The 72,089-nt window shown below is 40.2% G+C and overlaps 6 protein-coding genes across 6 annotated transcripts in view; 3 read left to right on the top strand and 3 right to left on the bottom strand.

Annotated features, from left to right (window-relative positions):
• LOC100474158 (olfactory receptor 10G9) overlaps positions 1 to 4,907 on the bottom strand; it is a 5,251-nt gene extending 344 nt beyond the window's left edge. Inside the window, 5 exon segments of the mRNA XM_002928210.4 lie at positions 1 to 677; positions 679 to 816; positions 1,125 to 1,224; positions 3,271 to 3,534; positions 4,716 to 4,907. The exon segment at positions 1 to 677 is cut by the window's left edge and continues 344 nt beyond it. Of these exon segments, the coding sequence (XP_002928256.1) occupies positions 1 to 677; positions 679 to 792 (791 nt within the window). The 5' untranslated portion in view covers positions 793 to 816; positions 1,125 to 1,224; positions 3,271 to 3,534; positions 4,716 to 4,907.
• A 10,647-nt stretch (positions 4,908 to 15,554) lies between these two features.
• LOC100474415 (olfactory receptor 10G9) lies at positions 15,555 to 16,475 on the top strand. The gene has a single exon (XM_002928211.1). The coding sequence runs from the start codon at positions 15,555 to 15,557 to the stop codon at positions 16,473 to 16,475; it is 921 nt and encodes a 306-aa protein (XP_002928257.1).
• A 9,521-nt stretch (positions 16,476 to 25,996) lies between these two features.
• On the bottom strand, positions 25,997 to 26,932 carry LOC100474666 (olfactory receptor 10G9-like). The gene has a single exon (XM_034667710.1). The coding sequence runs from the start codon at positions 26,930 to 26,932 to the stop codon at positions 25,997 to 25,999; it is 936 nt and encodes a 311-aa protein (XP_034523601.1).
• Positions 26,933 to 40,500: 13,568 nt separating this feature from the next.
• Positions 40,501 to 41,493, top strand: LOC100474922 (olfactory receptor 10G6). Its single transcript, XM_002928213.2, has one exon. The coding sequence runs from the start codon at positions 40,501 to 40,503 to the stop codon at positions 41,491 to 41,493; it is 993 nt and encodes a 330-aa protein (XP_002928259.2).
• A 13,068-nt stretch (positions 41,494 to 54,561) lies between these two features.
• Positions 54,562 to 55,674, top strand: LOC100475179 (olfactory receptor 10S1). The gene has a single exon (XM_002928214.4). It carries the CDS (start codon positions 54,562 to 54,564, stop codon positions 55,672 to 55,674), a length of 1,113 nt encoding a protein of 370 aa, XP_002928260.1.
• A 7,865-nt stretch (positions 55,675 to 63,539) lies between these two features.
• Positions 63,540 to 64,481, bottom strand: LOC100483800 (olfactory receptor 147-like). The gene has a single exon (XM_002930000.4). The coding sequence runs from the start codon at positions 64,470 to 64,472 to the stop codon at positions 63,540 to 63,542; it is 933 nt and encodes a 310-aa protein (XP_002930046.3). The 5' UTR covers positions 64,473 to 64,481.
• Positions 64,482 to 72,089: the final 7,608 nt, after the last annotated feature.

Raw genomic sequence — 72,089 nt, 5'->3', positions numbered from 1 at the left:
CGGGAGCCTGGCCTCAGGTAAATGAAAACACAGGGAACAAAGAAACAAAGGACCACAATGCAGTGGGAGGCGCAGGTCTGAAAGGCTCTGTGTCTCCCCTCTGAGGTGCGGATCTTCAGGATGGACCAGATGATGGACACATAGGACAGCACTATCAGGAGAAAGCAGCCCGAGGCCACGACCCCGATGTTGACAAAGATCACCATCTCGTTCACGGAGGTGTCCGTGCAGGCCAGCTTGAGGATGGGAGGGGCATCACAGAAGTAATGCTGGATCTGGTTGGGCCCACAGTAGGGCAAACGGAATGTCAGTGTGGTCTGGACAGCAGAGTGCAGAGAGCCACTGAGCCACGTGCTGGTGGCCAGGAGGGCACACGTCCTCCCACTCATCATGCTGGGGTACCTGAGCGGGTGACTGATGGCCAGGTAGCGGTCATAGGACATGACTGTGTAGAGGAAACACTCGGTGCTCCCCAGGAAGTGGAAGGAGTAGAGCTGGGCCACACAGCTGTGAAAGGAGATCGCCCTGCCTCCTGGGGACGCCAAGGTCATCAGCATTTTGGGCACGGTGACCGTGGAGAACCACATGTCAATGAAGGACAGGTTGGTCAGGAAGTAGTACATGGGGGTGTGGAGGTGGGAATCCACCGCGATCACCAGCAGGATGAGGAAGTTCCCCCAGCACGGTGAGTACATAAATCACCAAGAACAGTCCCCAGAGGGGGATGTCCAGCGCAGGTGCACGGGGAAGCCCCATGAGGAAGAACGTTGTGATGAGGCTCACGTTTGTCATTTTCCACGCCTTTTGTGTCCGTCCCTATGGGAGTAGAGAGAGCACCCAGTATGTAATTGAAAACTGAAGACCCATTTTCATGTGGCAAGTACATCATCCATGGCAGATCATTCAAGAGTTATACTCCACTTGCTTCCTCATGCTCCTCCCTCTCCCTCTTTTTCTCTCACTCTCTCTCTCTTGCACACCCACAAACACGTGCACACACAAAAAAGGCACCCACAGATATATGCAGAAGAAAGTCATAGAAATCCATTGTATTAACTTCTGCTTATATATCACAAATGACCACAAACTTAGCAGCACAAACCAATGCAAGTTTCCATTCTTACAGTGTCTGAGTCAGGTGAACTGGGTGTTCTGCTCAAGATTGAAATCAAGATGTCAGCTGAGTCAGGAATCTCATCTGAGGCTTGGGTTTCTCTTCCAAGCCTATGGAGATCATTGGCAGCATTCAGTCCCCGGCAGCGTTAGAACAGGTGTGTGTCTTTCCTGCTGACTGTTAGTAGGACTCCTCACTCTCAGCTTTACAGCCCACCCTCAGGTCCCAACCACCTGGCCATTTGATACCATGGAAGCTTACAGCTTCAAAGCCAGTGGAAGAATCTTTCTCCAGTTTGCTGTGACAAAGTGTGATGTAACAAAATGCATCGAAGGTGATATCCCATCACAGTCTCAGTTCTCAACCACACTCAAGGGCAGGTAACTCAGCAAGGAGCGTACACCTGGGGGCAACTATCTAGGGGGCCTTTGGGAATTCTGTTTTCTCTCCAGAGTTTATGTGAAAACTTAAAGAACCAAGAATTTAATTGCCGATAGGGCTGCACCCTTCAAAAGTCTACAGTACAGCTGAATAGTTCTCTGGGGTCCTCATATGTAACTTAGCAGTAGTAATACCAGCTGAGAAATTGAAAGTATTAAGTAAGACAGTAGATATGAAGTCCTTAATAAAGTGTCTGGCACTTGATAGCTACTCAAGAAATGATAATGAATCATACAAAATTGCCTTGTGATCCAGAACTTGCTTCCTATCTATATCTATCGATATCTATCGATACCTATCTATCTACCAATCTATCTCAGAATGGGGGAATGAGAGGGAGAATAAAATGTATTGCAGAAACTTCTCAATTTCAAAGCTGAATCTTAGAGAAAAGCTTCATCACGGGTATTTGACTGGTGTCACTACAACCCCCCTCTGCTTATAAAAGGAGTTCCCTCAGAGGAGTTTGAGGAATTCAACTCCATGATGATTCCTGCAATCCGCCATCTGATCCAGAAAATACCAAGCCTTGTACACTGCTGGTTCCATACTTCTCTTACACTAGGCTATCCTTTATGAGACCCTAAGAACATAAAATCCATATGTGTTCTCCTAAATCAATCCACTGGCAGTTTTCTAACATATATCCTCCCATCTTAAATATCTAGATATTTAGACTAACTTGGCCTTGTTAGAGATAATATCCATCCTTCCATCTTCCACTCCTCATACTCATGAATTCAGTCAATGCCCTTATAAGAGAAAACATCGCCATCAAGGGTGTGGCTCTTATTTAAGACCTACTACCTGAGACAGGAAGAACAGAACCAACACCAGAGGAAAGGATATTGCCAGCTTGATGTCAAGAAAAGCTGGAAGTCTGTACAATGAAAAGCAAGGTGGAATTGATGTTTTTTTATCTGATCCAAATTAGTTTTGAGTTCAGGATCGTTATTAATTATTCTTTGAGGGAAGACTATGAAACCTGTTTTACAATATGAGAGAAGCCAGGATCTCCCGTGTCTAGACAATGTGGCTTACGCTATATCTAAGCTGTAATTTTCATGCGTGAAGGGGAGTGGGAGGTTCAGGCTTCCAGACATGGAATGAATAAGCCATTGGAATAAAGTCACATAGAAAATACAGTCAATGGTATTGTATAATGACAAATGGTAGCTGCACTTGTGGTGAGCAGAGCTTAAAGTACAGAGAAGTTGAGTCACTATGTTATACACCTGAAAATAGTGTAACAACGAATCAACTATACACACAAATTATTTTGAAACCGTACTTTTCAAATAGGAGAATAAATAACAGAGCAGAATTATCATAATCACCTATATGGATATCAGAATTAAAATAATGATACAAATGTATTTGAAATTTCTATTCTACCAGTGGGATCCCATACCCAGGATAATTTCACATTCAGATTAGATGAAATACAAAACTTTTCATCAGGTGAATTGCAAAGTAGCCTGAGATTTAACACTATTGATATGACTGTCAATTATGGTCTAGTGTGTGTGTGTTTGTGTGTGTGTGTGTGTGTGTGTGTGTAGTGAGGAGAAACAGACAAACAGAGACAGAGACAGAGAGACTTAGTAACCCAATGTAGAAGGATGTCTAGCAATGCCCAAGCATCTTATCTCTCAGTGGAGGTTCGAGAGGGAAAACAGGAAGACTAAGAGAAATCTACCATTTTAAGAACTCACCTTACAGTATGAGATTCATTTCTGCATAAAACTCATCTGGTTTTTTTTCTTCCAATTTTTTACTATCATTGTCGAGGCAGTAGCTTGCAAGTTATTACTCAAAGAACAGACATACCTGTGATTCTTTGGTGCAAGTGACTCATTTCTATTCAAGGACCCAACTAGTTGAAGTGCAGGGAATGGAAACTAACATGGCTGGATGGGTAGGAACTTAACTTGATTTGGTGTCTCAGGGGAAGGATTCCTTTTGGGTCTTCAGGTTCCCTTGATGAGCAGAAAAACAACAAGACGAGACTAATGAAAGGTTTTTAATAATCATGCTTATATTTCCCACTGTTTTGCTTTTTGAACCCTCCTGAGAAGAGTTCATGTCTTTCTGAAACTAGTATTTATACGTAAGAGGAAGGAGGACCCAGTTACCCTTTTCCCTCAACAGTAATGCAGATAAACACACGACTGTTGACTCTCAGCTTAAAATTGTCCAGAACCCATAAACAGTCACCACCTGTCTCCACTCTGCTTCTCAATGCAACTGTCTCTTCCACCATCTTTTTAAGGTGTGTTTAAAACATCTAAACTTCTAAAAATTGTTGCTTAGAGTTTTAGAGTGACTTTGCTGAAGGAAGTGCCTAAGGATACATAAATATTTCCCAGTTGTATATGTAATAGATTACATTGTTGTCATAACTTTTATGCTCTTATAAGCATGTGTAAACACTTAATATAGTTAAGTCGTTCTTAATTTATAAATAAGTTTTTCATGAACTTTATTGATTTCTTTGTTTTGAGGTCATAGTCTTTTCTTATTACTTTGTCAGGACTTTTACAAATTATTTTTTAAATATTTTTTTATTATATTATGTTAGTCACCATACAGTACATCCCTGGTTTTTGATGTAAAGTTCGATGATTCATTAGTTGCGTATAACACCCAGTGCACCATGCAATACGTGCCCTCCTTAATACCCATCACCAGCCTATCCCAGTCCCCCACCCCCTCCCCTCTGTAGCCCACAGTTTGTTTCTCATAGTCCATAGTCTCTCATGTTTCATTCCCCCTTCTGATTACCCCCCCCTTTCTTTATCCCTTTCTTCCCCTACCCATCTTCCTAGTTCTTATGTTCCATAGATGAGAGAAACCATATGATAATTGTCTTTCTCTGCTTGACTTATTTCACTTAGCATCATCTCCTCCAGTGCCGTCCACGTTGCAGCAAATGTTGAGAAATCGTTCTTTTTGATAGCTGAATAATATTCCACTGTATATATGGACTTTTACAAATTAAGATAACTAATTCAAGGTACTCAAACCAACATCTATTGCTGGCTGGATGAAGGAAAAAGCTTCTTCCCACATAATGTTGGTATCAATCTATATACTTACAGTGCCTTCTCTAGGAAAGCAATACGACAGTAGTTGAAGTTAAGAATGCATATACACTTACTTCCAGTAATTCCGCTCCAGGAATCTGTTCGTGATTCTAAAAGCGCCAGTCATTAAGTGTCTTTATTCAAACGTATGTGTTGGGGAGCCTTGCTGGCTCAGTTGGAAGAGCCTGGGACTCTTGATCTGGGGCCATGAGTTGAAGCCACACATTGGGTGTAGAGATTACTTAAAAAAATGTAAACAAACCAGAAAAAAGTATGTTGATACATGGTTCTAGTGACAAAACAACTGAAAACCAAGTGAATACCCTTACAGAGAAGTGGTTGAGTAAGTCATGGTGCTGTTACATCATGAAATATTAAGCGGTAACTGAGAGATTATAACCACACCCGATAACTCTGAGTGGCTTTCCTGGGATATTATCAATAATGCACAGAAGTGTTAGTGCTGTGCCATCTTTATAAAGAAAACAATAATAATTTGTATATTGTCGGAGTATAGATAAAGGAGCAGGAGGATAAAAATGAGATTATTAATCTGCAGTTGAGAGGTGATGTTGAAAAAAAAAGACAAAAAAAATTTAAGGATGAGAACAATCATATAGCATATATAATATAATCTAATTACTTTATATTTTTCTTTTTTTAATAATAATATTTTTTATTATATTATGTTAGTCACCATACAGTACATCCCTGGTTTTTGATGTAAAGTTCCGTGATTCATTAGTTGCGTATAACACCCAGTGATATAATCTAATTACTTTAAATTATACACGTTGTTATATGCCTAAAGAAACCAGAAAATTAAAGATTTGGATATTGATCTATTGACTTGCAGTTTTTCCACAATATATATTTTAAGTGAAAAAAGTAAGTTAAAGAATATATTTCAGTTGAAACACATTCTTCCCCCCCACTCCCCACACACACTCAGGTAAAAAACCCCTAGGAAAGCCAATGACTCAAACTTGCAAAAGGAACAGGAAACAGGAATGGGCAGAATAATTGCAAAATTGTGCCTCATAAATATGTGATGGTGGTCCACTGACGTCTCCATGGAGGGCTACAGTCCACAATGGCTTACCATCACCCCAGCCATGAACCCCTGAACACACTGCAGGACGCGGTCACCCTGCCGTTCAAATCTCTGTGCTCTTAGTCCTGTCATGGCCATCCTCTGAATCGTCCTCTCTTGCACGTACCTTTTATTGCCCCTGCTTTTGACCCAAAGTCTAGGCTGATATATCTTATTGGCTAAGTCTAGATTCCATTTTCATGTTCAGTATTTGCTGCATGGAATGGGAAAGCATCTAGTAGTGTTGTTTCTATAGCAAAATGCAACCCCACTTACAGGAAGAGGGTTTAAATGATACACAGCCAAAATATACACACAAATAAATATGCCAATAAAGATCCATGACTGTCCACTGCAATGACTGCACACCACCTGTATACATCCTTCCCTGACTATTTACGCGCACACACACACACAATGTCAGCACTTACTACAGAGAGACTGTATTCCTCAGGTCACTCCCTTCACAGGGAGCTATTCTAATACATCACCATTTATGCCATCCAGATGCAAATCTGAGTGATGTCCGTTCCATCTCTGATCTGAGGCAATTCTAACTCAATACCGTGTACCCTATACACAAACTAGTAAAATTACCATGAACAAGATTTACATATGAAAATGCAGTGAATAGAGGGGAGGAAAGTAAAAAATGGAAACACACACATACCAGAACAATGTGGAAATACATGTAGAAGGTGCAAGGCTTATTTTGCAACTGGTTATGAGGGAAGAGCTAACATTAAGGACTTCTGTCTTCTTCAACACATTCTCTCATCAGGACAATCAGCATGTCAGTGTTGCCAATGGGGTGAATCACACCATTGTTTCTGCAAGACTCATGTTTTGATCTTGCCAGTATATGCTTCAGTCTTTTATGATTCATTCATATGTCTGGATGGAGTTACATGCAGGGGCTTCCCATGGAATTCCCTAGATTCACTGTCTGGGAAAGGTTGAGGGCAAAGTAGAAAAATTACTGTCTTATGTGTTAGTGCAAATAAATTTTCGGTAGGGGGATAAAAGCCAGTAATTCTAAAGTTTTGTGTTGCATGGCAGGTCAGATACTTCTTATCACACAGTATGCCAAGAAAATGAAACCTTGGAGAGCCCCCCATGTGGATATAGGAACACCAGGGGAAGTCGTGTCCTTTGTCCTGTGTCAATCTGTCACATAGATTCTTGGAATTACTTCTTTGGTACCACAGGAGTAAAACGAAACAAAAGAAACTTGAGGACAGTACAAGCTGACATTGCTGAACTTTATCAAATTGGACCAGATTTTGTGGACTAGCCTAACTCATCACAAGGCAACTAGATGACCGGAAATGTCACTGACGTGGGATTTGGTTTCCTTAGCCTTGACTCCCACAATGCGGTACACACGTGAATTTGCAGGGCATCTGAGTTATGTTCTATTTCCCACACCAGCCCCTATTATCATGAGGTTACTAGTATAGTTAACCAGCGTAATATCCTGTGTGTGAGTGCGCAAGTCACTACAGTGAAATTGTTACACAACGTGATCCAAAACTGCCCCTGTCACGTGGGAAAAAATTAACATTGAATAAATAAACTCATGGTGTAGACAAAAATTCTCTTTAAAAGACACAAAAATTTCATTGCTTTTTATGACTAGGGAAGCTCTAGTCTGTTTTCCAGAGTGGCTGCGCCAGTTAGCAGGGAGTGTTTTGCTAGTGAAGGCCACGTGGAAGCCCTGGGCCTCCCCTCTACCAACGAAAGAGTCCTACAGTTGTTTGTGTCTTTGGGAAGGCTACTATCAAAGATTTGAAATTTCGAGGTCATCCCCGCTTAACTCTGCACTATGACAGGTGCAGAATGACAGACAGTTGAAGCATAATGGAGTAGTGACAGCTTCAGATCTCGGTGTGGTCTTGCTAGAATATACCAGCATGGCAGCACCTCCAACAGATAGGGACATCTAATTTCTAACAGTTTCCTAATACAAACCGGTATACACAAAATATCTCCATATACAAAATACATGCATACATATATACACACACATATATAAACAATAATAAAACACAATACGTGTAACCATGATCCAATTTAGGAATAATATGTCACAAGAACCACGGTAGCATCTTTCTCCTTTTCTTCCATGCCATCCTCTGCTCTCCCTACGAGAGGTAATAAATGTCCTGAATTTCTGTTACCTTTTCCCTTCATTTTCTTTTGTCGGTTTACCAAATATGTGTTCATTCCTGTTTTGAACTTCATATGAAGGGAATCATACAGCAGTATTCTTACCTTAAAGGTATGTTTTTGAGAGTCACTGATTTTCATGGCTGTGGTTAATTCACCCTTTTTTTTTTTTTTACCTCTGTGGTATCCGTTTTATGAATAAAACACATTTTTCTTCTCTCTCTCTTTTCACATTGTTCTCTTTCCAAACAACCCTTGAGTTGTGAACATTTTTTTGCTACATGTAAGCAGAGCGGTTAAGGATATGTTTATACATGGCAGGAAACACATATGTACAAAATCTATGTAGGTCCCTGGAGAGGGTCTGCTGGACCACAGAGCATGCAGGTCTGTACCTTGTGCTGGAGATCTCGTGTCCACACTAATATTCACATTAACTAGGAGAGTTAGAGAACGCTTGTGGTCCACATTCTTGCTAGTATGTGATATATTCACAGATGACACATTTTTCAATCAAATCTTGAAAGTGTGAAATTATATGTTATTGTAGTTTTAATATGCATTTCCATGATTACTAAGGAAGTTGAACATACTTTCTTTGCTTTTTCAACCTTTCCTCTTTTTCCGTGTCTCTGAAAAGTCTATATGTGACTTTCGGTTATTATGTTTATTTGTTTTCTTTTATTTCTTTATTTATATATTTTTCTATAATACAACTACTGATACTTTTTGTTTCCCACTTAGTTTGTGTGTAGTAAATACACTCAGTGTATGACTTAGCTGTTCTCTTTCTCTAAAATGTCTTTTGATAATTCAACCACATCAAAATTAAGAATTTCTACTTAATCCTTTTTGTGTCTTTTAAAGAGAAATCCTCCCCTAAGCTTTGTATGGAGAAGAAGACAGAAATCCTTAATGTTAGCTCTTCCCTCATAACCAGTGGCAAAATAAGTCTTGTACCTTCTCCATGTATTTCTACATTGCTTTGGTTTGTATGTGTTTACAGGGGTTCGTTCCTCTCCTCTATTCAGTCCATTATTATATCTAAGATGTGTTCATAGTAATTTTACTGTTTTGTCCATAGGGCACATGATGTTGACTAGACTTGCCTCAGAACCAATGATAGATTTGAACCTGGATGGCATAAATGGTGATATATCAGAATGGCTCTCTGTGTGAAGGGAGAGATCTGAGGAATACAGTCGCTCTGTAATAGGTGCTGACATTGTGTGTGTGTGTGTAAGTAGGCAGGGAAGGATGTATACTGATGGTGTGCAGTCATTGCAGTGGACAGCCATGGATTGGCATACTTATTTGTTCATATATTTCGGCTGTGTGTCATTTAAACCCTCTTTCTGTCAGTGGGGCTGCATTTCGCTATAGAAACAGCAATACCACATGCTTTCCCATTCCTTCTAGCAAACACAGAACATGGATATGGGATCTAGACTTGACCAGTAAGATATATCAACCTAGACTTTGGGTCAGAAGCAGGGGCAATTTAAGACACATGCAAGAGAGGACGATCCAAGGGATGGCCATGACAGGACTAAGAGCACAGAGATTTGAACGGTAGGGTGACCGCATCCTGCAGTGTGTTCAGGGGTTCATGGCTGGGATGATGATAAGCCTCTGTGGACTGTAGCCCTCCATGGAGACGTCAGTGGACCACCATCACATATTTATGAGGCATGATTTTGCAATAATTCTGCCCATTCCTGTTTCCTGTTCCTTTTGCAAGTTTGAGTCATTGGCTTTTCTAGGGGTTTGTTACATGAGTATGTGTGGGGAGTGGGGGTGGGGGGAAGAATGTGTTTCAACTGAAATATATAGTTTTTTTAGCTTCCTTTTTTACTTGAAATATATACGATTCCTTTATTTCTGGTTTTTTATGCATACAATAACGAATAAAATTTTTAAGTAATAAGATCACATCTTATATGCTATATTATTCTCATCTTTTGAAGATATTTTGTCTGTTTTTCACACCACCATTCTCAACTCCAGATTAATAACCTCATTTATATCCTTCTACTCCTTTCTCTATGTCCCTGAAATACACAGTTTGTGATGATTTGCTTTACACAAATGAGACAATGCTAACCACACTTCTGTACATCATGTTCCCCCTCCCCCTTGAAAATATCCCATGAAAGCCCCTCAGAGTTAACTGGCATGGTTGTAATTCAATCTTTTAGTAGCTGCTTAAGATTTCATGATGTAACAACACCATGATTTATTCTCTCTAGGGTTTTTCACTTGGTTCAGTTGTTTTTCCACTAGAAACCATGTATCAACACACATGTTTGAATGAAGACACTATATCCTGGTGCTTTTATAATCAAGAATAGATTCCTGGAGCGGAATTACTGGAATTAAGAATGTACATAATCTTAAACTCAATAACTACTCTCGTATTGCTTTCCTAAAGAAGCCACTGTAACCGTACAGATTTGTACCAACACTATGTGGGAAGAAGCTTTCTCCTTCATCCAAGCCAGCAACAGATGTTGACATTACTAACTTGAATTAGTTATCTTAATTTGTAAAAGTCCTGACAAACCAATAAGAAAAGACTATGACCTAAAAAAAAAAAAGAAAGAAATCAATAAAGTTCATGAAAAGCTTATTTACAAATTAAGAACAACTTTAATACATCAAGTGTTTACACATACTTATAAGAGCATAAAAGTTATGACAGCAATGCAATCTATTAAGTATACAACTGGAAAATAGTTCTGTAACCTCAGGTATTTCCTTCAGCAAAGCCACTCTAAAACTCTGAACAACAAAAAATTTTAGAAATTTAGATGTTTTATTTTATTTATTTTTTTCTTTTTTTATTATTATGTTATGTTAGTCACCGTACAGTACATCATCAGTCCTTGATGTGTTCCATGAATCATTGTTTGCGCATAATATCCAGTGCTCCATGCAATATATGCCCTCCTTAATACCCATCACCGGGCTAGTCCCCCCCTTCCCCTCTAAAACTCTCAGTTTGTTTCCTGGAGTCCATAGTCTCTCGTGGTTCATCTCCCCCTCTGTTTTCCCTCCCTTCATTTTTCCCCTCCTTCTCCTTATGTCCTCCTGATATTCTTTATGTTCCACAAATAAGTGAAACCAAATGATAATTGTCTTTCTCTGCTTGACTTATTTCACTTAGCATAATCTCCTCCAATCCCATTCATGTTGATGCAAATGTTGGGTAATCATCATGTTTTAAACACAGCTTTAAAAGATGGTGGAGGAGAGAGTGGCATTGAGATAGACAGTGGGGACAGGTGGTGACCATATATGGGTTCTGGACAATTTTAAGCTGAGACTCAGCAGTCGTGTGTTTATCTGCATCACTGTTGAGGGACAAGGGTAACTGGGTCCTCCTTCCTTCCTCTTAAATTTAATACTAGTTTCAAAAAGACATGAACTCCTCTCAGGAGTGTTCAAAAAGCAAGCCCAGTGGAAAATATATGCATGATTATTAAAAACCTTTCATTAGTTTCTTTTTGTTTTTCTGCTTTTCAAGGAACCTGAAGACCCAAGAGGAATCTCATCCCCTGAGACACTAAATCAAGTTACGTTCCTACCCATCTAGCCATGTTTCTTTCAATTCCCTGCACTTCAACTAGTTGGGTCCTTGGATAGAAATGAGCCACTCTCACCAATGAATCACAGATATGTCTGTTCTTTAATAATTTTCAAACCACTGCCTTGACATAGAGAGTGAAAAATTGGAAGAAAAAAACACAGATATGTTTTATACTGAAATGAGTCATATACTGTAAGGTGAGTTCTTAAAACGGTAGGTTCCTCTTCATCTTCCTGTTTTTCCTCTTGAACCTCCACTGAGAGAAAAGATGCTTGGGCATTGTTAGACACCCTTCTACATTGGGTTACCAAGTCTCATGTTGTCACTATGTCTGTCTGTGTCTCTCTGTCTTTCTCGGGTTCCCATCTCTGTCTGTCTCCTGTCTATTTCTCTCTGACTCTGTCTACACAAACACACACTTCATTTTTTTAATGTTTTTTATTATATTATGTTAGTCACCATACAGTACATCCCCCGTTTCTGATGTAAAGTTCGATGATTCATTAGCTGCGTATAACACCCAGTGCACCATGCAATACGTGCCCTCCTTACTACCTCACCAGTCTATCCCCTTCCCCCACCCCCTCCCCTCTGAAGTCTTCAGTTTGTTTCTCATAGTCCATATTCTCTCATGTTTCATTCCCCCTTCTGATTACCCCCCTTTTCTTTATCCCTTTCTTCCCCTACCGATCATCCTAGTTCTTATGTTCCATAGATGAGAGAAATCATATGATAATTGTCTTTCTCTGCTTGACTTATTTCACTTAGCATTATCTCCTCCAGTGCCGTCCATGTTGCAGCAAATGTTGAGAATTCGTTCTTTCTGATAGCTGAGTAATATTCCATTGTATATATGGACCACAGCTTCTTAATCCAGTCATCTGTTGAAGGGCATCTCGGCTCCTTCCATGATTTGGCTATTGTGGACAATGCAGCTATGAACATTGGGGTGCATATGGCCCTTCTCTTTACTACGTCTGTATCTTTGGGGTAAACACCCAGTAGTGCAATGGCTGGGTCATAGGGTAGTTCAATTTTTAACTTTTTAAGGGACCTCCACACTGTTTTCCAGAGTGGCTGTACCAACTTGCATTCCCACCAACAATGTAGGAGGGATCCCCTTTCTCCACATCCTCTGCAGCAATTGTTGTTTCTTGCCTTGTCTATTTTTGCCATTCTAACTGGCGTAAGGTGGTATCTCAGTGTGGTTTTGATTTGAATTTCTCTGATGGCTAATGATTTTGAACATATTTTCATGTGTTTGTTAGCCATTTGTATGTCTTCATTGGAAAAGTGTCTGTTCATATCTTCTGCCCATTTTTTCATTTCTTTGTTTCTCGTGTATTGAGTTTGAGAAGTTCTTTGTAGATCTTGGATACCAGTCTTTTATCTGTAGTGTCATTTGCAAATATATTCTCCCATTCCGTGGACTGCCTCTTAGTTTTTTTTACTGTTTCCTTGGCTGTGCAGAAGCTTTTTATCTTGATGAAGTCCCATAAGTTCATTTTATCTTGTTTCTCTTGCCTTTGGAGATGTGTCATGAAAAAGTTTGCTTTGGCCGATGTCGTAGAGGTTGCTGCCTATGTTCTCCTCTAGGATTTTGATGGATTCCTATCTCACATCGAGATCTTTCATCCATTTGGAGTTTATTTTTGTGTATGGTGCAAACACACACTTTAATTAAAGGCCTACAAATTGGGACCAAATTGCTGCGGCAAGCGCAAACAAGTCAAACACTGACACCTCTCATCGATAGTCCTGCCTTAAATCTCAATCTACTTGCAATTCACCTGATGAAAAGGTTCGTATTTCATCTAATCTGAATGTGAAGTTATTCTGGGTATGGGATCCTGCTGGTAAAGTAGAAACTTCAGATACATTTGTACCAGTTCTTGAATTCTGATATCCATATAGGTGATTATAATAATTTTGTCTGCTATTTACTCTCTTATTTGAAAAGTAGAGCTTAAAATTTTTTTGTGTGTTTGTATATTTGACACACAATGTCACACTATTTTTAGGTGTACAACATAGTGATCCAACTTCTCTGTACTTTATGCTCTGCTCACCACAAGTGCAGCCACCACCTGTCACCAAATAACGCTGTGACAATATATCGACTGTATTTCTTATGCGGGGCCTTCATTCCCATGGCTTATTCATTCCATGCCTGGAAGCCTGAACCTCCCACTCCCCTTCACCCGTGAAAATTACAGCTTAGATGTAGCTTAAACCACATTTTCTAGACACAGGATGCATTTTGTCTAAGTTTTGATGAGATCAGAGATCCTGGCTTCTCTCATATTGTGGAGCTGGTTTCATAGTCTTCCCTCAAAGAATAATTAATAACGATCATGAACGCAACACTAAGTTGGATAAATAAAAAACATTAATTCCGCCTTGCTTTTCATTGTACAGAATCCCAACTTTTCTTCATATCAAGCTGGCAACATCCTTTCCTTTGGTGTTGGTTCTGTTCTTCCTGTCTCAGGTAGTAGGTCTTAAGTAAGAGCCATACACTTGATGGAGATGTTTTCTCTTACAAGGGCCTTGACTGAATTCATGAGTATGAGAAGTGGAAGATGGAGGGACAGATATTATCTCTAACAAAGCCAAATTAGAAAATATCTAGCTCTTGAGGATAGATGGATATATGTTAGAAAACTGCCAGTGGATGGTGTTTGGGAGAACAGGTATGAATTTTATGTTCTTAGAGCCTCATAAAGGATAGCCTAGTGTAAGAGAAGTATGGAACCAGCAGTGTACAAGGCTTGGTATTTTCTGAATCAAATGGAAGAATACAGGAATCATGTTATAGAGTTGAGTTTCTCAACCTCTACTGAGGGAATTCCCTTTATAAGCAGGTGGTGGTTGTAGTGAGACACCAGTCCCAATACCAGTGATGAAACCTTCCTCAAAGATCTAGCTTTGAAATCGAGAACTCTCTACAACACAAAGAGAATTTATTCTCCTTCTCATTTCCCCCTCTCTATTGATAAATAGACAGACAGATAGATAGGTCCATAAGGTAACAATTTTGTATGATTCATTGTAATTTCTTGTGAAGTTCTCAACTATCAGACACTTTATTATGGACTTCACCATTATTGTCTTATTTAATGCTTATTTCTTAGCTGGTATTACTACTACCAAGTTACATACGAGGACCCCAGGGAATTATTCATCTGTACTGTTGATTTTTGAAGTGTACATTACTATCAACAATTAAATTCTTGGTTCTTTAAATTTCTCCATGAACTCGGAAGAGAAAATAGAATTCCAAACGGCCCCCCGATTGCTGCCCCTTGTGTACACTCCTTGCTGAGCCGCCTAGCCTTGAGTGGGTGAGACCTGAGACTGTGATGGGATATCACCTTTGATGCATTCTGTCACATCACACTTTGTCACAGCAAACTGGACACAGATTCTCTTACTGGCTTTAAAAAGTAAGCCGCCATGTTATCAGATGGCCAGGTGGCTGGGACCTGAGGGTGGGCTCTAAAGCTGGGAGGGATGATCCCTGGTAACAGCCACCAAGAAAGACAGACACCTCAGTCCTAAAGCCGCAAGGAAATGAATTCTGCCAACAATCTCAATTGGCTTGGAAGAGAAACTCAAGCCTCACATGAGAGTCCAGACTCAGCTGACATCTTGATTTCAGTCTTGAGCAAAACACCCAGCTCACCTGACTCAGACACCGTAAAAATGGAATTTGCATTGTTTGATGCTGCTAAGTTTGTGGTCATTTGTGATATATAAGCAGAAGTTGATACAATGGATTTCTATGACTTTCTTCTACATATATCTGTGGGTGCCTCTATTTGTGCAAGCATGTGTTTCTGTGTGGGCAAGAGAGAGAGAGAGAGAGGAAGAGAGAAAATGATGATGAAATTACTCTATCATCTTTACCAAATAAGTTTTGTAACAAGCAAAGTTGAGTTTAAGTCTAGAATTATCTACCATGGATAATGCAGTTGCCACATGAAAATGGGTGTCCAGTTTTCAATTACATACTGGGTGCTCTCTCTACTCCCATAGGGAGAGGCAGCAAAAGCGTGGAAAATGACAAACGTGAGCCTCGTCACAACGTTCTTCCTCATGGGGCTTCCCCGTGCACCTGCGCTGGACATCCCCCTCTGGGGACTGTTCTTGGTGATTTATGTACTCACCGTGCTGGGGAACTTCCTCATCCTGCTGGTGATCGCGGTGGATTCCCACCTCCACACCCCCATGTACTACTTCCTGACCAACCTGTCCTTCATTGACATGTGGTTCTCCACGGTCACCGTGCCCAAAATGCTGATGACCTTGGCGTCCCCAGGAGGCAGGGCGATCTCCTTTCACAGCTGTGTGGCCCAGCTCTACTCCTTCCACTTCCTGGGGAGCACCGAGTGTTTCCTCTACACAGTCATGTCCTATGACCGCTACCTGGCCATCAGTCACCCGCTCAGGTACCCCAGCATGATGAGTGGGAGGACGTGTGCCCTCCTGGCCACCAGCACGTGGCTCAGTGGCTCTCTGCACTCTGCTGTCCAGACCACACTGACATTCCGTTTGCCCTACTGTGGGCCCAACCAGATCCAGCATTACTTCTGTGATGCCCCTCCCATCCTCAAGCTGGCCTGCACGGACACCTCCGTGAACGAGATGGTGATCTTTGTCAACATCGGGGTCGTGGCCTCGGGCTGCTTTCTCCTGATAGTGCTGTCCTATGTGTCCATCATCTGGTCCATCCTGAAGATCCGCACCTCAGAGGGGAGACACAGAGCCTTTCAGACCTGCGCCTCCCACTGCATTGTGGTCCTTTGTTTCTTTGTTCCCTGTGTTTTCATTTACCTGAGGCCAGGCTCCCGGGATGCTGTGGATGGGGTTGTGGCAGTTTTCTACACGGTGCTGACACCCCTTCTAAACCCGGTGGTGTACACCCTGAGGAACAAGGAAGTGAAGAGAGCTCTGTGGAAGCTTATAGAAACGGTGACATAGTCCCCAAGCAAATAAACGTTGGAAAGTAGATATGCTCATTTTCCAAAAATACAGTAATATAATTTAGGCATCAACATGCAACATATTACATGTGTAGTCTCAGTGTTCGATACTGTCCACAACGACCCACTCAGGAATATTTGTTTCACAAATTTCCTGAAGAATTTTTAAAAATCAGAATTAAATTTTATTGATGATGAGCTTGCTTAAATTTTGGTCTATCAAATTTTTCTCTGTGAAATTTTTTTTTTCTTTTGTTCCATTTTATTGACCTACAGTTGACATATGCCATTGTTTTGCCATCTTAAAAATTATGTATTCTCCTTGGAACTCAGACACAAGGGTTGTTTTATTCATATACCTAAGTTTATAATTTTTTTTTTCATTTTTGCTTAAGACTTATGTACACAACTTGGGAATTACACTCCTGGGCATAGTGTCCAAGGACAGCAGCAAATATCAGAGTCACTTACTCATGGTTACAGCAGTGTGACTGCCTTCTCAGTCTGTTAGTGGCTCTGTGTGTATGTGCCGTGTGTGTGTCCGAGTGTGACCACCCCCCTTCCGGGCACATCGTGACCACGTTAAATGCTCCCACATTGAAAGTTTTTTTTTTTTAAGATTTTATTTATCTATTTGAGAGACAAGGAGAGAGAGACAGAGAACAACTTGGGGAAGGAAGAGAAGAGGGAATGGGAGAAGCAGGCTCCCTGCTGAGCAGGGACCCAGATGTGGGGCTTGATCCCAGGACCCTGGGATCATGACCTGAGCCAAAGGCAGACACTCAACTGACTGAGCCAGCCGGGCACCCCTGAAAGAGTTCTAAGCTCTGAGCAGCTCCTTAACTCTCCAGCTGGCTCTGCCAGGACAGGGTATGGAGCTGACATGCTCCTCTCAGGAACTGCCAATGATCGCCCCCTTGCCAGGGTCCTGCAGGTTCCCGGGCTGGGTGAGGTGGATCGGGAGGAAGGTAAGGACAGAAACCACTAGTCTCCATCACATACTCTGACTTTGAATTCCTGGGCTACCTGACCAGGTATTCACAGTTAGCACCGAACCATTCATCACTGCATTCTTTTACCACAGCTGGTGGCGGCTGGTCATCTGCCCAGGGAGCTCCTGTTCCCACTGTCTTAGGGTCTTGGAAATTCAGCTGCACCAAACTACAACTTGCTCTGCGACAGGAACACCCNTACAACCTGCTCTGCGACAGGAACACCTTACATTGCAGGCTGGGGCCAATGATGTTTCCTATGCAGAGGAGAAAAATGAAAATATCTCTAAGTAACCTGTTCATGGGATTTCAACATTTCTTTTAAAATCAGAAAAAAAAGCCTAGAGAGGACAAGACACCCTGAAAATACCTGTTTAATAGCAACATACATGGCCCATGCTGATGGGCATTCACATATAATGGATGAAATGCTTTACTTGCATCCAAACAAAAATAAATATTGGCTCAAATAACTTTGGAAATTTTATGGTCTTTACCTCAATTTTTCATCTCAAAAATCACCCTCTCTCAAACTACTGTTATGAGGATTAAATGAATGTATAGAAGTGGTTTGAGTGATACTGATTCACAATAAATTCTTTTTTTAAGATTTTACTTATTCATTCAAGAGAGTGTGTGTGAGAGAGAGAGCACGAGTGGAGTGGGGAGGGCCAGAGGGGAAAGGAGAAGGAGGCTCCCTGCTCAGCCAGAAGCCCAACATGTGGCTCCATCCTAGGACCCTGAGATCATGACCCTAGCGAAAAGCAGATGTTTGACTGAGCCACCAAGGCACCCCAGTAAATTCTCAATTAAAGATCTAAAGTTCAAACCTGGGGCCACCAGTCAGATAGCCTGGTTCTCAGAATCATTCTCTTCCCAAATTATGTCAATGATTCCCAGCCATTAAAATAGTATTTTTGAAGATGCTTGAATGTTGCCATTATTATTATTATCATTATTATTATATAAATTACTCTAGCTAATTATGGACAATGTAATCATTCTGATTCATTAACTATTTTGATAAATTTGCTACCCTCTATTTATTAGTTTCCAAGGAATTTAACTATAAGAAAATACCTGAAATGTTAAAATTATAATGAATTAAGTTATTCTAGAATAATTCAGCTATGAAATAAAAACATTATTGAGCTTGGGATATGCTAAACACTTCATAAGTTAATCATTACAAGAACCTTATAATTATTAAAATAACCCTATAATAAGTTCTTTATTATAAAAAATGAGAAAACAAAGACAGGTTAGAAACTTGATAAAGTCCCACGCTAGTAAGAATATGGTCAAGGTTTAATTTCAGGCTATTTGGCATCAAAGCTCATGGTGTAAATTCTACTGTATGTTACGATCACTAGTTTCAGGAACTTTCCATTTTGGGGGAAGCAGAGCAATACCAATGAGCATCAGCAATTATTGGCATAACGCAACACTGATTTTTGAATAGTTATGTGTATTTTATAACTAAACGTGGGATTTTGATAGAAACTACATTTTCGCCCATAGACTACGAAAAGCGCATGTTCTACTCTACCTCCACCTAACTGAGATTGCAAATGTGTCATCCCGCAGTCTCATCCCATCTGGTTCCTTATGTGTTCCCCATGAAGCAGCGGGTTCCTCTGGGAAAAATACTGTCAGAGCCCCATAGTCTCCACCTACATCAATCCTGTCTGATTTCTTCAGAATATTCTTCCTACTAAGATGCTTTCTATTTCCAAATATTTACTTTTCAGGGACCCAACTTCCGATCCACACTGATTCCTAAACAGATGGCACCTCGTTCTCTCCGTATGTTCCTACCTTCTTTTCAAGTCCCTGATAACTTGAGTTCTTTGTTCTTTCCATCTGGAGATAAACCTATCACAACAAGTTCCCATGTCTACACCAAAACCTTTTTTCCTTCTTCTTCTTCAATATTTGTCTCTCTGTGGTATGACTGGCCCAACAAGAGTAACCCTGAAACTTGTAAGTTCTTCCCACAGTCTTTGTTCACACATTTCTTCTTCATGCAATTGGAAAAGCGGTAAGAGAAGAAATAGAGCAAAAGAACGGAGGTAGGATGACATGAAGAAATTCCAGAAAATAAAGAAGAATGTTGGATAATTTTGATACTTCAATAATGAATCATTTACATTATCAAATAATAATTGGGACAACCTCATTTTGTAAATACTTCATTGTGTTGTTAGTATGCTCCAAGAGTTATTAGTACTGTTTTCAAAAAGGGAAAGTAAAAAAGAATAAAATACTGGAGAATTGAGGTTTGCATTGCATATGGGAACTGATGAAATCTCAGCATATGTCTCATCGCATTGCACCACATTTTGATGTTTTCTCCTGGGTTTCTCCTCAAAATAGCAGCTCTGGAGGATCGAACTTGTCCCCTGTGGCTCGTTATTCATGGTGTCATTCCACTGTTAGCCTGAATTCTGAAAATATTGTTTGATGATAGCATAATGTGTCTGATTGATTCCTTGAAGCTCTATTTTCTGAGTTCACTAGTGGTTGAAAATTGTCTATATGATAGAAGTACTAGCTGAATTATAAGAAGTAATTACCTAATATAGAAAAAATCAGGCTCAAATCACGAATGACTTATGACCTCAGCGCTGATACTTATTCATTCACTCGTGCTTTCTCAAATAATTAATCAACGCAATAATTCCTTCAACAATTTAAATCAGGGGACTCCTATACGGTGTCCAGGCTCCAGAACTCCAGAGTCCAATGGGGAACACATAAGTAGACAAATGAATCTTACAGTGTCCTAATGTATATATGAAATGCTACAGTAAACAATATAACATCTAACACAGATTTAGGTAGTGGAGCGAATTACCACCTAAAAATAAAGAAAAGAGCATGCACGGATAACAAAGGCTCACTTCAACTACATAACTCATAATAATTAGATATATAGAGTATGAATAATACAAAAGTGATTTCAGTCTACGTGTTTTGGCGTCTGCTCCAAATTCACAGAGCTTCTGTTTTCCAGGCCAAATCATAATGCATGTTGAATCTTTTAGTTCTAACAAGAAGAAAATTTGGACACAAAAGTCTAAACTAAGGTATTTCGCATTTCTTTTTATTGTCTGAAAATCTCTGTACCCAGACCATGCATACATGTTGACCAGGACCTGCCCCCACCCAACCACAAGAAGGTCAGAAGAAGGTATAATCCTACCATGTCCCAGAGGTAGAGATGAGGAAGCATTAGGTGGACTGCACTAACTAAGCCTGACTCAGGTCTAACTCAAATGTTTGCAGTGTGATCTGATTTTTCTCACTGTGGGTAAAATTAAGACAAAAACGTATCTCCTCCTCTTTGGTAGAATGGGGGGACATTTTCAAAATGGGTATTGGGTCATATCCTTCTTCAAAGTCATCACTATCAAACTATTTTCAGGGACCTTATTCTCATGTTTGGATACCCATACTAGCAAAGTGACCAGGGGACGTATATATTAGATCAAAAGAGACATTGGCGAAACCCTACAGATTCGGTATCACTTCATTCCTCCAGTTCACCCCCAGTCAGCAGGGGCCATGGAAAGCCACTGTAGAATTTTGAAAATATTGAAATTTGTGCAGCAAGTGTCAGGGGGTCAAATGCCCTAATGCTAGCACTTCAGATCATTAGATAGAAGCAGAAGGCAAGGACTCTCATGGAGTGAGCTGTGAGTGGGTGAGACATGGGAGACTTTCTAGTTAGTCTTCCTCCAAAGGCCACCTGCTGGCTGCATATTGACACGTGTGACCATGTGATATGAGAGTATTTGAAATCAGTAAGGAAGTGTGACAAACCATTCACAGGTGGACCACACTCTAAAATCAACACAGAAGAGTGAGTTCACAATGGGCAGTCTGCTGTGTGTTAATTACCCGTCACTGTCCCAGGTTAATTTGCCCTGTGACCTCAGCTCTCTGATGGGTCCAAGAAAAGCCTTGATATTCAATGTGTCCCAATTTGTCTTTTTTTTAAGAAGGCAAGGGACAGCTTCCAAGCTCTTTTCATGTTGGAGATGAAACCAGAAGTCACGATCATGACTTTTTAAGCTCGAGAACTGAACATTATTTTTTATGATACACTAGTTATTCAGATTTACTTACAGGTTTGATTTTTTTAACTTTCTATTCCTTCCTATATTTCAAATGCTCATTTCAGGATAAGTTTTATTATTGTGTTGTATATTTTTAAGTTACTTGATACGGTTGTAGTAGTGGTAGAAACTTCCTATTTTTTAAGGTCTCTAAATGTCATTATTGCACACTCATACTTGGTAGTTACTCAGCATTCAATTATATTTATTTTTTTAATGAAACATGGTGGATACAGAATGTTACATGAGTTTCAAGTGTACAACATGGCTATCAGATAAATCTACACGTTATTCTCTGCCCAACACAAGCATAGCTTCCATCTGTCACCACACAAGGCTGCTACAAGATCACTGACTGCATTTCCTATGCGATTCCTTTCCTCCCTGTGACTCACTCCTTCCATACCTGGAAGCCTGGACCTCCTGCACCCCTTCACCCACTTCGCCCCTCCCCCAGCCCCGCCCCTCTGGCAGCCACCAGTTTGTTCTCTGCATTTAGTGGCGTACAATTCTTGATTGACAGTTATCTCCTCACATTCTTTACACTTTATTTCCATATTGGTTGATTTGTATCATTGCTGAGGCTCTATAAGCTGTTAAAATATTATTTCACTGAAGAATAACTTACTTATAGCAATTTTCACAAGTCATATATTTTGAAGGTATTTGGTAATTCATAAGAATTATGGGTTTTAATATCTTCCTGTTAAATTGATTCTTTTATATTCATAAAATGCCCTTTATACTCAGCCACAAAACAAATGAAATCTTGCATTCGTGACAACTGGATAGACCTAGAGCGTATTGTGCTAAGTGACAGAAGTCACAGAATGACAAATAGCATATGATTTCACTTACACGTGGACAAACAAAACAAACAAACAATAAAACAGAAACAGGCTCTACAAATAGCAAATCGCTCAAATAGAGAACTACTAGTGTTGCCAGAGGGGAGGGAGTGGGAAGATGAGCAAAGTAGGTGAAAGAAATAAGGAGCTAAAAGCCTTTAGTTATCAAATAGTATGTCACTGGATTCAAAGTACAGCAAATACATAATTTTGTGTAGTGACCGATGGTGATTACACTTAACTTAGTGAGCATTTTCTAATGCAGATCATTGTCAAATCACTATAACTAATATAATATTGTACGTCAACTAGACTTCAATAAATTTTATAAAAAATATATCCTTCACGCTTCTTACTTCCTACCTTAAAGTTCACTTTATTTGAAATTCATATAGACTTGGGTTTTTTCCTGGTGTTTTTGTGGTGTATATTTTCCACTGTTACTTTTCATTTTTAAATTTCCATTGTTTGTATTTAATGAAGTTTCTTATAAACTAGATAATTAAGAATTTTCAAGTTCATCTCTAACATTTTTATTTTATTTAAGGTGGTTACTGTATCTGTAATTGCTGGTATAGGTTTAAGCTGAGCATTTTGCTATTGTTTCAATTTATACCTTAAATTCTTTTTTCTTTATTCCTATAATTTTTCTGTCTTCCTTGTATTAATCAAAGTATTTAGTGTATTAAACAAGTTTTCATTATCTTATTTACTTTTTTGTTTTTACCTGTTTTCATTATTCTTTACCTTTTTATGATACTCAATATAATTTTTAATATTATAATTTACTTATGTTAACACTTTTACCACATCCTAAATAATCTAAGACCCATACAATCATTTAACACCATGTAACATCTTATATATTTTTATATTTTGTCATATATTTTATTTCTAACTATGTTGTAAACCTCTTAGGACATTATTATTGGTGCTTTATTATTGAATTGATTTTTACTATTACATGTGCTTAAAATAGTCAATAGTGTTTTTTATTTACCTATATTTTCCCTTTCCAGTGCTAATTATTCCTTCTTGTACTTTGATCTGGGATCATTTTATTCAATTTTGGAATTTTCTTTAGTAATTTTTATGGTGCAGGGATATATTTTACACAGTTCATACTTTTCAGAGGGAGGTTAAGTCTGACAGCTACTTTGTCATGGCTGTGTAGAAATAACGGGTTCTCTTTTTGTTTTTAATTTGAAATTTGACTTTTCTCTTTGCCTGCTTTGAAAAAGCAACTTTACAAAGATATAATTTGCATATGCTGAAATGTATCCATTTTAGGCGCCCAGTTTGATGCTTTAACAAACGCTGGTTACTCCCACAATGGAGATAAAAACCTTTCCCTTCATCACAATGGAATCCCTATGTCCCTTCTTCTGTTCTTCACCAGCCGGAGACCCAGACTCATCTGCTTTCTCTCACTGTAGATGACATCTGCTTTTTTGGAGTTTCCAACAATGGAATCATACAGTACATACACTTGTGTGACGGGCTTCTTCACTCATCCTTCTTTTTCTCCCTCATCTGTGTACTACTTAGCACACACCTACACACGTGCACAACACATGTACACATAAAACTGGGCAAATGTGAGTAAGATCTGCGGATTAGGTCAATGCCAATATCCTGGTTGGATATTATGCTATAGTTTTACAAATTGTTGCCATTGGGGGAAACTGAGCATACTTACATAATGGATCTCTCCATTTTACTGTATACAACTTTACATGATTCTACAATTATTTCAATAACCATTTCAACTAAAAAAATGACACTGATGTTTATGTTATATATCATCATTAAACACTTAAATTACTTTCAACGTGGTTTTGTTTAACATGTATTATTATAGAATTTTGAATCTTTCAGCATATTTCCACCTTAAAGCTATTAATAGTTCTCTCCTTAGGCACTCATACTTATCACAACGTCCACTGGATGATGCTACACCTGTCTGTCCTCCATATGAGATGATGACCTTCATGAATACAGAGACTTTGTCAGTTCTTTGGGTGTATCTATTGCTTATCACGTAACAGAACACTCAGTAAATGGCCTGTAACAGTTTGTGCTACTGTGAGTTAAGTAAAATAGTATGATGTTACAAGAAACTAGAAAGAATCCGAGGGAACCCAATGGCTAAGTAAGTTTGATCAAACTCATCCTCAGTCTTCTCCTTTGCAAATTGAGTAAGGTTCTAGACTAGGCCATATCAGTCTGGTTTATTGACATGAACACTAGTAATTGACCTCTTAACTAGATCACTGTTTCACGGTTTACATTGGTCATACCTTTATAGATAGTACAATTTTCTTCCCAGCATGGCCTCATAACTTGCTTAGAGCAAGATATACAACCTAGCATAGATGGGTTGCTTTGCTAAAGGGTCTCTGGAAGGCAGGCGCTGCAAGTCTGAGGAGTCTGACAAGTGATCTCCAGTTCTAACAGATGCCTACCAGTTTCTCTTCTTCTCTTCTTCGTATGCTAGGCAGTGTTGACATTTATTGCAGTAAGAAGATACAGGTGACATTTAAATTAAACATTTATTTTCAGAAAAACTACTTTATGCTATCAATATAGGTGTATATTTGACTGCTTTTGAGGTTCATGGCTCAAGTCTTACCTCCCAGATGGTGTCTAAAGTTCATTTTACACTTTAAGTCACACAAATGTGAACTACAGACAATATAATTACAGAGGTCTGGTTACTAGAGTCTGGTTCTAAAATTGGAAGATACTTTCAATATTTATTGGTAGTATATTTTTGTCTCTAAGATTATTTTCTTAATTTCACATATTTGCTATTTGTCTCTTGTTTATTCACAAAAATAATTTTAATATTGCTGAAATTAGAAGCTTTGCATTTAAGATAAAAGTCAGGAGCTCTGTAAATATAGAACAACAATCTGGATAGTGGTATCTGTTACTAATTCAGTGCAAATAGTGCATAAAGTATATAGATAGACAAATATTTACTTTAAAAATCTTGGAAGTCAAAGTGAAAAAATTAAAGAGTTATAGAGTTTTTGTTAACTCATAAATGTGAATAAAGCCATTCTTGATAATCAAGTACTTTTGGTATGATATTGTATAACATAAAATTTCATCAGATGGGTACTATATTTTATAATGAATTGCAAATATTACATGTGATTTTTATCAGCATAATGGTTTGAAAATTGAAACTGATTTTTAGATTGTTTGATTGAAACTGGCAAAATAAAATATAGGTGAATTGTACTGAAGAGCAATTCTACAAAACATTTATCAGAGGATAGGAGTAACAACTTTTCAGATGATTTACTTGATAGAATACAAAAGAGAAGAAGAAGCCATCATCCTTCCTCTTAGACTATCACCTAAATGTCTACTTACTAGGATTCTGGCAAGCAATGCAGAGGGAAAAATTATAAAATGCATTAAATTTTAATGAAAAAATCAAGATTGGATACTTGAAATGTTCCTTACAAGTATAATGTTCATGTTGGTGGTTTAATTTAATTCTAAAAAAAAAAATTTAAAAAGCTAGTCATATCTGGCCTTTCTTCATTATTTACGTTGAGTGAATACTGACTGACTTCTCACCTTGAGCAGAGCTCTCTTCACTTCCTTGTTCCTCAGGGTGTACACCACCGGGTTTAGAAGGGGTGTCAGCACCGTGTAGAAAACTGCCACAACCCCATCCACAGCATCCCGGGAGCCTGGCCTCAGGTAAATGAAAACACAGGGAACAAAGAAACAAAGGACCACAATGCAGTGGGAGGCGCAGGTCTGAAAGGCTCTGTGTCTCCCCTCTGAGGTGCGGATCTTCAGGATGGACCAGATGATGGACACATAGGACAGCACTATCAGGAGAAAGCAGCCCGAGGCCACGACCCCGATGTTGACAAAGATCACCATCTCGTTCACGGAGGTGTCCGTGCAGGCCAGCTTGAGGATGGGAGGGGCATCACAGAAGTAATGCTGGATCTGGTTGGGCCCACAGTAGGGCAAACGGAATGTCAGTGTGGTCTGGACAGCAGAGTGCAGAGAGCCACTGAGCCACGTGCTGGTGGCCAGGAGGGCACACGTCCTCCCACTCATCATGCTGGGGTACCTGAGCGGGTGACTGATGGCCAGGTAGCGGTCATAGGACATGACTGTGTAGAGGAAACACTCGGTGCTCCCCAGGAAGTGGAAGGAGTAGAGCTGGGCCACACAGCTGTGAAAGGAGATCGCCCTGCCTCCTGGGGACGCCAAGGTCATCAGCATTTTGGGCACGGTGACCGTGGAGAACCACATGTCAATGAAGGACAGGTTGGTCAGGAAGTAGTACATGGGGGTGTGGAGGTGGGAATCCACCGCGATCACCAGCAGGATGAGGAAGTTCCCCAGCACGGTGAGTACATAAATCACCAAGAACAGTCCCCAGAGGGGGATGTCCAGCGCAGGTGCACGGGGAAGCCCCATGAGGAAGAACGTTGTGACGAGGCTCACGTTTGTCATTTTCCACGCTTTTGCTGCCTCTCCCTATGGGAGTAGAGAGAGCACCCAGTATGTAATTGAAAACTGGACACCCATTTTCATGTGGCAACTGCATTATCCATGGTAGATAATTCTAGACTTAAACTCAACTTTGCTTGTTACAAAACTTATTTGGTAAAGATGATAGAGTAATTTCATCATCATTTTCTCTCTTCCTCTCTCTCTCTCTCTCTTGCCCACACAGAAACACATGCTTGCACAAATAGAGGCACCCACAGATATATGTAGAAGAAAGTCATAGAAATCCATTGTATCAACTTCTGCTTATATATCACAAATGACCACAAACTTAGCAGCATCAAACAATGCAAATTCCATTTTTACGGTGTCTGAGTCAGGTGAGCTGGGTGTTTTGCTCAAGACTGAAATCAAGATGTCAGCTGAGTCTGGACTCTCATGTGAGGCTTGAGTTTCTCTTCCAAGCCAATTGAGATTGTTGGCAGAATTCATTTCCTTGCGGCTTTAGGACTGAGGTGTCTGTCTTTCTTGGTGGCTGTTACCAGGGATCATCCCTCCCAGCTTTAGAGCCCACCCTCAGGTCCCAGCCACCTGGCCATCTGATAACATGGCGGCTTACTTTTTAAAGCCAGTAAGAGAATCTGTGTCCAGTTTGCTGTGACAAAGTGTGATGTGACAGAATGCATCAAAGGTGATATCCCATCACAGTCTCAGGTCTCACCCACTCAAGGCTAGGCGGCTCAGCAAGGAGTGTACACAAGGGGCAGCAATCGGGGGGCCGTTTGGAATTCTATTTTCTCTTCCGAGTTCANTGCCCTCCTTACTACCCATCACCAGCCTATCCCGTTCCCCCACCCCTCTCCCCTCTGCAGCCCTCAGTTTATTTCCCAGAGTCCATAGTCTCTCATGGCACTCCCAGCTTTAGAGCCCACCCTCAAGTCCTAACCACCTGGCCATCTGATAACACAGCAGCTTACTTCTCTAAAGCCAGTAGGAGAACCTCTCCCCATTTGCTGTGATAAACATGTCACAGAATGCATCACGAGTGATAATCCACCAGAGCCACAAATCTCACCCACACTCAAGGGGAGGTGATTTGGCAGGGAGTGTGCACAAGGGGGCAGCAATCGGGGGGCAGTGCTTTGGAATTCTATTTTCTCTCCAGCGTTCACGTAGTAACTTAATAAACCAAGAATTTAATTGTTGATAGCAATGCACACTTCAAATGTCTACAGAACACCTGAAAAATTTGGGGGATTGTCATATATACTTGACACCGGTAATACTAGTTGAAATATTGTAAGTATTAAATAAGGTAATAGATGTGATCTTTAATAAAGTGTTGGCTCTTGGGAGCTGCTCAAGAAATCATAATGAATCATACAAAATTGTTGCCTTGTGAGACAGAAATGCCTGTCTGTCTGTCTATCTATCTCCCAATCTCTCTATGGGGGGGGGAATGAGAGAAGAATAAATTCTCTTTGTGCTGTGAGACTTCTCAATTTCAAAGCTAGATCTTTGAGGATGGTTTCATCACTGGCATTGGGACTGATGTCTCATTACAACCACCACCTGCTTATAGAGGGAATTCCATCAGAGGAGGTGAGAATCTCACCTCAATGATGTGACCAGCAATCTTCCATATCATTCAGAATACCAAACAGCATACATTGCTGGCTCCATACTTCTCTTACACTAGTTTATCCTTCATGAGGCCCTAAGAACATAAAATTCATATGTGTTCTCCCACATCAATCTACTGGAAGCTTTCTAACATATAACCTTCCGTCTTAAATATCTAGATATTTTTTATTTGACCTTGTTAGAGATAATATCCATCCCTACATCTTCTACTCCTCATACTCATGAATTCAGGCAATGCCCTTGTAAGAGAAAACATCTCCATCGAGAGTATGGCTCTTATTTAAGACCTACTACCTGAGACAGGAAGAACAGAACCAACACCAAAGGAAAGGATGTTGCCAGCTTGATATGAAGAAAAGTTGGGATTCTGTACAATGAAAAGCAAGGCAGAATTAATGTTTTTTATTTATCCAACTTAGTGTTGCGTTCATGATCGTTATTAATTATTCTTTGAGGGAAGACTATGAAACCAGCTCCACAATATGAGAGAAGCCAGGATCTCTGATCTCATCAAAACTTAGACAAAATGCATCCTGTGTCTAGACAATGTGGCTTAAGCTACATCTAAGCTGTAATTTTCACGGGTGAAGGGGAGTGGGAGGTTCAGGCTTCCAGACATGGAATGAATAAGCCATGGGAATGAAGGCCCCGCATAAGAAATACAGTCGATGTATTATCACAGCGTTATTTGGTGACAGGTGGTGGCTGCACTTGTGGTGAGCAGAGCATAAAGTACAGAGAAGTTGGATCACTATGTTGTACACCTAAAAATAGTGACATTGTGTGTCAAATATACAAACACAAAAAAAAATTTAAGCTCTATTTTTCAAATAAGAGAGTAAATAGCAGACAAAATTATTATAATCACCTATATGGATATCAAAATTCAAGAACTGGTACAAATGCATCTGAAGTTTCTACTTTACCATCAGGATCCCATACCCAGAATAACTTCACATTCAGATTAGATGAAATACGAACCTTTTCATCAGGTGAATTGCAAGTAGTTTGAGATTTAAGGCAGGACTATCGATTAGAGGTGTCAATGTTTCATCTGTGTGTCCCTGCTACAGCAATTTGGTCCTTATTTGTAGGTTTTTAATTAATACTCGTGGTGGGGGAGAGAGAAACAGGCAGACAGACAGACAGAGATGGGAGACAGAGACAGAGACAGTGACAACATGAGACTTGATAATCCAATGTAGAAGGGTGTCTAGCAATGCCCAAGCATCTTATCTCTCAATGGAAGTTCAGGAGGAAAAACAGGAAGACTAAGAGAAATCTACCATTTTGAGAACTCACCTTATAGTATATGATTAATTTCTGTATAAAACTCATCTATTTTTTTCTTCCAATTTTTTACTATCATTGTCGAGGCAGTAGCCCGCAAGTTATTACTCAAAGAACAGACATACTTGTGATTCTTTGGTGCAAGTGGCTCATTTCTATCCAAGGACCCAACTAGTTGAAGTGCAGGGAATGGAAATTAACATGGCTGGATGGGTAGGAACTTAACTTGATTTGGTGTCTCAGGGGAAGGATTCCTCTTGGATCTTCAGGTTCCCTTGATGAGCAGAAAAACAACAAGAGACTAATGAAAGGTTTTTAATAATCATGCTTATATTTCCCACTGTTTTGCTTTTTGAACCCTCCTGAGAAGCGTTCATGTCTTCCTGAAACTAGTTATCCTTTTCCCTCAACAGTAATGCAGATAAACACATAACCCTTACTCTCAACTTAAAGTTTTCCAGAACCCGTAAATGGTCACCACCTGTTTCCATTCTCTATCTCAATGCCACTCTCTCATCCACCATCTTTTTAAAGTATGTTTAAAACATAAAAGTTTCTACCCTTTGTTGATTGTTTAGAGCTTTTGAGTGGCTTTTCTGAAGGAAGTACCTAAGGATACATAACTATTTCCCAACTGTGTAAGTAATAGATTGCATTGCTATCATAACTTTTATGCTCTTATAAGCTTGTGTAAACACTTGATGTATTAAAGTCGTTCTCAATTTGTAAAAATGTTTTTCATGAACTTTATTGATTTCTTTGTTTTGAGGTCATAGTCTTTTCTTATTGGTTTGTCAGGACTTTTACAGATTAAGATAACTAATTCAAGTTACTAACGTCAACATCTATTGCTGGCTGGACGGAGGAGAAACTTCTTCCCACATAGTGTTGTTACAAATCTGTATGGTTACAGCGCCTTCTTTAGGAAAGCAATACGACAGTAGTTATTTTTTTTTAAGATTTTATTTATTTATTTGACAGAGAGAGAGACAGCCAGCAAGAGAGGGAACACAAGCAAGGGGAGTGGGAGAGGAAGAAGCAGGCTCCCAGTGGAGCAGGGAGCCCGATGCGGGGCTCAATCCCAGGACTCTGGGATCACGCCTTGAGCTGAAGGCAGACACTTAATGACAGAGCCACCCAGGTGCCCCCAATAGTAGTAATTGAGTTTAAGATCATGTACACTCTTAATTCCAGTAATTCCACTCCAGGAGTCTATTCATGATTATAAAAGCACCAGGATATAGAGTCTTCATTCAAACATGTGTGTTGATACATGGTTTCTAGTGGAAAAACAACAGAACCAAGTGAAAAACTCTAGAAAGAATAAATCATGGTGTTGTTGCATCATGAAAACTTAAGCAGCTACTAAAAGATTGAATTACAACCACGCCAGTTAACTCTGAGGGGCTTTCATGGGATATTTTCAAGGAGGAGAGGGAACATCATGTCCAGACGTGTGGTTAGCATTGTCTCATTTGTGTAAAGCAAATCATCGCAAACTGTGTATTACAGGGACATAGAGAAAGGAGTAGAAGGATATAAATGAGGTTATTAATCTGGAGTTGAGAAGTAGTGGTGTGAAAAAAAGGACAAAATATCTTCAAAAGATGAGAATAATAATATAGCATATAAGATGTAGTCTAATTACTTATAATTTTATTCGTTATTGTATGCATAAAAAACCAGAAGTAAGGGAATTATATATAGTTTAAGTAAAAAAGGAAGCTAAACAAAACTATATATTTCAGTAGAAACACATTTATTTCCCCACACACTCACGCACATACAGACACACACACACACACACACACACTCATGTAACAAACCCCCAGAAAAGCCAATCACTCAAATTTGGAAAAGGAAACAGGAACAGGCAGAATTATTGCAAAATTATGCCTAATGAATATGTGATGGTGGTTCACTGACGTCTCCATGGAGGGTGCCAGTCCACAGCGGCTTACCATCACCCCAGACATGAACCCCTGAACACGCTGCAGGATGCGGTCACCCTGCCGTTCAAATCTCTGTGCTGTTAGTCCTGTCATGGCCGTCCTCTGAATCATCCTCTCTTGCATCGTGCCTTTAGTTGCCCTTGCTTCTGATCCAAAGTCTAAGTCTAGATTCCGTGTCCACGTCCCATAGTCGCTGGAGGGAATGGGAAAGCATCTGGTATTGCTGTCTCTATAGCAAAATGCAGCCCCACTGACAGGAAGAGGGTTTAAATGACACACAGCCAAAATATATGCACAAATAAGCTCTCCTACACTCCTAGTTAAGGTGGAGCCACGAGATCTCCAGCACAGGCACAGAGCTGTACGCATGTGGCCCAGCAGACCCTCTCCAGGGACCTACATAGATCTTGTACATTTGCGTTTCCTGCCATGTATAAACATATCCCTAGCTGCTCTGCTTACATGTAGCAAAAAAATGTTCCCAATTCAAATGTTGTTTGGAAAGAGAAAATTGTGAAAGGAGAGAGAGGTGAAAAACATGCTTTATTCATAAAAGAGAACCACAGATGTTAAAAAGACAGAGAGATGAATAAACCACACCCATGAAAATCAGTGAGTCTCAAAAACATAATTCTTAGTTAAAAATACCTCCGTGTATTACATCAAAAAAATAAAATAAAATAAAATGAAATAAAAATGGGCATCAAATGACCAACTCCTTTGAATGACATAAAGCAAAATGAGATAATGACAGTAAAAACAATATATATTTGGTTATATATATATAGGCATGTATATATGCATATGCATATATACATTTATACACACATACAGTTAGCATATCGTTGCCAATAAATATTGCTTATGTTAAAAAAAGAATACTTCTGTATGATTCCATATATATGAAGTTCAAAATTCGAATGAACACATATTTGGTAAATTAACAAAAGAAAATCAAGAGAAGGAGTAAGAGAAATTTCAGGATAGTTATTACCTCTCTTGGGGAGAGCAGAGGATGTCATGGAAGAAAAGGACAAAGATGCTACAGTGGTTCTGGTACCATTTTATTCTTAAATTGGATCATGGTTATGCATATTTTGTTTTATTAGTATTTACATATGTGTGTTATGTATGCATTATATACACATCTAATTTGTAACACTTTCAGAATACATAGGTGTACATTAAAACTTTTGGATGTTGAAAGTTTTAATGTACGCTTACGTATTTGGAAACTGCTAGAAATTAGATGTCACCAACAGTTGGAGGTGCTGCTGTGCTGATGGCTGTGCTGGTATATTCTAGCAAGACCACATCGAGATCTGGAGCTGACATTCATCACTACTTCATGATGCTTGCAACTCTCTGTCGTTCTGCACCTGTCATACTGCAGAGTTAAGTGGGGATGACCTCGAAATTTCCATCCTGAATCTTTAAATCTTTGATAATTGTCTTAATCTCCGTGAGCCTCCCCAAAGACACAAAAGATTTCATGACTTTTTGTTGGAAGTAGGGAGCCCCAGGGCTTCCACGTGACCCTCTCTATCAAAACAGTCCCTACTTGCTCTACGGGCAGGAAGCCAATCTGGAGATTCTCTCAGTTGCTGAGAAGACCAATTGCAACTCCCCACTGGTGAACTAGGAAATATTGCAGGGGAATTTGACATCTGCTAAAGCGGACTTGGTTTGGAGCACGATTTATCACATGGCAAAGCTGAAGTTCGATAAAGGCAATTGATCTGATTCTTTTTCTGTGTAGTTACTGCATGGAATACAGGTCCATTTGTGGAAAGACGGGAAGAATATACACAGTTAAGGCTATGTTGTTACTATAGGGAATACCTGGTCTTTCCTTCTCCAAAGTGGCACCGACTCAGTGAACTGGCTCAATCAGGAATTGGGGAACGACATTGACCTCCTTGGTGGCTCAGTTTGGGCCTCTGTTTATGATCCCTGGTGGGATTTTGTTATATTAATCAATAAGGAAAGACTTTTTGGGCTGGCAAGACTTTTTGCTCTTTGATTCATTTGGACTACTATATTTCTCTGACCACTCACACTGAGAGTCCCCCCCACCCTTGTCTGGGAGTTAAGACCCCTTACTTATGATCCTTAAAACACTGTAAAAATTAAAAGTTCATTTTGATTGCAATAATTCCAACCAGTATCCTTAGCTCTGTATCCGGTATCAATGTCATTCTTAGAGTCTTGTTAAAAGGAGTATGTTCTTGGCCCTTTCAGAGCATACGGTTTGTACGTGAGTCGGCTAGTTGCATGTGTATGATTAACCCACGCCCACATCGCCAGCTGGTCAAGTCATTGGATTCCTTTCCTTGCATTCTTATTTGGCATAAGCCGCTGTGGAGTCCAAGCATCCATCAATCAATCAGTCAGGAAACAGTGTAAGGCTACTGTCTTCTGACCGAGCTAGCACGATACCTGCAGAACTTCTGGAAGGCTCTTAGTGGTAATTTATCCAAACATATAAGGGCAGTCTTTCGTCCTTGGTCAAACTCTTTTGGAATTCATTTTCACCTGACTAAAACTAATGTGGGGAGGGTGGCGGTGGACTGGGGAGGGAGAAAGGACACGTGAGGTGTGCGACTGAGGAAAACTTCCTTCCTCTTAGAAGGAGAGGCCTTTTGGATTTCCAAGCAAGGCAAGAACAGCCTCACCATGTGGAGCAGGAGGGGCTGATTTTTCTGGGTACGGAGACTCAGTGTGAGGTTGGGGAGTCAGGCACTTCCTCATCCAAATCCCCCCACCAGTTCCCATGCCATTTCTCAGAGCTCTGTTCTTTCTAACCATTCTAAATCTTACATGAGAGCTCGAGCCAACTAGGCAGTTCATTGGATATTACAGTTAATAATCCACAAAGTATGTGGGGTTTGATCTTTGCTTTTGCTATTTCAGCCCAGTCTCCACAACAAAATAAGGCATTATTTTATCATCATAATAGAAGACCACTGGGCTTCAGTATGTTATTTATCTGAACATTAGCGGATTGGAGGTTCTCAGACCCTCTCTGTAAATTGTTACTTACATAAGAATTTGTCACTCCGTCCCAGAGAACTTCCATGGACCCATCCATAAAGAAAATCAAATAGGAAGCAAAGGGAGCTCTAGAGTAGAGAGAGAGCCACTTGGGCTCCCTAATACAGAGAAAAGATCTCTCCTGACATTCCAAGGCCAAGGATCCACATCAGAATTTGGAACCAAAGTCCCAGTCTGTAATCAAGTATTACTTTGGCTGGTATTATTCGAGGTAAATATTTATTCCCATCAGGATCGCACAGAACTTAAAAGCCCCCTGTCACTGGGGAATGAGGTGTTTGGCAACCTAAGTTCCTTCCACCTTCTTGTCCATATGTAGAATTCTCTCTCAGCAGAACCCTACATCTCACTTAAAATCTGTATCACGAGAAAGTATAGAAAAATTAGGAAATCATGTCCTTCTAATGGGAAATGTACTGATAAACTAATGCTGACTTTATATAATTTCTTTAGTGGAGAATGGCTCAGTCAGTAAATAGACCAAGTACAAAGTTGGGTCTCACAACATGTTACATAAAAATTGCGCACCAACAATGGTTCCAACTAAATCATTAAAACATATTTAAAGACAAAAACTTTTTCAACAAATATTTATTGGTCCATAGTTCGCCCAGCACTATTCCAGAACTACCCATTCCTCTATTCTCACAGATGGGGAATTCCTTACCACATATCTACATAGACTTGTAGGAGATTATATCCACTGCCTGCATAGTATAATCTTTCTCCTTTGAACTTCATCTCTTTAGAACTGTTTTTGGTTTTGTTTCTTGTCTTTTTAGTGTAAAATGGGGATGTGCTCTGGATTATTTCTCTAAGGGGCCTTCCAGCTCTAATTTAAGTGTGTTTGACTTTTAAGGGATTGCCAAAATTGCATACTCTATCTAGCTTAGTCTCTTGTTTGCATATTGGATGATCAAGACATTTCTGCCTGAAACAGTGTTGCTTGTCATAGGAATTTACTTTTGAATCTGAGTGAAATTCAAAGGACACTTTTAGGTAATTAACATATGGCATTCATGTAGCATCTTTGGCTTTGAAGTTCTTGCAAATTCCCTCCCCACACTTTTATGGCATAAACAGATAAAGCAACTTTATCTCTAATTTACAGGTGAGAAAAGGAAGACTGGTCCTTCCGGACTCCTGAGCAAGTCTATGCTCTTAGCAGGATCCTATGCTTCAGGGACACTGCTAGCAACTAAGCAAACATCCTGGAATAGCCCTAGCTCACATTTTGCTGTTAACAAAGCCCACTGCATCTTATTTTCAGGCAAGTTAATTGCCCCTGAAGGGTGAAGCAAAAGTGATGTCAACCCCGGACCCCACCCCATGGAGACTCCAGGAAGGAAGAAGTTGCTTGCCAGAAAGTGAGACTCCAGAGCTCACACCCCAGGGACAGTGCTGCCAACACTTTGAACAAGGCTACAAAGAGGAGGGATGCATCCAGAGAAGTGTACAGAGACTACGGTGACAAAATCAAGCTGGGGCGTCTCAGAGAGCCCGGGGAACCTGTCCAGCTCAAAAAGGGCCTTCCACAAGAAGCAGCAGAGAGCAAGAGACTGAAGCAAGCAGCAGGCCATGGCCTCATGGCAGAGTCACAGCCAGGTAGAGGCCGTCAGCAGAGAAGACTCCAGAAGGCAGGCACAGCTGTAGTGATGGAAACTCTTCTGAGATACATACTTATTAGAGTATGTGAGAGGTATTGGGAACAGAGAGGACAGTCAAGATCTCCTAAAGCCTGTGCTTTACAAATACACGGTGGGGAGGGGAGGATTTTATGTTCTGCTAACCAAAGTCCTGTTTACCTTTCAGAGTTTTCTGACCCAGATGAGTTTCAGGGTCTAGCTTAAGCCTAGTTCAGGTCTTCCAGGGTTTGAAATGGCCAGAGATTGCTAGTATATGGGTACTAATCTCCTTTTCCCCAGAACAGCATGTGGAGATGCTTCTTTTCCCATCACATAGATGAGAGCATCATATGTCGGTAATATCATGTGATCCTGACTAAATTTTATACACCATGTAACTGGAGCAGTTTTAGTTTCTAATGGAGAAAGAAGGGTATTTTTTTGGCTTTCCCAAGGGAGAAATTATAAGTTCTGTGTAAAGAGAACAAGAAATTGTAAAAATGAATGAAGACAGAGAGAGCAGCGCATTGGGGAGACAAGAGGAAAAGTACAGAACTAAAAAGAATTGGGGCTCGCAGGAAAATTGACCTTCTACGTGTAAGAACTAAATTTAAAATGTGAATTGACATGGATGCAAGAGACGTTGTGATTTCTTTTGGGGGGTGGGAATCTGCACCACGTCCTCTTCTCTCTCTCTCTCTCTCTCTCTCTGTTTTTTTTTTTTAACAAAGGAGAAACTGAGACTAAGAATATTAAGAGATTTGTTCAAAATAATGTAACTAGTAGGTAATGACAGTCGGTATTGGAATTCTTATGATTTCAGGAGCTACATTAAGACCTAAGTGATATTATCCTGGATTCAGTGTCTAGATCACAGTGACATCCAGACAGGAATGCATTTATTCAATAGAATTTAAGAACCTTGCAATGCAAAGGGTGCCTGGATGGCAAAGTCAGTTAAGCATCCAACTCTTGCTTTTGGCTCAGGCTGTGATCTCAGGGTCGTGGGATCAAGCCCAGTGTGGGGCTCTGTGCTCAGCATGGAGTCTTGGTTGGGTTTCTCTCTCCCTCTCCCTCTGCCTCTCCCTTCCACTCTCTCTCTTTCACTCTCTAAAATAAATAAATACACCTTAAAAAAAAAAAAAAGAATCTCCAGAGCAAGATATGCCACAAACATGGGATGAGAAGAAAATGAGACAAAGTCCCTTTGGAGCTCACAGTCTAATGGAAGAAATCGGGTGCTCAGAAGGGTAAATTGCAACATGCTTTGTGAGCCCATAGAAACATGAAGGACTGTGGAGGCTACAATTGGGGGAAAGGGAGAAAAGGCTTTCCTTAGTAGATCACACATGAATGAGATATTGAAAGATGAGAAGAAAATTTTCGGGCATTGGCAGAACAAGGCCCTTCTAGATTAAAGGAACAGGTGTCTAAGGAGGCAGGAAAGAATGTCTGTGGGATGGAGCCCAGAGAGGGGAGGCTGGGGAAATAAGTTGACACCATATTACAAAGCTACTTTTTCTCTAGGCCATGCCAATAATTTTACACTTTGCCCCTGGCTGCAGTGGTGTTAAGGTTGGTAAACAAGGAAATGTCTAGGAAATCTCTAAGAATTTTGTCTGAAATTCTTTCAGAATAGATTCTATAGCTCTATGGTGAGAGATTACTTAGTTTCTGTGTGGTTTAAACCCTTGCTACCTGTCTCAGTTTGCCCTGGACTCACCTAGGTTTAACAAGGAAAGTCTCAGGACCAGGAAATTTCTCAGTCCCCAAAAGCCTGTTTGCACTGATAAGAGTAATTTCTGTGGCACTGTAGAAAATTGGGAGGGATAAGATTATGGATACACCATGACTGATGGTGTAGAGGGAATTAGCCAGATGGCAGCCATAGAGACAATGGTGAGTCTTTGGCCCATTCAGAGTCTAGCTGGAAACCAAAGTTCATTCTGCCCTCTCTGAAGCCTTCTGAACGATTCTGGAAGGTGACATGCCATTTTGGATGCTTGCCTCCACTTGGTAAACATTATTAAAGCAAAACTGAGTGGAAGGAAGGTGATACTAGAAGGATCCCCTCACATGAGCCCTCAGCATCCGGAAGAACTCTGGTCATGTCCCTGATTTCTACCTTTCACTGTGGCTGATGCCAGTCACTAGTAGTCCTGGGACAAAAGGCTCTTTGTCATGCTGCTTCAAATTTGGGGACTCAGATCTGCTATGGGACAAGTCACAGGAAGCTACAGGTTCACTTCAGATCTCAGGCACAAATGCAATGACTGAATTTGCCTAATAATGAGGACCACTCCACATAGTTGATGGAAAGTAATAACTAATGTTGATTGAGTGCTGCTATGGATTATGTAATTTTATTTAATCCTTACAACAATCCCATGAAATGGGCACAATGATTGTCCTCACTTATAGAATTAAGCAAGGAAAGGGGAAATGGCTTTTCCAAGTTTACCAACAAGTATAAGTGGAAGAGCTAGGATTTTTTTGGTAAATTTTAACATGTGTTATGTGCTATTTTATACACTTGACATGTATTACCTCATTTAGTTCTCACAGTAGTTCTTTTTTTATGATTTTATTTATTTATTTGTCAGAGAGAGAGAGGGAGCACAAGCAGGGGGAGCAGCAGGAAAAGGGAGAAGCAGGCTCCCCACTGAGCAAGGAGCCTGATGTGGGGCTCCATCCCAGGACCCTGGGATCATGACCTGAGCCAAAGGGAGTCGTTTAACCCACTGAGCCACCCAGGCATCCCTCAGAGCTAGGATTTTTCATTCTGGTCTGACCTCTGAGGCTATGCTCTTTTTTTTTTTTTTTAAGATTTTATTTATTTATTTGACAGAGAGNGCAGCAGGAAAAGGGAGAAGCAGGCTCCCCACTGAGCAAGGAGCCTGATGTGGGGCTCCATCCCAGGACCCTGGGATCATGACCTGAGCCAAAGGGAGTCGTTTAACCCACTGAGCCACCCAGGCATCCCTCAGAGCTAGGATTTTTCATTCTGGTCTGACCTCTGAGGCTATGCTCTTTTTTTTTTTTTTTAAGATTTTATTTATTTATTTGACAGAGAGAGAGACAGCTAGCGAGAGAGGGAACACAAGCAGGGGGGGTGGGAGAGGAAGAAGCAGGCTCATAGCAGAGGAGTCTGATGTGGGGCTCGAACCCATAATGCCGGGATCACGCCCTGAGCCGAAGGTAGACGCTTAACCGCTGTGCCACCCAGGCGCCCCTGACCTCTGAGGCTATGCTCTTAAGATACAATACATGCTTCCTTAGTGGATGGATGGTTGGATGGATGGATGGATGGATGGATGAACTGACAGATAGACAGCACTTATCCAGAAGCAGAGAGAAAGTGACAACAGGTGCCTTGTGGATGAGATTTTGTATTGTTTCACTATCTTGAAAGATTTTAAAATGGCATGTATATTTTTTGGCATGTATATTTTTGAGATGCAGTTAATGAAAATGATTATTTCTACCTACAACTTCATTCGACGTGTAGCCCAAACAACGCATGTTTAAAAATCTATGCTGATTTTTATTGGGCACACCTACATTAGGAAATATAATTTCAATTCTCATGTTGTTAAAAAATAAACAAGGTGTTACTTACCTCTCTGGTATAAAGATCAGAGATCAAAGTGAAGGAAAACGATGGAATAGCCATTTCTTCGTGGATTGATTTGGGTTTTTTATGACTGTAATTCTTCCTGACATGAAAAGCTCTGCGTATGGTCTTTCCTTCAGTCTCCTGAATTACATACACATCATCTGTCACATAGGGTTTTAACCTTGGATGAAATAATTGCTCCCTGGAATCAAGCAGAATCCCAAAATCAAAGTTGGACAGATGGATGGGGGTGAGGGGTTGGTTGGGGCTGGGGGTGACAGAATGATTAAGAAGAACAAGAGCTAGAGTGTGATCTCTCTCTTTCTGAGACCCTTTTGTGTCCATGCTTGGGAATGACACAGAATATATGCTCCATGCCTAAAGAATTGAATGGGCCTTGAGCTTTCCCTTCTGCTACTTCTTCTAGCAGATGTGAACAGCAAGGAAATGCAGAGTGGAAACCAGACTTCCGTGTCTCACTTCATTTTGGTGGGCCTGCACCACCCACCACAGCTGGGGGTGCCACTCTTCCTGGCTTTCCTTGTCATCTATGCCCTCACCGTCTCTGGCAATGGGCTCATCATCCTCACTGTCTTGGTGGACACCCGGCTCCACCGCCCCATGTACTGGTTCCTGTGTCACCTCTCTTTCTTGGACATGACCATATCCTCTGCCATTGTCCCCAAGATGCTGGCTGGCTTTCTCTTGGATAGCAGGATTATCTCCTTTGGGGGTTGTGCAATCCAACTTTTTTCTTTCCATTTCCTGGGCTGTACCGAATGCTTCCTTTACACGCTCATGGCTTATGATCGTTTCCTGGCCATTTGTAAGCCTTTACATTATGCCGCCATTATGACCCGCAACGTCTGTAACTTCCTGGCTTTCGGCACCTGGCTGGGAGGCACCCTCCACTCACTTTTCCAAACAAGCTTCATATTCCGGCTGCCTTTCTGTGGTCCAAACCGGGTAGACTACTTCTTTTGTGACATTCCTGCCATGCTGCGTCTAGCCTGTGCTGACACCACCATCAATGAGCTGGTCACCTTTGTGGACATTGGGTTCCTGGCACTCACCTGCTTTATGCTCATCCTCACTTCCTACGGGTATATAGTGGCCGCCATCCTGCGAATCCAGTCCGTCAACGGGCGCCGCAATGCCTTCTCCACCTGTGCCGCCCACCTGACCGTTGTCATTGTTTACTATGTGCCCTGCACCTTCATTTACCTTCGTCCTGGCTCTCAGGAACCCCTGGATGGAGTGGTCGCTGTCTTCTACACTGTCATCACTCCCTTGCTCAACCCCATCATCTACACGCTCCGCAACAAAGAGATGAAGGTGGCATTGTGGAGGCTGGGAGGTCGCAAGGATGTGCAGCCTCACTGACTCATTCATCACAAACATGCAGAAGACACTAAGGCTTAGGGCAACAGATGGGATACTGATAACTGGAGAGATTTAAGACAGAAAGCAAAGAAGGATCCATGCAGAGAATAGAAGACTCCTAGGTGCACAGACGGAAACTCTGGAATGTTTCCTGCTTTCAACATGATTTTTTCATATTTCTTCCTCAAATCCAATGGGAATCAAGCAAAGCAACTCAGCAAGGATAGAAACTTACAGAAAAGATCCAAGATGAGTAAAAATCCACATAAAAAATTTGTTTCTCTATAGCATCAATCTACATGGGTTTTTTTTTTAAGATTTTATTTATTTATTTGACAGAGAGAGAGACAGCCAGCGAGAGGGGGAACACAAGCAGGGGGAGTGGGAGAAGAAGAAGCAGGCTCCCGGCGTAGGAACCTGATGTGGGGCTCGATCCCAGGACCCCAGGATCACACCCTGAGCTGAAGGCAGTCACTTAATGACTGAGCCACCCAGGCGCCCCATACAAGTTTATTATTGCTGCTAATCCTTGAGCTGTTTCCCATATTGCTTTTTACATGTTACAAATAACCTTCATGCAAAACAGGAACTTTGACTTAGACATCAATTATATAAAGTAGGTATTATTCCCATGTAGCTGTGGGAAACTGAAGTCAAGGGAGAGAGTGGCCCTTCCATACTTCCTGTTCTCAGCCTTTTATTTTGGTAAAAATGGTTGATGAACTTGAACGTGAGGATGCAATTCCACCACACTGTGAGGGTGTTCTTGTGCAAGGCNTCGTAAAAATGGTTGATGAACTTGAACGTGAGGATGCAATTCCACCACACTGTGAGGGTGTTCTTGTGCAAGGCATCACTACCTCACTAGTTCTAGCCTTCTCAGGTTGCACAGGGCTCTGACTGGTAAACTGAGGGAGGTATGTCAAGGGGAAGCTCTCTTGCTCCACAATCGTAGACTAGATCCCCTGGTGTTTCCATGGATATCAGTGAAACAGATCCTATGAGGTGGTGGGAGAATGTATGTGCTACCACATTCGGGCCTTTTCCCACAACTGTTGAGTATGAATGAGAAGCAGATGGGTTGGGGCATAGACCTGGTTGCAAGATGATGACCTGAAGCCTATCCTGTTGGTTTTCCTTGTGAGAATGTTCCCGGTAGCTCATGAAGGCCCTTCACTTCCAGGTTTTGGGATACGGGGTGCTAGAGATGCTTTTGTTATTTCAAGTGTACATGGGTAAGTGCAACCTAAGAAGATTCACTGTGTTCCCCCAAATCAATTCCAATTGTTAAAAACTACGATCATGCATAAGAACTAGTGTCTATGGATCAGAAACTTTCTGAGACGAAATGCATAGGTCAGTGGCTTTCTTGCTGTTATAATAGCAGAGATGCAACCTTACACATCTAAACATGCATGAGGAGGCAAGCCAGTGCAACTCAACAGTGATGTATGCAGTATAACCCCAAAACTGTGACATCGTTGTCTATTCTAAATGAATCTGTAGTCTTATGAGAAGGAAGTGCCTTTGTATCTGAGCATAGAGATGAAAGATCTGACTAGAAAATGGTTAAGAAACAATCGGTACAATTCAGTGTCCGATAAGTCTTGTAATAGTCCAGGAGAAGGAGACTGAGAAAGAGCATTAGGTCTAGAATCTGTAAAGCTGGCATCATGGGAAGTATAGGATAACCTATGGCTTGAAGGTCTTGTAAAATCTAGTTAGAGGAAAGGAGTAGATAGAAGTTTTTGTGTGAGGGGAAAGACAAAAATACTCTAAGGATATTCCTAGGAGAATGCTCTAGAAAAGTCTAATGAACCATTTTAGGAGAAGCAGCCCTGGGGCTAAGAAAAGGCAGTTTACAAACTGTTTGGCACATATACAAAGGACAGTGTCATGGGCACCTCAACATCCCACAGGCCAAGAGGAGGCAGCAGTCAGTCAGTAAGCCTCCAGGGCCAGAGCAGACCACGGGGAAGTCAGAGGAAAGCAAACGTTGAGGACCCCCTTTCCCATTAAGGCCAATGACCCATTATGCACAAAAAATGAAGGTTCACATCAAAAACTTAATTTGTTGGTCAACCTTGAACAGAAAAATATAAAATACATTCTAGCAATTTTTTAAAAAGACACCTAAAAACATAACACAACAAGCAACAAATTTTAGTCTCCGTCAGCAATTAAAAGAGCAGCAGAGCTGAGGAGTGAACCTAGGTCTGAGTCCAGAGTTTGAACTCTCGACTAGAAGGAACCACAGGGAGTAATGTTTCCTCTGTAACTTCACCTCTAGGGAGGGTGTTTAGTTTTCAAGTGTGTTTTGAGGTTATCTAGCCTTGAGAGTGAGAAAAATAAAGCAGAGAGGAAAAGCACTAGCCTGAATGTTTCTCCAGTGTTAAAAATAGTTACTAAGAGCATAATACTGTTTAGAGTTTGAATATTCAGTATTCTTTGGCTTCCTTCTAATTTTGGCTTCTTGTTTTAAAATTCAAATAACTCTCTGGCTTCATATTTTAAAACTGAAGTAATTGATCCAAGCAGGATTTTACATTAGAGAAAGAAGCAAATTGGAAAATTGTGTTAGCTTTCATTTCCCAAATGACTAGCTAATTGTCACATTACCCTTATTAAATACTTGTCACACACACAAGCTTAATATGCTAACTTCTAAATATACTAAATTCTTACATGTACTTGATCTTATTTCACAGTATCCTTTATATATACATACTGTATGTATGCATATCTCTTATATATATATGTGTGTATATATAATGCACACAAATAAAATACAAATTCCATTAATATGTCCATTAGCACAACCTTTTTGAACAGCTACATTTAAAAAATACTTTTAAATACCCAATCGGACTACTTTCCCATATTCTCTATTCATGTTTAGATTACTTCCAGCTATTTTTTATAGTTATTAAAGTGGATTTATAAATAATTTTGTTATATATATTTTGTGTATTATAGTGTTTTATATATTGTAGTATTTAGAAATATATTGCTTTATATGTCTTGCTGTCATGATCTAATAGTCATTGTAAGTTATGTTTGTATATATCTGTTCAGATCACTTACATAGTAATTTTTTAATTTTAATATTCAGCAAGAAATCTGATTATTCTTATTTCTGAATTCCTAGAGGACATTTCAATATATCCCCCTTTCACTTAGTCTCTCTAGGACTCATTGTCTTCATCTGTAAAATAAAGTTGAACAACATGATCTCTAAGCTACCTTTTATTTTGATATTCAAAATCTCTATAATTGTTCTATTCCCACTGTTTCCATGAAATGTTCTTAAAAATTGGTGTATACAGGAAATGTTCTTAACAGAGAGACAGGAAAAGAAGAATCATAGAAACATAGCAAACTGGCAGCCACCAGCCAGATTTTTTTCACCCATCATTTATATGCCAGAAGTGATAAAATATAGAATGAACAATTTTATCAAAAATTTGCCTCTGTTGGCATTTATTGCATAGTTTGACTCTTTCATTGCATTCAAAGGGCAAAGATAGAACTAACTGATGGAAGTGAGGTATCTTGATTTAAATTGCATGTAAAGAATATTCTAACATATCTGAACTGTCCAGTAGTGGAACAGGCATTTCTGTGAAGTAATAATATTCTCATACCGAAAGGGTCATGGAGAAATCGGTGGGTTGGGTAACCAGTTCAGAAAAAGTGAGGATATTGTGCTATGTCACATGTCCCAGGGTTAACGGAACACTCGTCATGTATCATTATTTTAAAGATGTGGAGTTGACATCTGAGCATGAGATGAGAAACTGAGCTGTCTTGCCAATAAGTGGTGATGATAAGATGTGAGCCCAAATCCATCTAACTCCAAGGTTCATGTTCTTTCTACTGCGCTTTCAAAGATGCTTATGGAAAGCACAAAAACCCATAGCACAGGCCTTCTTCCCAGGGGGCTCTGACACCTGCACAGAGAAGAGGGAATTAGTACCCTAAGCCAGTTTGGGAATGGGACCCCTGACACAATACACTGTCAGCGCCACTGGCGTTCACAGACAAGCCAGGACACTCTTAGCCAGAGAAGAAAACGAGGAGAAGAAAAGCTCGATCNTCTGAGCATGAGATGAGAAACTGAGCTGTCTTGCCAATAAGTGGTGATGATAAGATGTGAGCCCAAATCCATCTAACTCCAAGGTTCATGTTCTTTCTACTGTGCTTTCAAAGATGCTTATGGAAAGCACAAAAACCCATAGCACAGGCCTTCTTCCCAGGGGGCTCTGACACCTGCACAGAGAAGAGGGAATTAGTACCCTAAGCCAGTTTGGGAATGGGANGAGCCTGATGTGGGGCTCGATCCCATAACGCCGGGATCACGCCCTGAGCCGAAGGCAGACGCTTAACTGCTGTGCCACCCAGGCACCCCAAGCCAGGACACTCTTAGCCAGAGAAGAAAACGAGGAGAAGAAAAGCTCGATCTTAATCTCAAATAGTGGTTTAGATTCTTGCTTCTCAAAGGGCAACCCATGGAACAGCAGCATGGACATCTCGGGGGTGGAGTCAGAAAGGCAGAATCCCGGGCCCTGCTCCACACCTGGGGGATTAGAATCTTTCCGAAGATTCTCAGGGGATTCAGGTGCACATTAAGCTCTAAGAAGCTTTGGAGATATTATCAGGTAAAAATGAAGGTTGATTTCTTCAAGATGGACAAGCAGAGTGAGGAGAAAAAGAGGAAACTGATAAATTTAGTAGAAGGTGAAGAAATCTGCTTGAATAGGGAAGTGTACTGAACAGAGGAAGGGTGGAGGAAAGAAGAATAAATGGACAATAATCCATCAGACTTTAGATAGTCTTGAACTGTGAAATGAAAATGTTATGGAGCCCAGTAAGGAAGTATGTGAGGGTGGGGTGGCTCCCATTTCTAGGGGGAGCAGTGAGACACACGTGGCTGGGATTTGATCAGGCGGTGATGCGCAGGGCGGAGTGACTCATTCAAAGAGAGAGTTGACAATTGAGGAAACCTCATAGGAGACCATTTTTCTAATCATCCAGCTGGGATGAAATAAGAGAATAATGGTAAAGGTTGAAAATGCGGATGGAGATACATTTCAGAACTAAAGCCTAATTAGATTGAAACAAAAAAGATAGAACAATTCAAACAGAACTTCGGTGTTGAGCTGACCCACTAAGAGACTGGAAAGGAGTTGCCATTCTGCTTATTCAGTGAACACACAATCCCAAATTGGGGGGGAAATCTGTAGAGCTCGGATTACAAAGCTCACTCTGGATGTGTGCAAAATGGGACTATTATGTTCCTGTCAATNACCAAATTGGGGGAAAATCTGTAGAGCTCGGATTACAAAGCTCACTCTGGATGTGTGCAAAATGGGACTATTATGTTCCTGTCAATGTAATAAAATGCAAACTCCGGGCAATAGTTTATATGAGTTTGATAAACTTTTCCATGCCTCCTAGAAATAAAGCCTTGCCCGTCACCATCTGCGGCTCTAAAAAGCTTTTAAAAAGCAGGATAGTAGAAGTTTGGAAGAAATCAGGTTTCGCAAGTTCTTCGGTAGCAGTCGGATTTCCCAGCCTCTCTTGGAGGTGATGCATGTACTCGGATAGGACATCAGCACTTTCACCCCCTGGCTAGACCTTGAGCGCTGAATGCAAGGAGTTATTTCTCTACTGAGGGATTCATACTGAAAGGAAGCAGGCAATAATAAAATTCTTGTAAGGACCTGCAGAGTAATCTTATAAGTCTTTATATGTTCCATGAGGCCAACTGCACTTGGAGGTGACCTCGTAGAAAAAAGGAAATGCTAAAATACAAAAACTGGACTCAGGTAAGTAAAAAGAGGGGCAACTAACCAACTACTCTCAGTGAAAAGATGGCCCTGGGGACAAATGGTCCAACTCCAAGCAGGTAAATCACTTCCTCCCGAGCAGCACGCCCAGTATCACTGTGCCTGAGAATCTCTCTTCCTCATGCCTATGGGCTCTAAAGCTCACCTTTCCCATGGAATCTCTTCTTGTATCACTGCTGTAGGGAGAGCATCTGTTCGCCTTTGCTCAACTATTTTGATCACGTATCTAAAATATAAAAGACATGTATTTCTAGGCTCTCAGGTGATACACATATAGCCCAATGCAGCATAAAGCACTGATAAGAGGAATTGGCTATTTACACGGAAGGAAAATGCTATGTTCAGGTATCAGAGTTGCCTTGAAAAGTTTTGATTGGGCTTCAGATGGTGGACTCTCCATTGTTTAAGGGGAGAATGAAGAAAGCATCATATGGAAAAATTGAGAGAAGAGTGACAGATATTTGTGTGACCAATTAATAGAAATGAAAATATATCAAATGTGAGTGTTGAAGTTATTAACTATAGTGATTGTAGAGAAAGTAGAAGGGTGCATGGCAGAGCTATTCCAAAGAGGGCATGAAGTCACAGAATACTGGATGTAGAATTATAAATAGTGGCCAATCGGCGAGTAAATTATTCTGCAGTTACTCGAGCACATCTAGAATCCTCGTAAAACCTTACAGCTTAAGTGTTTTTTTAATCCATTTACATATGAGGAAAGTAAGTCTCAGAAACTTCAAGGGGCTTCATAACAAGCTACTAGTCTTGCATGGAGCCTGGATTTGAACACAAGTCTACCTCTTTCTAGAACACCTACTCATTTCACTGCATCCTAGTGCCTTGGAGATCGTCAGCTACAATCCTTTCGTTACATGGGATATCACCTCATTCAGAAGATTTCAAGTTGTGTTCTGCTTTTTTTTTTTAAGATTTTATTTATTTATTTGTCAGAGACAGAGAGAGCACGCATGCGCACACAAGCAGGGGGAGCTGCAGACAGAGGGAGAAGCAGACTCCCCACTGAGCAGGGAGCCCAATGTGGGGCTGAAGCCCAGGACCCTGGGATCAGGACCTGATCCAAAGGCAGATGCTTCACCTACTGAGCCACCCAGGTGTCCTATGTTCTGCTTTTTTAAAAACAGATTTATTGGGATGCCCGGGTGACTCGGTTAAGCATTTTCTGCCTTTGGCTCAGGTCATGATCCCAGAGTCCTGGGATCAAGTCCCGCATGGGGCTCCTTGCTCAGTGGGGATCCTGCTTTTACTGCCTGCCGCTTCCCCTGCTTGTGCGTGCTTTCTACTCTCTCTGACAAGTAAATAAATAAAACCTTTAAAAAAAATTTTTTTAAACAGATTTATTGAAGGAAAATTACTCATTTTAAGCATACAGTTCATTTTTTTTTAAGTTTACACAAGTTGTGCACATTCACTTTAGGCCTATTTGCAGTGTGTCCCTGCTCCCACCNATTTTTAAAAACAGATTTATTGAAGGAAAATTACTCATTTTAAGCATACAGTTCATTTTTTTTTAAGTTTACACAAGTTGTGCACATTCACTTTAGGCCTATTTGCAGTGTGTCCCTGCTCCCACCCACAGACTCAGGCATTCCCTAAACTCTACTTTCTGCCTCTGTCCATTTCACATACTTGTCATCATGCAATATATGATCTTTTCTCCTTTCACTTACATGTTTTTGAGGTTCATTCACATTCACAGTCATGCTCTTTTTCAGGTTCATTGTTTTAATAATAGTTACTATCCACATATACAGCATATCAGTATTTCATGCTTTTTATAGCTGAGTACTATTGCGTACTGTGCACATATCATGTTTTGTTCATCCTTTTACTGGTTGATGGCTTCTGAATTGGCTCTATATTTCAGCGATTACAAATAGTACTGCCAAGAATATTTGTGTATGTTTTCATGAAAACATGCCTTCAGTTCTCTCATGTATATAACCAGGAGTGGAATTGTGTCATATGGTAACTCTGAATAACTTTTCAAAGAAACTCCAAACTGTTTTCCACAGTGGCTGCACCATTTTACATTTCCCACCAACAAGGCATGAGGGTTCCAATTTCTCTACCATTCTTGCCAATGTTTGCCCTTGCTTGTTTGCTTGCTTTTTTTTTTTTTTTTTTTGATACAAAAGGAGCCCAGACCATCTTGTTGTGCCAGGAAGTAAGAAAGTATATGAAAAAGATAGAGCATTTCAATAAGACACAGGTGACAAACAGAAGGCGCTCCAAATAACCAAAGCTAGTACAATTTGAATAACAAAATAAATAATTATCATATTGGATTCTATTTAATCTCAGAATCAAATGTATATCCATGAGTCCCTACCTATGTAAATAATTGAATAAATACATAAGTGGGGAAGAAGAACCATTCCTTACAGAAGTTCCTATTCATCATGTGGAAGATCAAGGGAAATGTTTCTCCATCACCATTAGATAAACAATAAAATAATATTTTCAGGCAAAATACATGAATATATTCTAAAATCAGTGAGTGAAAATTTGACAGGATGTGGAATTTAAGCATATGCTCAAAGTATTTTTACCCCCCAAGACATGTCACATAACCAATAATAGGACATATACTCTGAAATGATGTCCTAGAAAGGATACAAAATCCCTTCTGTGGTATCCACAAATACATAGGCTCAATCTACTCAGGGGAAAGTATATACATACCCAACCTGAGAGACGTTGTCTTAAATAATGGACCAGTACTCATCCAAACAGTAAAATCGTTAACTACAATGAATGAATGAGAGCTGTCACAGACTGGAGGAGACTAAGAGCCCGCGCCTGATTCTGGAATAGAAAAAGGATATTGAGGGACAACTGGTGACGTTTCCATATAATCTGTAGTTGAGTTTATAGTCCGATACTATCAATTCTCTGATTTTTCTAATTTTACTGTAGCTTATAAATTGTTAACATTAGGGGAAGTTGGCTCTAACTATAAGAGAACTCCATTTTGTTTTTTTAAATTTTATTTGAATATAGTTGATACAATGTGTTACATTAGTTTCAGGTGTGCAATATAGTGATTCAACAAGTTCATCCATGATGCTGTGGTTGCAAGTGTAGCTACCATCTGTCAGCATACAACACCATTACGGTACCCCTGACTATATTCCCTATGCTGTGCCTTTTTCCCATTACTTATTCATTTTTTTAACTTTTCTGGAAATTTAACATTTCAAAATAAATAGATTTAAAAATGAGAAGGAATGTAAATACTTTATTATGCTCATCCTTGAACAGTCTCTTTCCATTTATTTAAATCATGTGTTGTGTCACTTAGCAGATTTTCCTTTTTTTTTTTTAAGATATTTTTTATTTATTTGACAGAGAGGGAGACAGCCAGCGAGAGAGGGAACACAAGCAGGGGGAGTGGGAGAAGAAGCAGGCTCCTAGCAGAGGAGCCTGATGTGGGACTCGATCCCAGAACGCTGGGATCACACCCTGAGCTGAAGGCAGACGCTTAACGACTGCACCACCCAGGTGCCCCAGATTTTCCTTTTTTATATTTCTTTAACAGCTTATTAAAGTATACAATGCAACCATTAAATTAGCGAATTTCAGTATACAATTCAATGATGGTTAGTAAATTTGCAAAGTTGAACAACTATTACCACAATCCAATTTTTGAACATTTCTATCACTTCAGAAAGATCTGTCTAACCATTTGTGCTCGTTCCCTGTCTCAGCCCCGTCCCAGGCATCCATTAATCCACCTTCTTTCTTTAAAGACTTGTCTTTACAGAACGTGTCATCAGGGGCACCTGGGTGGCTCAGTCGTTAAGCATCTGCCTTCGGCTCAGGGCGTAATCCCAGGGTCCTGGGATCCAGCCCCACATCGGGCTCCCTGCTCCACTGGGAGCCTGCTTCTTCTTCTCCCACTCCCCCTGCTTGTGTTCCCTCTCTTACTGGTTGTCTCTTTCTCTGTTAAATAAATAAATAAAGTCTTAAAAAAAAAAAAAGAACGTGTCATCAAAATGGAAGCATACGATTTGAGACCTTTTGTGTCTGGCTTCTCTCTTAGCACACTGTTTTTTTGTTTGGTTTGGTTTGGTTTTTTATTTTTTTATTTATTTTTTTAAAAGATTTTATTTATTTATTCCACAGAGATAGAGACAGCCAGCGAGAGAGGGAGCACAAGCAAGGGGAGTGGGAGAGGAAGAAGCAGGCTCATAGCAGAAGAGCCTGATGTGGGGCTCGATCCCATAACGCCAGGATCACGCCCTGAGCCGAAGGCAGACGCTTAACCGCTGCGCCACCCAGGAGCCCCGGTTTGGTTTTTTAGAGAGGGGGAGGGGGGAAGAGGAGCAGAGGGATAAGGAGAGCCTGATGTGGGTTGATCTCATGACCCTGAGATCACGACCTGAGCTGAAATCAAGAATCAGACACTTAACCAACTGAGCCACCCAGGTGCCCCGAGCACACTGTTTTTGAGTTCTGTCCATTTCATGAACTGCATTAGTATTTTGTTCTTTTTTATTGCTGAATGATATTTCATTGTGTGGATATACTCTTTTTTTTTTCAATCCATTCACCAACCAATGAACAACAAACATGATTGTTTCCAAGGCTTTGGCTATTACGAGTACTTCTGTTATAAACAATCACATTTATATGGGCGTAAGTTTTCATTCCTCTTGTGTGGCTTCCTAAAAGTGGAAATGGCAAATCATTAGGTAAATTCATGTTTAACTATTTAAGTAACTGCTAAACTGTTTTCCAAAGTGGCTATACCATTTTGTATTTTCTCTAACAATGTATACAGGTTTCAGTTGTCTACATCCGATAACTCTTCTTACCATTTGTCACATGTATATATACATATAAGTATATATATAAAAGAAATCCATTCCAGTGGGTGTGATGAGAGAAAATCTTAAACTAAATTGGCTGAAATATAGGGGATACATATCCACCACTGATATAAAGGACATTATGAGATATTGATCCACCCAACATTGAAATGGGCTTTCTTGTGAAATAGGGATTACTCCATTACTGAATTTGTTCAAGGAGAAGCTGTATAATTTTTTGTCAGGAGCATCAGGGGAAATATAACTGCATTGAATAAATTAGTGAAAATGGAGAAATGTAAGGTCATATGTTATGTGTCCTGCTACATTCTAAGTAAAATAATAATTATCACAAACGATGATATCCCCATTTTTAATTTGAGAAATGGAGGAACAGAGAAAGTAAGTACCATGATCCCTCTCTTTCAGCTAATGAGTGCCTGATCAGGGATTTAAATTTAAGTTTATAAAAATCAAAATAAACTTGGCTCCTTCATATTTGGACTTCTTTATCTCCAATGTTCATGGGAAACTAGAGAAGGCATAAGATATTTTCCCTGTGTTCCTCATGGGAAGACAAGACATATGCACGTGGAACACTATGGTAGTCAAGACACTACATGCTTAGGTATTTATTCATAATTATCATGAATACCGTAGGTTTCAGGAATGAATAAATCAGTGTAAGATAAAATATTCATAAAGCACTTGTAGAGGGGCATCTGGGTGGCTCAGTAGTTAAGCATCTGCCTTCGGCTCAGGGAGTGATCCTGGCGTTATGGGATTGAGCCCCACATTGGGGTCCCTGCTCTGCTGGGAGCCTGCTTTTTCCTCTCCCTCTCCCCCTGCTTGTGTTCCCTCTCTCGCTGGCTGTCTCTCTCTCCATCAAATAAATAAATAAAATCTTAAAAGAAAAAAAAGGCTTGTAGAGGAATTAATGTTCAAACTTAAGTACAGAGAGTAGATTTGTGAGAGATTAAATGAATTTCATTCATGTTCAAAACTGGACTGCAGTGAGGATCAGGGAGAGATTATGGCAAATTGCACAGAAGATGAGCCAAACAGCATCCCTAGATAAAAGAGATTTCTTTAAGGGATTGTAGGAGATAAAGATTTTGTGATAATAATGGAAACAATGTATAGATAATTTTGAATATCAGATAGTGATGCAATTGTTGCTTTAGGCAGTGGGGAACAGTAAAGAGCCGAGATAAATCAAACAATGTTGCTCTAAGAAGACCGGTCGAAGAAGCTGAATACAGAACCATTTGATACATTCCGGTTGTGAGTGAGAGTTGCGACATAAAATCATTGTGAAATTCTAGGTATAAAATATGCACATGCAGGGTTAGGTCCATGGGAATTGAAGATACAATAGAAATCAGGAGTTTACCTTTTTTTAAGATTGATTGATTGATTGATTGACTGATTGATTGATTTGAGAAAGATTGCGAGAGCACAAGGGGCAGAGGGAGAGGGACAAGCAGACTCCCCACTGAGCAGGCAGCCCGATGTGGGGCTCGATCCCAGGACCCTGGGACCATGACCTGAGCCAACTGAGCCACCCAGGTGCCCCTAGAAATCAGGAGTTTAGAGAAAATTTTCATAACATGCAATATCTAATAAGGTTTAGGAGATAAAGGATGGAAGCAATTGAAGAAAACTCTTAGATTATCAATTCCGACTCAACAATAAAAGCACAGGAAAACATTTCCCAAAAGATTTATAGGAAGAGCAAGAAATGTACTTAAAATTTTGTCCTTCTAATTACTCACTCAATTCTCTAAGGCTTCATTGCCATACACTTGAGAGTTGGCTAAGGGGAGCTGTTAATTCCGAAGAACTCCCTCTGAGTGAGGAATGGATGGAACTGCTGGGTTCCTGGCTGACGTAATAGCACCCAAACTCTGGGCAAGTATCTCCCAAATATGGGATACAACTCCCTAGTGTCACGTGGCAATAAGAGCTGGCTTCTCCACATCTGCAGTCTGGCAGAGTAAATTAGGACAGTGAAGGGATCACAATTTTGAAATATTTGCAAAAAAAGACATGGTCAATGAGAGTAAGATTTACAATCCATATTTATATTGCTGTTATTTAGGGAATGCATTTCTCCAAGTAACTGATACAGCCCTTTATGTGCCTCAAAGGATTGTGTGGATCCCCCCTATTGAAAGATCCATTTTTGAAACAACAGCAAGAAAACACTGGAACAGGTCAAAAGAGTGAAATGAAACTGTGTAGCTTTCTCTCATTTATGGGGCAAGACCAAGCCAGCGTAGCCCAATGGCTAATGACATTTCAGCGAAGAGGAATGGCTGCTTATTATGCTTGTTGATGTCAGTTTTGTTACAAAGGGGATAACTAACCACTTTTGGTGGGAAAAGATGGCCATGGAGACAGAAGACCCCAACCAGACTGCGGTGAGCCACTTCTTTCTGGAGGGCCTGATGTACACAGCTGAACATCCCAGCCTCTTCTTCCTCCTCTTCCTCCTCATCTACAGCATCACCTTGACCGGGAATCTCCTCATTCTCGTAACTGTGGGCTCTGACCCTCACCTCTGCTCCCCTATGTACCACTTCCTGGGGCACCTCTCCTTCCTGGATGCCTGTTTGTCTACAGTGACAGTGCCCAAGGTCATGGCAGGCCTGCTGACCGTGGATGGGAAGGTGATTTCCTTCGAGGGCTGTGCTGTGCAGCTTTACTGCTTCCATTTCCTGGCCAGCACTGAGTGCTTCCTATACACGCTCATGGCTTATGACCGCTACCTAGCTATCTGTCAACCCCTACGCTACCCAGTGGCCATGAACAGACGGATGTGTGCTGGGCTGGCTGGACTCACTTGGACCGTAGGTGCTCTGCACTCTGCAATCCACACCTCTCTCACCTTCCGCCTGCCCTACTGCTGTCCTCACCGCATCGCCTACTTCTTCTGTGACATCCCCCCGGTGCTGAAGCTGGCCTGCGCAGACACCACCGTTAATGAGCTTGTCATGCTGGCCAACATTGGCATCGTGGCGGCGGGTTGCCTGGTCCTTATCGTCGTATCCTACGTCTTTATCGTCGCGGCGGTGCTGCGGATCCGCACCGCCCAGGGCCGGCGGCGTGCCTTCTCCACCTGCACCTCGCACCTCACAGTGGTACTGCTGTACTACGTGCCACCTGTCTGCATCTACCTGCAGCCTCGCTCCGGGGGGGCAGGAGCTGGGGCCCCTGCTGTCTTCTACACAATCATTACTCCCATGCTCAACCCTTTCATCTACACTCTGCGGAACAAGGAGGTCAAGAGGGCTCTGCAAAGACTTCTGGGTCGAGGCTCGCGAGAGTCTCCAGCAGGCAGCCCGCCCCCCCTGACCTGTGCCGGGACTCTTCATGGGCCTGCCAAGAAAACAACTATCCCCATAGCAAAATGGGGAGGGAAAATCGTTCAAGGGGGAATCGGTGCAACTGAGCTTCCGCTTGGCCATGAACTTTTCTCCCTCCCTTCGGCCAAGTGACATCTCTCACGGCCTCAGTCACAAACTCCTCATCTATGAAATGGAGGGACTGCTTAGGTGATGTCTAAGAGCGTCTTCGAGATCTAAGTTCCATGGCTCAGAGGTATGTGAAATGCTGTTCTTATCCTCACTTGTTTTAGTAAATGATTCTTTTTTATTTCATATGCAATAATTTGATTAACTAAATAACATATTAAAGAATACTGTGTTAATAACAGAAATGTAAGGAACAAATAGTAAATGAAATTTTACCTATGTATCACCTAGCTTAAGAGGACAAACCACATTTTTAAGATGATAAAATACAACTGCAAGGGGAAAAGTCACTTACTCAAGGTGACTTAGTTAAGTGTCATCATCTTTGCCTTCCCATTCAAGATGGTATGTAACGAAGTAATAGAAATAGCATAGACATTGAAGTCAGAGCCACCAGTATTCTAATCCTGATCCTACCAGTCAATGAACGTAGAATCTTGTGCAAATTTTATAATACTTGGTGCCTCAATGTCTTCTATTAATAATAGTAAGGTTAAAAATAACTGCTTTGTAGGGTTTTATGAGGACTAAATGATATAATTACGTTAAGTGCCTTGTGCAAAATAAATGTTCCCTTTTCTTACCAAGCCTGCTAAGGATGTCAAAGAGAGCTTATTATACAAACTAAGGTTCAAAGTATCTCTGAAGAATTGGCAGGGTTTTGATATCTTCATTGAACATGGAGGAAGCAACACAAAAAATATATATTTCTAGACTCCAAGGTAACAAATAATAACTCGAGGCTTTAGTTAAAGCAGCTGCCATATAAGTGCGTGGAGCCGTGTTGTGTTCAAAAAAGTCTGTGAATGACCTGGAAGGACTCTGTGGACTGAAAAAGGGCCTTGAATGTCAGACTAAAGAGTCTGGATTATGCACCAAACATTCTGCCTCTTCATTTCTCCTGTTCTTCTCTAGGAAGAAGAAGCAGCCACATTTGTAAATGCTAAAACATGGGATAAGTAAGAAGGGAGAGGAAAAGAGACAAATGGTAGAATGACCAGTTAATAGACCATTATAACATCCTAGACATGAGAGAAACAGTGTCAAACTTGGGTGATACCATTGGAGATGGAGAGACATCTTATGGAATTATGGTAGAGGTGCTGGAAAGGGAACAAATTGAAAGAATGTTAGAATTGGAACAGTAACCATGATCATTTTGAGGGCACATATATACAAGGCACTGTGCTTGTTACTTTATAGTATTCCTCCTTAGAACTATGTTTTAAGACAATGTTATTAATCATATTATACAGACAAGGAAACTGAGACTGAAGGAGGTGACATAACTTTTCCAAGGTCATGCAACCAGTAACAGTCGAAGCCATGATTTCAACTCACATCTGTATGGCTTCAGAGACCGCACATTTCGATTATACCAGAATACCTTAGAGAGAATTGAATCTAGCCTTCACTGTTTATGAACTCCCAATTATATTACAGGTCTCAAGATCATGTTAGACCTTGAACCAAGGGCAGTCCTCTTAGAGATAAAGATTCTCTGAACTTTAAAGAGTGCGTCATCCTCCATAAAGGCAGGATCTGAACCTGGCATTTCTGGAAGGGAAAAAACACATCGAAAAAAGAAAGAAATGCATTGAATGTGCAGAACTCAAGCCAAAATTCAGAGCTAATCTCCTTTGTTCTAGTATCTCAGAATTACTGATTTATCTGTAGGAAGGCCAGAAGGAACCCAGAGAAGATAATTATTCCCATAGAGTAGGTTTTAAGCACAGGTAGAATATAGGGAGGGCAAAACATAGAATGGGAGGCAGAGCTAAAAATAAATTGTCCTGTCCTAAAGCATTCTGCTATCTTGTCAAATGGCTGCTTTGTTGAAATAATAGGATATATCACAGAAATCTGTGCCTGTGCCATTCCAGTCCCTTCTTCTCAACTTTGACCCTAATCCTTCTATACCTGTCTACCCAGTAAGAATCCTTTACTCTCTCAAACTCTGCTCCTCCATCTTCATATATGACCTGGTCAGCATGGATTCTTCATGACATTGATTTATTATAGCTTTCGCAGTGGCACTAAAGCTATCCTGTCTTACATAGTTATTGAACGTGTCATGTGCATAACTGGATTATAAGAACTTTAAGAGCACAGACCCCTTATACCTCATATATGTCCCAACCAAAGGTTAACTCTATAAAATATCTGTTCAACTCAATATTCAAGATCTGAAAATCAAACAAGACACTATCCATTCTTCACAATAAAGGTATCAAGTCAGAAAATTGGTTTTTCATCCAGTAGGGAAAAGAGACAAATTGTTCCTCTGGATTATTTTCTCCTTTTAGATATTTTGATCTTTAGGTTTGATTTTTAAATTTTGGAGACTTGGTGTATTTATAATATTACAAGTTCACTTGAAACTTAAGGGAAACAGACAAGAGGATTACTGAGTATTAATTAAAATGAAAACAGCCTTAACAAAAGGAGGACAACTGCACAGGGCTATCATTTTCTCAGCCTCCCAGCAATGCCAATAGGGCATAGACTGATAGCCTCTTTTTAATGAATATGGCAAAGAGATGGGAAACAAAAGCATTACTTAGGTGGGATAAGTTGCAGAGAAGAACATGTTACAAGAGTGACTAAGCATCCTTACTATTGGTCATCTATGACGTGGAGCTCCTGAGGGAGGAGTTCACCACTACTCCTGAAGGTAGAGAGAGTGTGCAAAGGAAATCATGAACCATGTGATCAGGCGGACTAACCAACCTCATCAAATGAAGGACTTCCGTGGCAGCAAAGGCATTCAAACAATTAATATGCAAGTGATATACGATTTCAATACTATTGTTGTTTTAATAATATGAAAATCTATAAAACATATACTTGTGCCCCCTCACCAGCAATGCTAGAATTTAATAAAATAACATTTCTTTGAATATATTTTGTTTTCTTCGTTTTTATTGCCAAGTTTATATCCACTTCCCATTTTAATGATTGCTAACAGTTGTGCTATGTAAATTAGGGTAAATATCTGAAAACATTAAAACTGGGGGAGCACAGACTTAGAGCACATGACAAGGTAAGGTTTCCCCAGAATGTTGTAGAAATGTGTAAGCTTAGGAGTCAGATGTTCAAGAACCACTTTTACCACTCTTTAATTAAGGGAGGTTCACGTTGAAATAAGGATTCCCCAAAGTTTGATTAAGAGTCCTTGAATTTAGGGTGCCTGGGTGGCTCAGTTGGTTAAGTGTCTGTCTTTGGCTCAGGTTATGACCCCAGAATCCTGGGATCGAGTCCCTCATCAGGCTCTCTGCTCAGTGGAGAGTCGGCTTCTCCCTCTGCCCCTCCCTCCTCCGCTCATGCTCTCTCTTTCTCTCACAAAAAGAAATAAATAAAACCTTAAAAAGAAAAGAGTCCTTGAACTTAGATCATTCTCCCTCCCTCTCTCTCTCTCAGTTTCTCTATTTCTCCCCTGAACCCCTCAACAAAGGTTTACTAAATTCTAAGATATTGAGGCAGATTGTATTTTCCAAAGATGACCACAACAGTATCATCCATTCCAAACCTTCTTCTTGAAAAGAGATGATGACCCTTTTCCGTCAAGAGGCAGGGGGTCCATTCCCCGCCCATTCTGAATTTGAAAGATGCTAGGTGACTTCTTAGGCTGGATAACTATAGGCAATGCTGCCTCACCCTGGCTCTCGAAGGCACTTACTCTTGGAACTACTCACCATGGTCTGATTATGGACTGTCTGCTCATGGGCCACAGGAAGAGGCCCACATGAAGAGGTGTTGAGGCCCAGGACCCTCAACAGCTAAGTTATCAGAGACAACAGTGAGTATGGGCTTACCAAACACAGGACAGAGCCATCTAACCTCAGGCTGCCCCAGGGAATATGAAGTGAAGAAGAGATGAGCCTTTCTCACCTCACCTGGCACAAATTCCAGACTTGTGACTAAATCAATAATTGTTGTTGTTTTAAGATACTAAATGTGGGGATGTTTTGTTACACAGCAAAAGATTAACAGAACACAATCTGTGCATGGTCACTGCTATTAACATATACACACAGACATGAGTATAACATCATCCCCAGGTATCCCTCAGGAACCATTGGCTGTACTTCCAAATAATTTACCTATTGTTCTTTATATTCTGTTCCCTCATACATCTTATAATAATAGAAGAAATAATAGAACAAACTAATTCCAAAGTTAGCAGAAGGAAGGATATAATAAAGATTAGAGTAGAAATAAATGAAACAGAAAACAGGGAAAAAATAGAAAAAAATCAACAAAAGTAAGAGTTGGTTTTTTGAAAAGATAAACAAAATTGACAAACCTTTAGCTAGACTAAGGGGAAAAAAGAGAGAGAAAACTCAAAGAAAGAAAATCAGAAATAAAATAAAAGACTTTACAACTGATGGCCAGAAATTAAAAAGATCATGAGACACTATTATGAACAAATATAGACCAGCAAATTTTGCAATGCAGAATAAATGGATAAATTCCAGGAAACATAAAACTTACCACGACTGAATCGTGAAGAAATCAAAAGTCTGAATAGATCTATTAACAAATATGCAGGTTAAATAAGTATTCAAAAACCTCCCAACAAAGAAAAGCCCAGGACCAGAAAGCTTCACAGATGAATTCTATCAAATATTTATAGAAGAATTAATACCAATCTTTCTTAAACTCTTGGGTAAGTCAATGGCAGATGGTGAGAATCAGGTATATTACTGTGAGGATCAGCAGCTTACAAACAAGCAAGGAGAGAAAGCAGGTGGTTCTGGAGTAGAATTGAAGTCATCAGTATGGACTCACGTTTAACTGAATATAGCCACAGACGACTGCCTATGGACATATTTATAGATACGTGTAGATACATGTATTTCCTTGTTCTGTCCACTTAGAGAGCCTAGAAGCAATGATATCCTAGTAGTAGCAAGTACATCTCGTGCTCAGGTATTGGTTTCTAATGATATTCTTCAATAAAAGAAACTTGGGCTGGAAAGATGAGCCTGGAGCATCTTGTGGTTCCAGAAAGCAAAGAAGTGCTGAGCTATACACACACACACACACACACACACACACACACACACACACACAGATATGGTTCTGTCAAAGAAACACAAGAGCTGGGACACCTGCGTGGCTCAGTGGCTTGAGTGTATGACTCTTGATTTTGGCTCTGGTCATGATCAGGTCATGGGATCGAGCCCCACGTCAGGCTCCCTGCTCAGCAGGGAGTCCGCTTGGGATTCTCTCTCCCTCTGCCCTTTCCCCCTCAAATAAATAAATAAATCTTTAAAAAAAATAAAAAGAGACACAAGAGCTCATTGAAAGGGTTCTCAATAGCCAAAACTTGAATAATTTGAGCAACAGAATCAATAAAGCAGTAATGGATTACAATTTAAAATATAAAATAAATGTCCATCAGTCCATGGTGATATAAATGAATAATTGAATAAATAGATAAATAAATAAATAAATAAAATGGACAAATCCCTGTTGCAGAAGCCCAAAGAAAATAGAAAAAAAAATAATAAAGATAACAGCAAAAATATATAAACTATAGACAATATTTGTAATCCATATACCCAACAAAGGACCTCCTGGAAAGTACCTAGAATGTATTTTTATTTTTTTTATTTTTTTTAAAGATTTTATTTATTTGACAGAGATAGAGACAGCCAGCGAGAGAGGGAACACAAGCGGGGAGTGGGAGAGGAAGAAGCAGGCTCACAGCAGAGGAGCCTGATGTGGGGCTCGATCCCATAACGCCGGGATCACGCCCTGAGCCGAAGGCAGACGCTTAACTGCTGTGCCACCCAGGCGCCCCTAGAATGTATTTTTAAAAAGAAAAAGAAAGAACTCTCAAAACTCAACGGTAAAAACAACAAGAACAATGAAACATTTCTATTAGAAAACAGGCAAAAGATATGAAAGACAGGTCACTGAAGGGCCATATACCTGCCAAATAAGCACATGAAAATATGTTCAGTATCATCAGGAATGAGGGTAATAAAAATTAAAACCACAATGAGATATTTCATATCCATCAGAATGACCAAAATAAAATACAGTGACAATACGAAATGATGGCACGGATGTGGAGAAGCTCAACCATTCATATATCGCTGGAGGGAATGTAAAATGGTACCACGGCCACTCTGTTAACTAACTAGAATTTAAATAAAAACTTGAAACAAACAAACAAAAAGAGACATAGTAGCTAAAATTTTCTCAAAATCAGAGGAAGACAGAGTCAAGAGCTGTGCAAACGTTAGAACACATCCAAAGAAATCCATGTCATGGCTCATCATAGTCAACTTCTGAAAATTAAAAATAAAGCAAAATTTTCTGTGAAGGTAGAGAGAAGTGACAACCTACAGAGATACAATGATTAAGATGATAGCAGATTCCCCATCTGAAACAGTGAAGAAGAAAGGGGTTTCAACAGAAAAGAAAGAACTGTCAATTTTGAATTCTTTTCAAGTTTTTATTTAAATTCCAGTTAGTTAGCATACAGTGTAATATTCATTTTGGGTGCAAAGTTTTGTGATTCAACATTTACATACAACACCCGGTGCTCGTCACCACAAGTGCCCTCCTTAATCCCCATCATCCATTTCACCCATCCCACTGCCCACCTCCCCTCCGGCCTGCCTCAGATTGTTCTCTGTAGTCGAGAGTCTGTTTTCTGGTTTGCCTCTCCTTTTTTTCCCCACTATGTTTATCTGTTTTGTTTCTTAAATTCCTCATATGAGTGAAATCCTATGGTTTTTGTCTTTCTCTGATTTATTTTGCTTTGCATAATACACTCTAGCTCCATCCACATCATTGTGAATGGCAAGAGTTTTAACGGCTGAGTAATATTTCACTATATATATATATATATATATATATATATATATACACACACACACACACACACACACCATCTCTTTTACTCATTCATCAGTCGATGGGCATTTGGGCTCTTCCCATAATTTGGCTATTATTGATAATGCTGCTATAAACATCAGGGTGTGTGTATCCCTTTAAATCAGTGTTTTTATAACCTTTGGGTAAATAAATACCTAACATTATCTATATTTTGTGCCCTGAAGTCCCAAGAGGCAAAACCCAGTGCAAGTTCCTTTTATTCCTGACACCTCTAGAAGGTTATTTGTTTCTTGTCCTTAGGATCTAGGAGCAGAAGGAAATCTCCCTTTACCACACTCCCTTGAGACCAGAGACCAGAGGGAGGAGAGCATCTTTCTATTTTTATCTTCTTTGAGGAAACAAAGGATCTCCCTAAAGAAAATGCCCTACAGTGGTCTACCAGACCTCTCTCATTTCCACCGCAGCCTTTCAATAGAGGTTTAATGAATGAATGAATGAATGGCCAAATCCGAAGTCCATCAAAGTCCATATATCCATGACAAAGCTTCACAGGAATTCCAGACGTGCCTCAGTCAAAAAATCTCACATTTTACCATTTCTGGGTTTATTACCATTCAATCTTTTATACTTAAAACTTTATAACTTCTGAAAATGAGCTGGAGAATGACAAATGAGCTCCTTTTTACTTTCTNATTTATTACCATTCAATCTTTTATACTTAAAGCTTTATAACTTCTGAAAATGAGCTGGAGAATGACAAATGAGCTCCTTTTTACTTTCTATGAAAAGATAAAGGAGTGATCCTCTTCTTCCTTATACTGTCTTTGTGAAATGATTTAGAAATAATTAACTTAATTTACCCTATTATTTGAATCATTTCCTTTTCTGTTTTGTTTTCTTACTGTTCTCTCCATAGCTTCATACACTGCATGCCCTTCCTAGGATTTGGCATCTATAACTAACACAGTTTCCATTTATGAGAACACCCTTTTCTTCAAAGTCTTACTCAGTGCAATTTTAACATCTTTGTTCCTCAGGCTGTAGATAAAAGGATTCATCACTGGCCCCACGATGGTATAAAAAACTGTGGATACTTTATCTTGATCCAAAGACCCAGCAGGAGAAGGCTTAAGATACATGAATGCTGATGACCCAAAGAAGAGAGAAACAGTAATTATGTGGGAGCTGCAGGTGCTGAAGGCTTTGGACCTGCCCTCTGTAGAACGGATGTGGAAAACGTTGGAGAGGATCAAGGTGTAAGAAACGGAGATGGTGAGACTGGGCACTATGACGTTGACGCCCACCACGATGAAAACCCCCAGCTCGTTGATGTAGGTGCTGGTGCAGGAGAGCCGGAGGAGAGGAGGTATGTCACACATGTAATGATTGATGATGTTGCCATCACAGAAGGTCAGTCTCAGCATGCACCCGGTGTGGGTCATGGCACCCACAAACCCCATCGCATATGTTCCCGCCATCAGCATGAGGCAGACCTGAGGGGACATGATGGCCTTGTAAAGCAGGGGCTTACAGATGGCCACATACCGGTCATAGGCCATCGATGTCAAAATATAGCACTCATCAATAACAAAGAAGGAGAAGAAACAGAGCTGCGTCATGCACTCTGCATAAGGGACAATGTTCTCTTTTACAAAACCCATCAGCATTCTAGGGATTATGACAGACGAGTAGCAGAGATCAATGAAGGAAAGGTTGAAGAGAAAGTAGTACATGGGAGTGTGCAGCTGAGGGCTCAGACCAATCAGAATAATCAAGCCCATATTCCCCATCACTGTGACCCCATAGATTACTAAGAAAATGAAGAAGAAAGGCAGCTGGAGTTCTGGCTGTTGTGTTAAACCCAGCAGGATAAACTCGGTCACTGAAGAGTCATTTCCTGCAGCCATTCTTCCCTAAGGTACATCTGTGAGAACAGGACAAAGAGTGACATTACAATGAGTACCCAGTTCTCTCCCCCCCCCCCNCTCCCCCCAATCCCTCCATATTGAGACTGAGACCCAGAATGAGAGAATGAACTCAAACCCACCCTGTGTGTGCCTTTGTTGTCTCCACTGTATAAAGGCTGAGAGATTTGTTCAAAGATGTCTATCAAACACACTAACAGGCAAGTGCCACAGGGGTAAGATTGGGTAACCCTGTGACCCATCAGGGTTACATTGTCTCTGCTCCACTTGTGCTTTGAAAGTCCACCAGCCCCACCTAATGATCAATGGCTGCCTCGGCAGAGAGGAGATAATGGCATCTCAGATCTTCAGCTTCCCACAGCTGGGGTCGGGAAGAAAAAGAACAGGACAGATAAAATTCAACACTCCCCCTTCTGCATTGGGACTTCGATATTGGGCCTTGCTAACCTTTCTCCCTGTTCCCAAGGAGACGCTAGTGGCTCTGATGAATTTTAGAGGCGAGCAGCCCAGAACAGAGATTCTTCTTCGTTACCGTTTTTGCTTTGAGTGAGTTTCGGACTGAGGGAGCCAGAGCACAGACCTCTGAGGGGCCGTGGCTTACGGATCATGATTTCCGATAGTGGCTTTGCCCAGAGTGGTTTTCTGCAGACGAGGGGGTAGTAAATAGCGTCTGTAGGTGCCAAAAGAGCCCCCTGCTAATATGACCCCAGAGGTTTTCATGAATTAGGAAATCCTAGGGACCTGATTAAAAACTAGAAGACAGGTCCTCCCAGTGTTTTCCCCAGAGATCAGGCTTTGTAGCAAAGAGAAATTACCTACTGCGCATTGATAGCCCTAGTTCATTATAGCAACACTGATTTCTTGGAATATACCATTTTACACACCTTTTGGTTTGTGGCCAAATTGGGCACATCCCCAAACAGAAAAGCAGATGATCTTTCCTGCATTCACAGCCCCATTACTATACGAAATACTACACATTGTTTGTTCATTGTGGCTTCCCACGACACATACACACACATTCATACACTCACATACGTTCGGATTTAAGTTCTAAAAGGACAAGGATTTTGTCTGTTTTCTTCAGCACCATTTCTCCAGCACCTTAGGGTAATACGAAGCGTATGTAGTAGGTACTGAATAAATATTTATTTAATTAAATGCATGAATGAGAATCCCCTTTTTCCATCTTTCCTAGGACCTATACTGGTTACTGGTTACAACAGAATTCTTGCCTCACAGGCGAAGGCTTACAGTGTGTCAATGTTTTTCTTTGCACACCTGAGTTGTGGAATAGGAAAAACACCAGTAAAGTATGTGAAGGCCATTGCTGAACTTCTGGTGACCACGTAGGACACTTCAGATCAAAGTTGTTGAACTCAGAGAAGAAATATGATTTTCCTCCTCCCTCAATGTCACATAGAGGACTTCTAAGGCTCTCAGAGAGGTCCTCATGTCTCTCCCCAGGGACCACAGCACAGACTCAGATCAAAAGACATATTTGGATTAGTATAGGAAGCTCTCAAATGCCGAAATCCTTGTCAGCTCACCATGGGTTATTGGGAACCATTCAGGATTTTTATTTCTCTTTTTTTAATAATAATTTTTTATTATGTTATATTAGTCACCATACAGTATATCCTTAGTTTTTGATGTAAAGTTCCATGATTCACTACTTGCGTATAACACCCAGGGCACCATGCAATACGTGCCCTCCTTATTTCTCTTTTGACACAGGACTGAAATCATCAAAATGCAGACTCAGGAAGATTAACGTGGTGCACACCAGCAAGCTGGACTGGTATGCAAAAGACTGGAGGCAGGGTCAGCTTTGGGAGGCAAGTACAATGTCAGTAATGATTTTTAAGTGCCCTGAATTAATAGTGCTACTGTCAGTAATTCCAGGAAACAAACATACTCAAGAGACTTTGCAAAGGAAGATTTATCAGGACTTCTTACAAAGAGGAGAGAAATGGACAAAAAAAAGTTCCAAAAGATGATAGCCTCAGTGTTTGGATAAACTATGTTGTACTACAAACAGAAAGAACTCAAAACGTTAGGAAGTATTTATGAAAAGCATCCACTCAGGTTGAACATGAAGAGCTTGAGCTGCTAGCAGGACATCCAGGCAGAGGTGCACATTAGGAAAATGCCCAACGAAGGCTAAATAAATGTAAGGAGGAAGGTTCGTACATGAGAAAAAGATTTGGGGTCCGTTTCGGCTGAGGCTAAAGCCATGGGATTAGGTTAACTCAGGGAGAGAAAAGAAAGAGAAGTTTATGCTAAGTGAAGTAAGTCAAGCAGAGAAACATGATTATCATATAGTTTCACTCATATGTGGAACATAAGCAATAGCACGGAGGACCATAGGGGACGGGAGGGAAATCCAAAGGGGGAGAAATCAGAGAGGGAGATGAAACATGAGAGACCATGGAACCTGGGAGACAAACTGGGGCTTTCAGAGGGGAGGGGGTAGAGGAAGGGAGTAACAGGGTGATGGGTATTAAGGAGGACACGTGTTGTGATGAGCACTGGATATTATACTATTATACTAATGGATCACTGAACACTACATCAAAAACTAATGTTGTGCTATACAGTGGTTAACTGAAAATAATAAACAAATAAACAAATAAATAAATAAAAATTTAAAAAGAAAAAAGAAAAAGAGCAGAAGGGCAAGAAGAAATTTTGAGAAATCCTCCAATTGTGGATTTTATATTTACGATAATTTTAAGCCAAACATTACTGAAATGAATCCCAATTATTATTCTCAGACCCCTCAAAATTACCAGTGGACCAAAAGTTCCTCAGGCTGAATTTGAAAAGTGTCCCACTGGACAGACGTTCCTTAGGCTGCGACAATGATGAGTCCTGGGAGAGTACATAAAATGTGTTGTTTTGTTTTGTTTTGTTTTGTTTTGTTTTGTTTTGTTTTATAGAGAAGGAGAGAGCAGTGAAGGGGGAGGGGCAGAGGGAGAGAGAATCCTAACCAGGCTCCACACCCAGCACAGAGCCCTACGTGAGGCTAGATCTCATGACCCTGAGATCATGAGCTGAGCTGAAATCAAGAGTGAGTTACTTTCCTGACCAAGCCACCCAGGCGCCCCCAGAGAATGTGTTCTCTATGAAAAGTTACAAACTCTTATTTAGCTGATAAAATAACCAGAAATGCTCCCTCTAAACTTACATCAAATCACATTGCAAGAACCTTACACGAAGGTTTTAAGCTACAGCTGATAGTCGTTTTTTCATCTTTAATACAAACCACGTAAATACGGGCAAATGTGGAATGAAGATAGGGAGGTTCTGAGCTTACCTTATATTGCAAAACTCTCATTTCCTCCTCCCTTCTCATTCCTTTCTCTGAGATATATCATCACCTTTCTCATCCTGACTCCTTTTTAAGTAACTCAGGCTCAATATGTTCTAACTTGTGAAAGTCAGTGGTAATTAAAGCGTTACGTGATGCTACATTTTCTAAAGATGCAGAAAATAAAACCATGTATTCTAACCCAGAGCATGATGTTTTGATATATGTATACATATATCAAATCACAATCAAGCTACTTATCATACTCATTACCTCACATAATTATGAATTTTTTGTGATGAGAACACAAGATCAACTCTCTTAGCAAACTTCAAGGATTTATGCCAGTATTATTAACTATAGTTACAAGGTTGTATATTAGATCTCCATAACTTACGCATCTCACATAAGTGAACCTTGTCCCCTTTGGAGAGCATCTCCCCTTTTGCTTGCTCCCCAGCTCCTGACAACCATCATTCTACTCTATGCTTTCATGAGTTTGACGGGTTTAGATTATATATGTAAGTGAAATCATACGGTATTTGTCTTTTTATGTCTGCACTATTCACTTAGCATAATGTCCTCCTAGTCTATCTATGCTGCCCCAAATGCAGAATTTCCTTCCTTTTTGAAGGCTGACTAAATCATAAGCATTTTTTTTTAGAAGGTAGCTCATCCCAAGATTATTTTTTCTTCTCTAAATTTCTAATCAGTAAAGAATATACACAAAGTCCTCTAGTCAAATAAGATAAAGGAATAAGCTGTAGCAATGGGCAAGGGGACCATTAACTGTAGAAAGCAGAATTCGTTAGTAAATATTAGATTGGAAAAGTACATCTTAATCTTAAAGCCAAATGAGGCTTCCTACTTATACCCTCTTGCTTGATCCACTGTAAACAAAAGGAAAATTGTGGATATTTCCCATAGGCAGAAAAGGAATTCCATGTACCAATCTCTTTACCCTGCAGGAGTAAGGGTGGGGATATAGTGCCCCAAAGAGTAATTTTTCCATTAATAAATGAACTGGTCCAAAGAAAAGGATGGAGTTGCCTTCTTGCTTTTGAAGCACGATAGCCCCACCTACTGGTAAAGGTATGGCCCAAAGAATTTTAGACCAGCTCTTCAGATGAGCTATTTCTCTTCACTTACAAAAATCAGGTAAAAGGGGAAAAATCAAAGATTTCCAGAATGTGAAGAAGAAAGGAAGTCCTTTCCTCCATGGAAATGTAAGGGGAAAGAATAAATATTTCTAAAGTGCTAGGAAACAGGATCTGGCAGACACTGGGTGCTCAATAAATACTTGTCAGTGACAGATGCTGCCGTCAGAGACTATTTGTCTGATATTTGTGAAATAATCACACATGTGAAGAAAACAGTGTAATAAGGTGGGTAAGAACCTGGCTTCTAGGACAAATGGCCATATTTATATCTTGTGTCCCTATTCATTTGCATTGATTAACCAAAGTAAACAGGAATAAGGAAAAAAAGAAAGGGAAAATGCCCATTTGTTGGAAAAGATAGCAATGATACTGCTCTCCCTTCAGAATGATATTCCATCTTTATCCTAAGATGAAATTCTATCCTAAGGGCATTTTTTTTCTCAGAATGAATGCAGATATCCCCAGGTGTGTTATTGAACAACCCATTTGGATTCATTTCTTGTTTCTTGGCCTGTGTTTATGAGAGAAGGCTTTGGGGTCAGTAGGGCACCAAAACATCCTCCAGGGAAGGTGATTATCTGCCACACTTTACAGAAGTCCCACTCTAATTGGAATTTATATCAGTTAGGTTTCACTCTAGGAAACAAACCATTCTAGGAATTTTAAGCGAAGAGGGTTACAGGGAATTAAGTGTTTACAAAATCACCAGCTGCACTTAGGAAATGCATTCTAGACTGGGACCCAGGATGGACTCCTAGTCCTCTGCAGATCTGACCCACTGGGGAGGTTAGAATGAAGATGGGAAAGCTCGCCCGCAGTAACCACCAAAGCATTCCACACTCTTGAGCGCACTTTCTCGGACTCTTGAAAATCAGAGCAAGGCTAGCTCTTCACTTTCCCGTATTAAAAGTAGATTGCTTTTATTGACCTCACCATTCTACCTGATTTAAAGGGACAAGATTTGACAATCCTGGAATGTTTAAAAACTTTTCTCTAGACAGATAATTCTGATCAGTGCAAAATTATCTTTTATCTACTGTATATTTTAAACCGTAATTTATTTAGCCTATGAACTCCTAAGAGTATCATAGAATATTTTCCCATTTTCAAGGAAAAAGAAAAAAAATCATAATTAGCTACAAATAAAAATCACCAATACATAGTCTGACATGACTATATTTCCTAATTCTAACCAAGTTTGGACAACCATCAATAGGACTTTTAAATATGTTCTTTTGATTTTATTGTATCTCTGCTAAGCCAATGGTATTCACAATTCACTTCACGCTCCAGAGTGTGCAAACTTTTTCAGTAGAATGGCATCTAAAAAGGGGCAGACTTTTAACAGTTCATGGCGTTATTTTAAAGGACTTTAAGTTCAACATCTATTCAGGGGATGGTGATAGAGTCAGTAGAGAAAAATGGATACTCTGAACTTATAAATTATATTTATGTAAATGATGAGAATTTTTATTCTGCTTGAGAATGAGCAAAATTAAATGAATCTTCTAATCTTTATTGACTCTTAGTGCAAACTATATACAATCCATTCTCTTGAAAGCCCTGTGAAACCCATTTTGCAGATGAGGAAAACTGACACTCAGAAAATTCAAGTTCATGCAACTAGTTGTGTCATAACTAGTATGTGATTCAATATCCAGTATTTATTGACAATAGGGTTAATTTTGTTATTTGTGCTGATAATACATAGATACTTAATTTTTATAATTTCATTACATTATCAAGATACCCAAGGTCTTGAGTCACTAACCAAGTTTAAAAGAACTTCCTGAAGTTTGAATATAGTAGCAAATTTTCTTCCACCCTGTACTCAAGAAATAGTTCTACTTTTTTTTTTAGTAAAGGAGTATGGCTGCCACTCTATGACAAAACTCAAACAACTTACTCCCTATAGCCTCAAAGGACTAATTACACTGTTTATTTTTAATAAAGTTGAGTCCAATTTTTTCCTTTTGGGATTTCAAAGCAAGTTCAAAGCAAGTTAAAGTAAATGTTAATTGATTAAGTGTGGAAGAAATTAATCATGCTAAGTTATAGGAACTTTTCTTTCAACACCACAGAGGGGTTTTGCCTGGTATCACGTGAACCAAACAGGTGTTGATACAAGAAGCCTTCCGTGTGCTCCGTTGACCATGAACAGGAGCCCTGTAGGCCCTCTGCCTTCACCTTCTCCAAACTGGCCAGGGAAGGAAGCCTAAGAAACACCGTATTGGAACAGGTACAAGCCAATTTATATCAGCCCCCTATCTCAGGCAACTTTGTGTACTCAAAATCTATCCTTACTCTGACTTAGCAAGGAGCTCGTTGGAATCAAGTCTTGTGTATACATACCTCAAGGCTTATCATTTTGCAGTAAGAAACACATGGTGTATTTCATTGCACACAGTAATACAATTTCTGTTTTTCTGTAGGAAATGAGAGCCCTCCATTCCTATTTTTGGCTGTTGAGTTCTGCACACATAGACCAATAGTTGAGCCGATAAAGCACAGTACTGCACTATGGGAAGCTCTGATGTTTATGAACACCCAGACAATGAAACTAACCACTTCCTCTTTTATTAGGGCCTCAAACACCACACCTCTAGCTTTTGGAAAACTTTGTCCTTATTCTTGTCACTGAAGTTTAATGTAAAGATCCAGTTTTGCATGTAGAGATGTAAGCGGGAACCTATTGTATTTGTGAGACTACTAGGCAAAGTACCCTGCCCCAGATAGCACAATTTCAGGGAACGTGGGCTTTCTACAGTTACTGTGTTAGTCATTCTGACCTCAAGCCTTTAAGAACAAAACTATTTCTTTTAAGAAGTAAATAACTCCAAATAGTCACGTTTCTTTTTAAATTAACACATAAATTATTATTTGACAATTATCTAAAAGCAAGAATACCGTGTAATAGGTATAGAAAGGCACTACTGGCAGAGATGGGAAGGATCCAAAGACAAAAATTAAATTTCATCTGTCAAGGGCCAGTTTATGCTCCTATGAGCCTTTAAGTCCATCAGGTTTGAATCATTCTTCCTCCAACAAATAGTATGCTCTGGTCTTGCCATCTTTAAAAAGGATTATGCTTACGTAATAATTACTGTGTGTTTTATTTTATTTTAT

This window comes from Ailuropoda melanoleuca, chromosome 8 (genome assembly GCF_002007445.2).
Source record: "Ailuropoda melanoleuca isolate Jingjing chromosome 8, ASM200744v2, whole genome shotgun sequence".
Taxonomy (NCBI): domain Eukaryota; kingdom Metazoa; phylum Chordata; class Mammalia; order Carnivora; family Ursidae; genus Ailuropoda; species Ailuropoda melanoleuca.
The sequence above is the reverse complement of the archived record's forward strand: the minus strand, read 5'-3'. Positions and strand labels throughout refer to the sequence as shown.

What these genes read in the sequence shown, in the direction of transcription:
- LOC100474415 (XM_002928211.1), top strand. Translation starts at nt 15,555, where the DNA reads ATGACAAACGTGAGCCTCGTCACAACGTTCTTCCTCATGGGGCTTCCC.
- LOC100474666 (XM_034667710.1), bottom strand. Translation starts at nt 26,932, where the DNA reads ATGACAAACGTGAGCCTCGTCACAACGTTCTTCCTCATGGGGCTTCCC.
- LOC100474922 (XM_002928213.2), top strand. Translation starts at nt 40,501, where the DNA reads ATGGGCCTTGAGCTTTCCCTTCTGCTACTTCTTCTAGCAGATGTGAAC.
- LOC100475179 (XM_002928214.4), top strand. Translation starts at nt 54,562, where the DNA reads ATGGCCATGGAGACAGAAGACCCCAACCAGACTGCGGTGAGCCACTTC.
- LOC100483800 (XM_002930000.4), bottom strand. Translation starts at nt 64,472, where the DNA reads ATGGCTGCAGGAAATGACTCTTCAGTGACCGAGTTTATCCTGCTGGGT.